This window comes from Nicotiana sylvestris, chromosome 6 (assembly GCF_000393655.2).
Source record: "Nicotiana sylvestris chromosome 6, ASM39365v2, whole genome shotgun sequence".
NCBI classification, from domain to species: domain Eukaryota; kingdom Viridiplantae; phylum Streptophyta; class Magnoliopsida; order Solanales; family Solanaceae; genus Nicotiana; species Nicotiana sylvestris.
The window spans coordinates 138,080,014-138,152,102 of NC_091062.1; the positions used below are offsets into that span (position 1 = coordinate 138,080,014).

Here is a 72,089-nt window from a genome sequence, read left to right on the forward strand (position 1 = left end):
ATACGAATGCATCATTAACACATTTAAAACTTTGAAAACTATGGATCAAGTGTGACACAAGAGCATCAAGAGTTGACACATTTCATCAAAGAGCTTTTCTCACTTACTTTGGTCATTGTCGAACCCAAACTCTCACATCCTCAACTCTCCCTAAGCGAACCTCACCCTTTAAATATTGACACACAAATCAAAGCAAATGAAATTTCACTCATCTCTCTCAAAAAGGAAGGTCACAAGTCCGACTCTAAGTACCATATGCTTGCCCCTTATGTAAGTATCCACTAATGTAAGCTCCCTTCAACTTGAGATCAAACAGGGCTTTTGTGGAGTCATTGTGAAGACTTTTAGGCAAGGGTAGGACATGGTTTTATTCACGTGGGTTCAATCTTCCCTTAAGCACTTCTTTTGATTCATTTCGGCGCAACTTTCTTGGCTCTTTTTGAGGATTTCACTTCTTCACAAGGGGTTAGAGAGACACATTGTCACTCTTTCTTATACAATTCAAAACAGTTTTCTTTTTTCTACTTTCTCCACACCTTTTTCACTTTTGTTTTCCTTGAATCCCTTTTTATTCTTGTTCACATGGGACTTTCTTTTTGTCCTTTTTCTTTTCTTGCTTTTTCATTGCCTTCTTTTCTTTCTTTTGTACCTTACTGCTTTGCTTCCTTTCTTGTCTCTCCCCCCATACTTAGCTTTTTGTCATTACTCAAGGGAAGATTTGGGTGCCGAGAGAGGATAATCGTTTAGAGCGGGTATAGGCTTGTAGCATTGGTTCTTGAAAGAAAAAGGTTTAAGGCTCAAAAGGGTTAACTAGGGATTATTTCATTGGAAGGCTATGAAATTGTTCAACTTAGAATTTGGATCAAGGAGAGCCTATAATCATTTCTCAAGTCAAATTTCGCCTCAACAGACATTCAGGGCAAGTTCTAGACCATTGGCTCGGGACTTGGACTCAAATTTCAATTCCTCACCACACACGCTAGGGATTTGCTAAAGACATCGAGTCGAGGGCCCACAACGACCTTAGTTATGATTTAAACACACAATGGTCCAAAAAGACCACATGATGATCGTTTGGTCAACGCAAGAGTCTCAAAGCCACGACTTTCACCATCTTGAACACAACATTATGTCTTTGACCATGGGATCAAAGGCAAATGTGCTAGGCCCAAGTGAAGCTTTGCTTGAGGTGCCTTTAACTACGCTATCAAAAACAAAAGAAAAATCAAAGAAACAGACTCAAACCCTTAAGAAGGTTGTCACGCCATCTATCATTGGGAAGAGTCACCCGGTTCGCGCAATACTCCACCCTTAGAAAGAACCGTGGCATTAAGAAAACCAAGGGCTTATTGGAAACGCCAAAATCAAAACAAGTGGCTACGAGCCTAACTACAAAGCTAAAAACGAAAATTTTGTGAAAATAGAAAATAGAATGAATATGTACAATAGGGGAGTAGAATATACAATGGGGGATGAATATATATAGAAATGTAAAGTTATATACAGCCCAAAGTAAAAAAACACAAAATCAATAAAAATAAACTAAGAATCTATATATATACAGTCATCCAGAAAAAAGTAGGGTACACCCCCACGAATAAAAGCTGGCATTGTCCTCAATGCCAACTATCAAATAAATATCAAAACAATAGAAAAGATATAGGATCTCCCTAGGCCTGGTTCGTCTGCATGGGATCATCAGTGGTCCCCAAGTCCTCTGTATGTATGGGAACCTCAGACTGGTTCCCGATCTCCTACTGCTCAGCTGTTGGGACTGGGGCCTGCTCCTGAACCGGCTGACTGATAGATGCATCACTGGAGGGGGTCTCCTATGGGTCTGGTAGCTCAATAACTGCACCAACTGAACTGGGGAGCTTCCTTTTCTTTCTTGGGGGCCTGGGTGCCTGCTCCTGCCCCTGCTGTGGCTGTGGCACTGGTGCTGCTGCTGGGGCTAGATACCCGAATAACAAGTCTAAAGGCATCTGGTCTGCCAATAGCCTGTCCACATCAGTCCGTAGCACTCTCACCGAATCCTTGGACGCCCTTGACTTCCTCATCTTCTTGTGCTCCTTGGCAAGCTCCCTCAAAGCCTTGCCATGTGAATCCACCGCCATAGTCAAGGCGTCCTGAGTCCTCATAATCTTTTCCTGATTTTCCAGGAGCTTCTTCAGTGTGTCCTCAATGGACTGAGGAAACTGAGTAGTGGAAGGTGCTGAATGGGCCTCAACTGTAGCAGACAATGTAGATAACTTGGATGTCGCAGCTGACATCTAGTTGTTCAAACTGGCTAGTGTTCGGCTCAACTGCTGGGCCGTGAAAGGATGAGTCCGGGAAGAAGGGACCCCCGTGTCAATTGAAGTACTCGAGCCAACAGAGGAGGAGGGTCGTGGAGGCAAATCATCATCAGTGGTGATAGTAGGCATGGTGGAAGGCTCTGTGGGGGGCTCAACCGAAGACACTACCGCCACTGGCTCCTCAGACTGGCCAGCTGGAGTAGAGGAAGGCGGCTTGTAACTTTTGTCTTTGGGGTTGTCTGGCCCTTTCAAACTGTACCAGGAGAATGGAGCCACAGGTTTTTACCTTGACGTCAAACGGTCTCTTCTCCACCTCCAAGTCCCAGAAATATATAGTAAGGGTGCTGGGAAAAGGGTAGTTCCGGTCATGCTCAACCCTTACTGCAGAAATGGTGCGGGACATCACATTGCCTATATTGATAGGATAACCTGCCATAATAGAAGCAATAAGAATCGCCTGGGCAAGTGGAATAGTCTGATCATGAGTAGTCGGGGTTGAGTCGACTGCATACAAAGGTCAACCACCCTCTAGCCTCGAAGTTGAAAGTTCTCCAAAGTATTTTGGTCCCTGCTTGTAACCATTCTGGAACCGTACCCGGGATTGCCAGGTACGAAGCTAACCACGGACGAACCTCCTCGCCCATTGCTAACTTTTCATTGTACAGGGACTCATCTTCGTCAATGAACCCCAAATACTCATTCAACGCCTTCCCGGTGAAAACCACATTTTTGTTTCTCACTTTAGTGTCTTTCAAGATATGAGCCACATTGCTGTAAAACTCCTTAACCATATGCTCATTTGCCTTCAAACAATTGTCTTTAAAGAACTCCTAACCTACTCGAGCCTGGAACTGTCTATGCACATTGGGGTTTAAGGGTAGAAGGTCTTTGTCAATAAAGCTCCGCTCAAGTATCAACTTCCGTGATGGCCACCATTCTCTAAATTTGTGGAACGCCACCTGGCTGACAAATCGATCTTCCCAAACTTCAGGTTTTCTAGTTCTCTCAACACCCCCAACCTGGGGCACCCCACTGTCTGATACCTCATTATCACTATTAGTCCCGCCTTCTGCACTCTCCCTAGATACTGAAGCTGTGGGGGAGGTGGAGTATTCACCACTGCCTCTTGCTGAGCCATCAAACAACTCAAAATGTATACGTTGTGAGTCTTGGGTAGTATGTGAAGTCGGGACTGCAGTAGTTGGCCCTGAATCAGAAGAGAGGTCCTGAGAGGGTACGTACTCACTCCCCGATTGGTCGTCTATAACAATTTGTTTCCTTGTTTTTAGTTTAAGTCGGGAAGTGAGTTTAACTTGTTTCCCTTTTCCTCCCCGGGAGGAGTCACCTCTGTCGGGTTGTTTAGCACCTCTTCCTCGTTGTTTTACCATTATCTGCAAACAAACACATCTAACATTGTTAGTTGAAGCACAGGCAGTGAATCATGTGACTGAATTAAAATTGCAGAAGCAAAATAAAAGTTGCAGACACTGCTACAGAACCAGGCACCACGGACCGCACCATCAGGAATGCAGCCGCGTTGGAGGCACCGCGGGCCGCACTGGGTTAGGTTCAGTGAGTAAGCTAGGGATTGCATGCTTTTGTTCTATTTTTGTTTAACTTTTTACCCCTACTTGTCCCTACTCATGTACCCAATCCTTAGTTATTTCAAACTAACATGGAAGCTACCCTAGACTAACAATTCGAAGACCATTATGAAGGCAAAGAAGTTACAGACTACTGGCAAGCAATTAAAATAAAAATAAAAGAGTAATAATCAAAAATGCATGAAATGTTACCAGGATTATGAAGAATGAATGCAATCTATCCACACAAGCAAGAATCTCAGTCTTGGACGGGGATGAACAGTAGAATTAGGGTTCTGGGTTTCCAATTTGCAAAAAGGGTAAAATGAGACCCTTGGTCTCTATTTATAGAGCCCCAGTAGGACCCGTACTTACCTACCAGCGCGGTCGCACAAAAGTGACCGCGGACCGCACTGAGTTTATTTGTGTGACCCCTTATGATGAAATCTACGCGGACCGCACAAACGTGTAATGCGGTCACGTCAGCCCACCGCGGACCGCACTAACTTGAACGCGGCTGCAGTGAAGAACTTCAGAGAGTCCCCTTTTGATTCATGCCAGCGCGGACCGCACAAAATGCACTGCGGCCGTGCTGGCAATCTTCAGAGACTATGGCATTTTCCAACTTTGTTTTGCACTGCTTTAACACAATCTCTGCAACATCTCATAAACAGTTAGCTCAAAAATCCTAAGCTACACATGGGTTGCCTCCCAAGAAGTAGAAGTGCCTGATTTAACATCACGGCACGACGTATGTTACCACCACATCACTTTAGATGAAGAAACGCCACTACGTGGCTACCATCGAACTTTCCGAGATTATGCTTGACCCGGTGACCATTGACTCTAAAGACTTCGCTATTTTTGTTTTTAAGATCAAGAGCACCAAATGGGGTCACGAACACAACTTCAAATGGCCCACTCCACTTTGACTTGAGCTTACCCGAAAACAGACGTAACCGGGAATTAAACAAGAGAACCATATCCCCAACTTTGAACTCCTTTCCCCGAGCATATTTGTCGTGAAGGTACTTCATTTTGTCCTTATACAAGGACGAGCTGGAGTATGCATGGAATCTAAACTCATCGAGCTCATTAAGTTGTTCAACCCTCCGATTTGCAGCAACATCCCATTCTAAGTTCAACTTCCTCAAGGCCCACATAGACTTGTACTCCAATTCCACCGGAAGATGGCAAGCTTTCCCAAACACCAACCGGTACAGGGACATACCAATCGGAGTCTTGTAAGCTGTCCGATAGGCCCAAAGAGCATCATCTAATTTTTTCGACCAATCGGTCCTATTTGCATTTACAGTTTTAGACAAGATACTCTTAATTTCTCGGTTGGAGACTTCCACTTGACCGCTAGCTTAAGGATGATATGGGGTGGTTACTTTGTGATTAACTCCATATTTGGCTAGCAATGAATCAAAAGCTTTATTGCAAAAGTGAGATCCCCCGTCACTAATGATAGCACGGGGAGTGCCAAACCTCGTAAAGATACTCTTTTTAAGAAACGCCACAACACTCCAGGCTTCATTGTTGGGCAAAGCCATGGCTTCAACCCACTTGGAGACATAATCTACCGCCACCAGAATGTAAGTGTTTCCATAAGAGCTCACGAAAGGACCCATGAAGTCGATGCCCCAAACATAAAAAATGTCTACCTTGAGAATTGTATTGAGGGGCATTTCATCCCTTTTTGAAATTCCACCGGCTCTTTGGCATCCATCACATCTTTTGACCATATTACCGGCATCTTTAAGCAAAGTAGGCCAATAAAATTCGCAACTAAGCACTTTAGAAGCCGTTCTCGCCCCGCCATGATGGTTACCATAGGGTGAGGAATGGCAAGCTTCCAAAATACCCAATTGCTCCTCTTCCGGGACACATCGTCGAATCACATCATCGATGCAAATCTTAAACAAATAGGGATCGTCCCAATAATAATCCAAGCTAACCCGTTTGAGCTTCTTCCTTTGGTTAGAAGAGAGCTCATACGGGATGATTCTGGTAACAAGATAGTTTGCAATATCGGCGAACCACAGTATTCCACTCATTGACACCGCAAGGAGTTGCTCGTCGGGAAATGTATCATTGATCTCAAAGCCATCACAAGGCCTCCCCTCCTCCTCCAAACGGGACAAGTGGTCCGCCACTTGATTCTCGCTACCCTTCCGGTCAACAATTTCTAAATCAAACTCTTGAAGGAGAAGAACACATCTCATCAATCTTTCCTTTGAATCTTTATTGGTCATCAAATACCTAAGGGCGACATGGTCGGTGTGCACAATAACTTTAGCCCCCATAAGGTAAGGACGGAATTTTTCCATAGCAAAAACAATAGCCAACAACTCATTTTTGGTGACTGTGTAGTTCCTTTGAGCCTCATTCATGGTCTTGCTTGAGTAGTACACCAGATGGAACATCTTGTTGATCCTTTGGCCTAAAACCGCCCTCACCACAACGTCACTCGTGTCGCACATGAGCTCAAATGGTAAGCTCCAATTTGGTGCGGTAATGATGGGGGTAATTGTCAACTTTTGTTTAAGGAGCTCAAAAGCCTCCATGCAATTCTCATCAAAAACAAACTTAGCATCTTTCTCTAGCAATTTGCACAACGGGTTAACTACCTTAGAAAAATCTTTGATGAACCTCCGGTAAAAACCCGCGTGCCTAAGAAAACTCCTCACCCCATTGATAGAAGTAGGGAGAGGAAGCCTTGAAATAACCTCGATCTTGGCCTTATCAACTTCAATTCCTCGCTTCGAGATCTTGTGACCCAATACTATACCCTCTTCTACCATAAAATGGCACTTTTCCCAGTTTAGAACAAGGTTGGTATCTTCACACCGGGCCAACACTCTATCCAAGTTTACCAAGTACTCCTCAAAAGAATCCCCAACCACGCTAAAATCATCCATGAAGACCTCCAAGATATCCTCCACCATGTCGGTGAAAATAGCCATCATGCAATGTTGGAAGGTCGCCAGAGCATTACATAATCCAAATGGCATTCTGGAGAAAGCGAATGTGCCATAAGGACATGTGAAAGTCGTCTTCTCTTGGTCCTCCAGGGCAATGAGAATTTGATTGTACCCCGAGTAACCATCCAAAAAATAATAGAAAGCCCAGCCCGCAAGACGATCAAGCATTTGGTCAAGGAATGGCAATGGGAAATGATCTTTTCTAGTCACCTTGTTCAGTTTCCGGTAATCCATGCAAACTCTCCAAACTGTCACTGTCCGAGTCGGAATAAGCTCATTGTTGTCATTGGTCACTACAGTCATTCCACCTTTTTTCGGTACGCATTACACCGGAGAAGTCCATGAACTGTCAGAAATGGGATAAATGACACATGCGTCAAGCCACTTGATAACCTCTTTCCTTACCACTTCTTGCATAGCCTCATTTAGTCTTCTTTGATGCTCAAGTGAATGCCTCACATCCTCCTCCAATATGATTTTATGCATGCAAAAGGCGGGGCTTATACCCCGAATATCAGCTAGAGTCCATCCGATTGCCCTTTTTCGCTTTTGAAGAACCGCCAAGGTGGCCTTAACCTGCATGTTAGTAAGGCAAGAAGAAAGAATGACAGGTAAAGTAGAATTTGAACCCAAGAATTCATACCTGAGGTGTGGAGGAAGTGGCTTCAACTCCAACACCGGTGGCTCCTCAATCGATGGCTTCGTTAGTGGAGTTTTGCGGTTTTCAAGATCTAAAGATAACCTTCTAGGCTCATAAGAATATGAAGCCATACCATGCAATGCATTCACGCACTCCACTCTACTAGCATCATCATTGACATCCATGTTAAGAAGCACGACCTCAAGAGGATCTTCAACATTGATCATGGAACTTGTGTCATCCACTATCACGGCTGTGACAATGTCCACAAAAGAACACACCTCCGTGCTATTTGGTTGTCTCATTGATTTGCAAACATGGAATACCACCTTCTCATCTCCCACTCAGAATGTCAACTCACCCGCTTCAACATCAACTAATGCCTTCCCCGTAGCTAGGAAAGGTCTTCCAAGAATAATCGGCACTTCAAAATCCACCTCACAATCTAATATGACAAAGTCAGCCGGTAATATGAATTTATCAACACGGACAAGAACATCATCGATTATGCCCAAGGGTCGCTTCATCGATCGATCCGCCATTTGAAGTCTCATTGAGGTAGGTCGAGGTTTCCCAATTCCCAAAGTCTTGAAGACCGAGTACGACATCAAATTAATACTAGCCCCCAAGTCACAAAGGGATTTAGCAAAATCCGCACTTCCGATAGTACATGGGATAGTAAAAGCTCCGGGATCCTCAAGCTTGGGTGCCATTGAATGCACTATGGCACTCACTTGATGAGTCATCTTAATTGTTTCACACTCCATCGACCTCTTCTTTGTAACCAAATCTTTCATGAACTTTGCATACCCTGGCATTTGCTCAAGTGCCTCAACCAAAGGGACATTGATTGTGAGGCTCTTCATCATGTCAATGAATTTTTTGAATTGATTGTCACTCTTTTGCTTTGCTGATCGTTGAGGATAAGGTGGAGGTGGCCTAGGCAAAGATGCCTTAGCTTTTTGTACAACCGGCTCAAGCATGTCAATCACGTGTTCCCTAGACGGGTTCACGGCATCTTGAGTCTCTACCTCGACCTCATCATTAATATCAATCCGCACATCATTGTTCGCATTTTGATTAACCACATCATCAACAATCAAAGGTACATCATCATCCCGTAACTCAACGTCTTCATCCATAACTTGCTTTTGCATTGAGGCATTTACATCACCGCCTCTCCCACTTCTTGTTGTAACCGCCATCACATGATTATTATTCCCACCCTTCGGATTCACCACCGTATCACTTGGTAGCGCACCCTTGGGATGAGTATTCAATGCTTGAGAGATTTGGCCTAATTGCACTTCCAAGTTCCGGATAGATGTGTTATGCGAAGCTAGTTGGACCTCAGAATCTTGGTTCTTTTTCATCATTTGCTCGAACATGCTTTCAATTCTCCCATATCACTTCCGGACGAACTCGGACCTTGAGAAGGAAAGGGGGTGGGTTGTTCGGTTGTTGGTACATGGGGGCCTTTGAAAGCTTTGCCCCCGATTACCTTGGTTCCCGCTATTGTTCCACCCTCCTTGATTGTTGTTGTTGCCCCAATTATTGTTACTACCATTCCAATTTCCTTGGTTGCTTTGATTACCCCAATTGTTGTTTTGGTTGTTGTTATTCCAATTACCTCCGCCTTGTTTTTGATTGCCCCAATTTCCTTGAGGACGCCATTGTTGAGTTGAAGAGTTACCTCTATTCCCTTGGTAGTTGTTGACATATTGGACCTCTTCTCTTTGATAATCATAGCACTCATTTGAATAACCACCACCATCATTGTTGTTGTCATATTGTTCACAATTACCTTGAGGTTGTTGTCCTCTTTGCCTCCTTTTCAACATAGAAGTTTACCTTCCATTGCATTGACTTGGCGCGAGTTTTGGACTTATTGCAATTGTGCCTTTGCCAATTGATTCATAGTTGTTGTAAGCTCGGCGATGACTTGGCTATGATCGTGCAATTCCTTATGCAAATGGATGACCACGGTGGGGTCACCTTGGGGCACATTTGCTCGGCTTTGCCATGCCGAAAAGGTGTCGGCCATTTCATCAAGTACATCACATGCCTCTTGGTAAGAAAGTTTCATAAAGTTCCCTCCGACAAATTGGTTCACAATGCATTGATTTGTGGTGTTGATGCCCCGATAAAATGTTTGTTGAATCATAGCCTCGGTCATGTCGTTATTAGGGCATTCTTTCACCATTGTTCTATATCTTTCCCATATCTCGTGCAAAGGTTCCGTTGGCTGTTGCTTGAAAGTTAGAATTTCATCCCGAAGAGCTACCATATGACTTGGAGAGAATAAGTTGGCAATAAATTTGTCCGCCAATTCATCCCATGTTGTAATAGAATGATTGGGGAGCCTTTCTAACCAATCCAATGCTTTACCCCGAAGAGAGAACGGAAAAAGCCTCAATCTCAACGCATCCTCGGACATGTTTGTCTGCTTGCTACCCCAATATGTATCTACGAACCCCTTCAAGTGCTTGTAGGCATTTTGATCGGAGGCACCCGTGAAATACCCTCTTTGCTCGAGCAAAGTCAGCATAACATTTGTGATTTGAAAGTTCCCCGTCCGGATTCGGGGAGGAACAATAGCAGTGGCATATCCTTGATTTGGTAAAACTCTGGGAGCCACTCTCGGTGGTGCCGGAGGAGGGTCTGGAATATTGTTGTTCTCATTTGCATTTACATTGACATGTCGGCCTCTCCGTGGAACTTGAGGTAAGACCTCATCTGGTTTTAGATCCTTTACCTCCTCCCCCGCTATCATATTGCCGAGAGGGTCATTTGCATTAAGAGCCATTGTACCTGATTGATCGACACAAACAAAATTAGTAAACAAGAAGGAAATAGAAGCAAAACACAAAACTAACTAAACAGATAGTCAACACCATAAGCTCCCCGGCAACGGCGCCAAAAAAAGTTTATCGCTACCGACTCGACACTACACTATGGTAGGAAGAGCAGATCGCAATAGCTTTTACCCGAATAGAGGTCCGGGATCGAATTTCCACAGGGAGCTAGTAGTGGAGTTGTATTTTCTGTCTAGCCTAGAGTTGCGGTTGTGCTTCTAATGTCACTTCAAGCATCTTTTGAGTTTTTGTATTTATAACTACTATTATAAAACTACGGATTAAAGCTAGATTATGCTAGGAGAATATTGCTAAGTTGTAATTAATGGGAAGGAAGAGCACTAGGGTCGTGGCATTACCTTGGTGGCTAATTGACGGGTAGATGTTACTTAGGTTCGATTGACTTATTTGGGGCTTATGTTATAACCGTTGCACAATTTTACCCACTCTCACACCTCTCGGTAGAGAGAGTGATTTTGCCCAATTGACTCTCTCGAGACCAATTGGGTTGGCAAATTAGACCAAGCAACTAGGGTTCAAGTAGGGTGATTACTCTTTCGAGATTTAACGCGTTAATTGGGACTATCATTTCTCATGAGTCCATCCCAATTCCTTGTTGGATCAATTTTGAGGTCATAGACTCTCTTTCTCAAGAAGAGTTAAATCCACAAAGCTTGAATCAGTGTTTGCAACCACCAATTCTAAATTAAATCATAAAATCAACCCAAATAACAAACACTCATAGTCAATCTAACCCTAGATGGCAACACCCATCAATTACCCACACTAGGGTTGAGCCACAACCCTAGCTAATGGGTTTAACTACACATAATTAAAGAAGAAACTGAAGAAATAGATGAAGACCTACACATATTAATTAATTACTAAGAAGAAACTACAATAATCTATTGTTAATGGGAAGCAAATATGCCAAAAATGGCTACAACACCAAGTGCAGCTGTTCTTCTGTTCTCAGATCTGACCGCTCTCTTAAAAAATAGTAAAATATTCTATTTATACTAGGCTGGAAAAACTAGACAAAAATACCCCTGTGGGGTCAGTGCGGGCCGCACAAAATGGACCGCGGCCGCACTGGCTCTTGGGCTTCAGTTGTTTGATGACTTGAACTAGGGGATGCAGACCGCGTCGGAGTGTACCGCGGCCGCGAAGGCAACTGGCGCGGTCTGCGCAGACGTGACCGCGGACCGCGTGAGGACAAATGCCCTTTGTTGAACCCTATGAACGCGAACCGCGCAGAGTAAGAGTGCGGCCGTGCAACTTCTCCGCGGGCCGCGTGAATCCTACCGCGGCCGCGTGACCTTAAGCTTGAAACTGTCCATTCTCTGAACCTCCTAGTGCGGCCGCGGTCATTGTTACGCAGTCCGCACTAGGCCCCTTTTTCTTCACTTCTCTTGGTCTTTGATACTTGAGTAGGTTTCACTCCTTTTTGAGCCGATCTTTGACATTTCGTCACTTTGTCAATCAACCCTGCAATCAAGCACAACTTGTGAGCATTTTGGGACTATTTTTGTATCAATTTATACTCAAAGCATAGGCAAGTAGGGACATAAACACTTTAAAATCCTAACTTATCACAGCTACCGGCCGTGCCAACTGAATGGGAAGGGTTGAACTTGAGGAGCTCCAACACCTCCCAGAAACTGAAAGAAAGCCTACTCGAGTTCCAGACAACTACATGGGCAGATGAACATAACCGTTACAAATCAAAGATAAAAATAGAAGATGATCAACGCGGGTTTCTGGTATCAACTAAGGGTCGGGATCAAGAAAAGAATAGGGATAAATCGAAGGATGATTTTGACGCATATCGACGATTTTCTAAGTGCTGGTTTTTGCCTTACGAAAAGGCCAAAGGATGCGGTAGAGGGTTCCGGTCGGCGGATAGGTTCACTCATAATAGAAGAACTAAACGCGACCGGAATAATAGGTCATTACACGATAAGAGGTATCAGGTTCCTGGGATTCCACTTATCCCAGGATGTTCGAGTACAATTTCAATGTCAGCATAGTGGAGCTTGTATAGGCCATGAGGAACATCAAGGAAGCGCGGTTCCGGAGGCCGATGAGATCTAGTCCCAGCTAGAGGGATCCTAATCTATGGTGCGAGTATCATGGGAGTAACAACCACCGAACTGGGGACTGCCGACATCTACACGAGGAGGTGGCAACGTTGTTGAAAAAATGGCCATCCCAGAGAGTTCTTAAGCGAACGGGCTAAAAATAATCACGGTCACAGTCGGGACAATGCAGAGCCCTCGAAGATAGGTGAAGACCCTCCCTGGCTAACCATCAACATGATTTTTGGGGGAAACAAGATCAATAGTGTAACCTTCTCGGCAGCAAAAAAGACAAAAGTATCGATGACTATAAAGCAACAAACTTTGGGAAGTCGCCGAGGACGACATCACCGTTACAGAAAAGGACCCCGATGGACTTATACTGTCGCACAATGATGCCCTGGTAATTTCTCTTAACGTTTTAGATTTTAAAAGTAAATGTGTTTTGGTGGACCTAGGAAGTTCAGCTAACATCATTCAATGGAGAGTGTTGGATCAAGCAAGCTAACCGGAAGCATCATTCTAGCAACAAAGCTCCTTGTCGGGTTCAACTTAGCAAGTGTGACAACCCGAAGGAAGATCTTTCTGCCCACGAACGCCAACGGGGTCATGAAGACTACCTTATTTGAAGTAGTAGACGGCGAAATGGGCTACAACATAATTCTTGGCAGACCATGGCTACACGAGATGGAGACCATACCATCAATATATCACCAACTTCTGAAATTCCGAACTCCAGAAGGAATCAAACAAATAAGAGGAAATCAACCGGCAGAAAGGCAGATGAATGCGATCTCGGTTTCCAACAGTAAAGGGAAGGAATACGCGGCATAGCAATTATAGGATAACGCCTGCTCCTGAACCAAACGAAGGCTGCAAAGGGGAGGAGCCGTCGGAATCCCACCAGGTACCAAGGTATTTCTAGGTACCGGAAGAAATAGACACGACGAAGTCCACGACAGAAAAACTCAAACAAGTGGCATTATCTGAAAAGCTTCTAGAGAGTAAGTTCCGCTTGTGGACAAAATTAAACCCTGAACTCAGGTCAGGATTTATTAAATTTTTTAAAACTAACGTTGATTTTATTGCATGGTTGCATGCGGATATGACAAATATCCCACTAAATATGGCCGTGCAGAAGCTAAGCCTGGACCCAAGCATCTCGCCGGTAAGGCAAAAGAAGCACCCAATTGCCGAGTTTAGAAATAGGTTTGTTAAAGAAGAGGAAACCTTTGACATCCTAAGGAAGCACAACATGAAGCTTAACCCCGAAAAGTATGCGTTCGGAGTCAGCTCCAGTAAATTTTTGGGTTTCCTAGTGTCACAAAGGGGGATCGAAGTCAATAAGATTAAAGCCATCGAGGACATTCCAGACCAGCTGACAAACGTGAAAGAAGTCCAAAGACTAACCGGAAGACTCGTCGCTCTAAGCAAGTTCATTTCTCAATCTTCTGAGAAATGCCATAACTTCTCTCACTTTTGAAGAAGAAAAAAAACTTCGAATGGACTCCGAAATATCAACAGGCTTTAAAATACCTGAAATGGTATCTATCAAGCCCTCCGCTACTATCAAAATCGGAGGAAGGCGAACAATTGCTAATATACTTAGCGGTCTCGGAGGTAGCGGTAAGCGCCGCTCTAGTCCGAGAGGATGAAGAAGCACAATCTCCTATCTATTATGTTAGCAGAATTTTATTAGGAGCGAAAACTCGTTATCCACACCTTAAAAAATTTCCCTTAGCTCTCGTAGTCACCACTTGAAAGCTTGGATCTTATTTTCAGTGCCACCTGATAGCCGTGGCGACAACTTTTCCCCTGCGGAATGTCCTTCACAAACTTGAGTTGTCCGATTGACTAGCCAAATGGTCAGTTGAGATTAGTGAATTTAATATCGAATATAATCCCCAGACCGCGATCAAATTACAAGTTATGGACTACTTCGTGGCCAATTTCAACCCCAGGCTACTGCCTTTGGCTATAAAGGAAGCGGTGATTGTGTCGGAAATGACGTTAGGAGTTTGGACCTTGTTCGCGGATGGAGCCTCCAATGTGAAGGGGTCCGGGCTTGGGTTAGTCTTAATCACGCCCTCGGGAGAAGTCCTAAGGCAGGCCATAAAAACTTTTTCCTTGACTAACAATGAAGCCGAGTATGAGGCTTTAATTGCAGGACTTGAATTGGCCCGGGGACTAAACTCTGAGGTCATTGAAATCAAATGTGATTCCCAATTAGTGGTAAATCAAGTATATGGGATCTTCGACACCAATGAGAAAAGCATGCAACAATATGTGGTTAAAGTTCAAACTCTACTTGCGCGGTTCAGGGAATGGTCAATCACCCACATCCCGAGAGAAAAAAATGCAGAGGCTGATGCATTGGCCAATCTAGGATCATCCACGAAAATGAAGGGGTCGGATTTTGGTACGGTCATACAGCTCATGCACTCGGTACTGGATGTGGACATTTATTATGAAGTAAATACAAATAACCTGGTCTAGGACTTGAGGAATGAAATCATCGACTACCTTGATCACTACAAGCCCGAAGACCCAAAGGCATCTCGGGCACTCTACACTAAAGCAGCTCGTTACAGTTTCTTGGGAGGACAATTATACAGAAGGTCGTTCCAAGTCCCGTTGGCCCGATGCTTAGAAGCCTCTGAGGCTAATTACGTCATGAGAGAGGTTCACGAAGGAATTTGTGAAAATCATTCAGGTACAAATTCGTTGGTGTTAAAATTAGTTAGGGCATGATACTACTGGCTCGGGATGGAACAAGATGCTAAGGCATTCGTTCAAAAATACGATAAGTGTCAACGCCATGCGTCGTTAGTACATTAACCAACAGAACCGCTGCATTTGATATTATCCCCATGGCCATTCATGAAATGAGGGGTGGATATAGTCGGACCGCTGCCACCGGCTCCTAGAAAGGTAAGTTTTTTTTTAATTTTAATTGATTACTTCACTAAGTGGGTTGAAGCAGGACCTTACTAGAAAATCGGCAAGCGCGATGTGGCCGATTTCCTATGGGAAAACAAAATCTGCCGGTTTAGGATACTGAAGGAGATTGCCTACGACAACGGGCCACAGTTCATAGGCTCAAAGGTCACAAATTCTTTGAAAACTTGAAGATTAAAAGAATTACATCTTCGCCATACCATCCGAGCACATATAGGCAGGCGGAATCAACCAATAAGGTGATTATTCAAAACCTCAAAAAGAGGTTGGAAGCAGCCAAAGGCAAGTGGCCCGAAGAGTTACCGAGAGTGCTGTGGGCATGCCGGACAATGGCCAAGTTAAGCATGGGAGAAGCACTTTTCTCTCTCATATATGGATCAGAAGCTCTAATCCTAGCGAAACTAGGAGAAGCAACCTTGCGATACTTCCGGACGGATAAAGAAATAAATAATGAAGCACTACTAGTCAAATTGGAGCTGCTTGATGAACGCAGGGACTTGGCACACATATGGATGGTGGCCCAGAACCAAAGAATGGAAAGGTATTATAATCAAAGGGCCAATCTCTATTATTTCAAAGTGGAAAACTTGGTTTTAAGAAAGGTGACTCAAAAACACCCGAGAGCTCAACGCAGGAAAGCTGAGTCCGACATGGGAAGGCCCCTATCGGGTTTCAACTGTCACCAAGAAAGGATCATACGAACTAGAAAACCAAGATGGGGTCAAATTGTCGAACAACTAGAATGTGACTCACCTCAAAAGGTATTATTGATGATAAGCACTGGTTGTACTGAAAGTATATATTGCACTCTTTTTCCCTTCGTCCATTTTTTATCCCAATTGGGTTTTTCTAGCAAGGTTTAATGAGACAGCAATGGAAAGCATACCGAAGAAAATGTCATCAGCAGAAATAAGACCTTTATGTGACAGGGCATGGAAACAACAAACCATTGCGGGATGGTTAGATAGTCTTTGGCTTGATGCCAAATGCCTAACGGGAACCAAAACTTGCCATCGGACCAAAGGTTATTCAACTGTTCACGAGTGCTCTTTCCTATAAGCCACTAGGGTGTGGTTAGATAATCTTTTGCTCGATATCAAAATTCCTAACGGGAAAAGAAGCTTTCTATCGAACAAAAGATTATCCAACCATTCGCTAGCGGAATCCTAAAAGGAGCAAGACTTCCAGTGTTCCAATTCGCATTCTTCGCATTCGAACACTAGGTGGAATAATATGAGAATATGGCAACCTGATTTCCATAGAAATCGGGAATAAAAATGTCTTATCAGGACCAGGGGACTGTACAGCCAACCCCGTAGAAACAAGTTGTACAAATTAGCATGTAATGGCAATTTCTTTTCTTTCAAAAAAAATGAATGCTTATGTATTTTTGAAGATAGAAGAAATAAAATTAAGTCCTTTTATTTTTATCTTGTTTCTTATCCAAACGATGAATTGATTTTATCATTAGAAAGTTAACCAAGCACTTCAAATGCTAGTGCCAAAATGAATAAGAGATGTCCTCTTCAAGAGCACCGTAGACATAAGAGGTCCCTCTATTATGAAACTCTCACAGTAAAGGGCATTTATGCGCGGAACCCAAATGCTATCGGGGAAAATGCACCTGACACCTTGCCTAATCTGGCACAAAAAGAATATATTTTGCGTAATGCTTAAACAGAAAAGCACTTTTATTTATAAAACGTGCCAAGCAGCACAAGTATAGAAATACAAAGAGCAACAAAGGAAAAGAAAGCAAAAAGCTAAATTATGGCATCCCTAGAACTCAGGGGAGGAGAAGCATCAGCGCCCCCGAGAGAAGTAGGCGGATCTACCGTCGGCTCAGGATCTTGGCCTTCATCATTATTCTCATCAAATTCTTCCTCGGTTCCGATTTCATTGTCAGGAATCAAAACCAGAAGAGTCATTTGCATCAGGCTAATTTGGGAGGCATCTTTGAGCAGTTAACTACAACTCTCGGGCCTTGGCAATCTGTCAATATCAATGACGCCCGCTTTGGCCTCTTCCAAGGTTTTTCTCCTCATATTATACATAGAAAGTGTTTTTTCGATGATGAGGGAATCCTCTCGGTGCTGAAGTTCTGGTTTAAGCCTATCAACCTCGGTCAGAAGGCCACCCCGCTCGGATCTCGTGGCACTAAGACTAAGATCAAGATCACGGATAGTGGTTATATGAACCTTATTATGTTCCATGATCCTCTTATACCTATCCTCCATCTAGGCACGCTTCTCCTCGGCAGCAGTAACCTCTTCGGCTTCGGAGTTCAAGGCTGCCTCCAAGTTATTCGCTCTTTTCAATGGAGGCTGATTCGTGCTCGGCAGTAGCGAGCACAACATCTTGGAACTCAGCCCACTTAACCTTAGCTTCTTGAAACTGTACATTTAGCTGAGAGGCTTTTTGGCTGATGACCATCAGTTCCTGCTCACTCTGTTGCAACCGATCCTCTAACTCACTCGCCTCAACAGCTTTTGCTTCCAGCAACTGGGGGCGAGCAAATATTTGGTCCATCTCGGCCAACAACTGATCCCGCTCGGACTTGAGTCCTTCTTTATGAAGGATCAATTTTTTAAGGCCCTCGGAAGCAAGGAAGTTGGACTGCAAAGCAAATACCAAAGTTAAAAATCCTGTCATGGCAAATCAAGAAAAAGCAAGCAATAAAATAGCAAGTTCGGTACCGCTGCCGCATTGTGCATGGCATTATTTAACAAACACTCTCCCGAAAGAGAGTGAATTTTCTTCTTATTTTTTTCTGAAGCTATTGGCTTCAGATATTTGACGAGTTCTACCATCAGGACATTAGATGGCACTCAATAGACACCGAGAGGGAGACATTCCTCCTCCTCTGGGGATCTGCAGAAGGGGGCGAGTAGTTGTGCCCCAAATTCCCATGGTATGGGGACTGGGAGGAGGGACATCCTCCTCTCGGGCATCTGCGGCCGATGGGAGTGATGTAGCAGTTGTTGGTGATGAAGGTATGGCCAACGTAGAAGGAGATGAAGCTGATGGTCTTGTGGGTTGAGAAGCAGCTGCGGTAGAGAAGTGTTGTTCATTGGTTGCTCACCAACCGAAGGCGGAAGAGGCCCGGTACTTAGCCTCATAGTACCAGGAGCAGCGACTGGGACCGAAAAGAGAGAATTGACATTCTCCACCAAGTCAAATTCTCCCCAAAGCGCTTGGGCATCGTCCTCTGTTGGGGTTATAAGCTCTTCAGATTGAGCATTATGTTGAGCTGATAAAGATCATTGTCTCCTTTGTAGGGAAGCCCCTTCATCACTGGCTTCTTTATCACCGTCAATAACCACAGTGGTTGCGGCTGGCTCAGGTGTGGCTTTCTTCACTTTTTAATTCTTACCCTCGGCCGAGGAAGAATGCCATTTTTGGTTGCTTGTTCTCCGGCTGGGGACTCCGAGAGGAAGCGCTTGCACCGGAAGCAGACCCGATGGCACCTGTTCGGGTGAGATCCTCCTTCAATAACCTTGTAGCCTCTACAGAATCAACCAAAACATCATCCTCAGGGATTGTAATAAAACCCCGCAGGAGACCTGAATCCAACAAAAAAAAAGAGCGGTGAGGTTAACCAATCAATCTAAATACAACGGTAAAATGAAGGCAAAATCAGTTTACCATGATTCTTGGTCCTCCACCCATACTTGGGGGCCAACTCTTTCCACCGGCGAGTCTCGGGCGTGGTGATGTCTAGAATATTCTGAACCCACCGGTCCAGGCCTTCAACCCTTGGTGGTGTCCACAGAGTTGCTGAAATAATGAATGAAGAAGGATCGGCGACATCATGAAACAATCATTTTCCATAAAAAAGGAGATAAACTTTGAACTTACGTGTTTGAGTCCAGGATTCGGGGAAAGATGGAGTTGTAGCCGGTATGATGTCCCTGGTGGCAATGACGACAAACTGCTCCATCCACCCATGGTCGTTGTCGTCATCCATGCTGGTGAGCAAAGCATGGTGGCCACGTTTGCTGAAATTTATTACTCCCTCACAGAAAATCTTGGGGGAGTTGAGGTTCATCATATGAGCCAAGGTGAGTCCTCCTTCGTCTTTTGGCACAGCCACCGTAGACATGCCACCATTCGTTGCACCGAAGGGCCTACCTGTGCCAAACAAACCTGATACCGGTGGAACTACCCAAAAATCACGGGGTCAAATCCCCCTATCAAAGAAAATAGAGCCAAAGTAAAGGGATACGTGTAAACATACGTAAAACCCTTCTTAGTAAAGGTCACTCACTCCACTAAATTGGGAGCAATGATGTTTAGGTGGTGGCAATCATAGTCCTCCTTCACAGCAAGAATACTGGAAGGGCGAATAGAAGAAGGAAATAGTGGGGCTTAATCCTAGGACCTTGTTCCCAAGGTATAGCTATAAATAGTGACTTCAACAACCACTGTAAGATATAAAAATTCCGGCAAACTTATGCTACGCATTATCCTAAGCTGAATAATATTTTATTTTCCGTCTAACGTTATTCTTATTGCTGCCTTCGGAAGCCTTGCTCCCGAAACCAAGCTGTCTGCTACTTTATCTCGATTTTAATGCTAAGTTTTGCATTTTATTTAATTTCTTTATCATTTCAGGATCATATCGATTTGCTTGTTTATAAACTACGCTATAAATCAATTGTACCATTTTACGGGTAAACATCTTTGTCAGAAATTTCTCCATTTTCAAGGCTCATCCATCCCACCACATCCGTTATAGTACCCCTGTTCATTTCATCTGTTAGCTTTCTCCTCCTTCCCCTTTTTCCACTTCCTATCTGATACTCCATAAACTCTCCACTAGAGGCTTGGGAAAACCTAAACCGAATCACAGAGCAAACGGACAAAAATTAAAATGAATCAAAGACCAGTATGAAGTAACTACATAAACGTGTGAGATCATAGCCAGATACAAACAAACATACCAAGAGAAGCAAGCATTCCAAAAGTTTAGTTTCAAACAAACACCAAGGACTTAACAATGGGGATTTGATTTTTGCCTTTGCAGTTCCACTTCAAGTTTTATCTAACAACATACAGGCTGCATCTTTGCTTTATACATGTGTAAAAGCAACAACTACACAAATGTTATTTTAGAGATGAACTCTTTACTAGTTGTCAATATTTTGGAAGGAAGTTGCACCTTCCTTGGGAACTATAATATGAAATTTTGACAAGACTGCCAGTATAAGGTTAGACACTGCTTTAGGGAAGGACATGAACTTGCAGATGCTTTACCATTCCAATTGATGTACTATTATGATGTTCTCAGCCTAAGAATGAACTGGTGAAAGTAAAACAAATCAACATGGACAGCCTGCCAACTGTTCAGGTTCATCATGTTTTATGTTTATCAATATGAAGAGAAAGAAAGCGATATGTTGGACATTCTAGTGAAAATTCTTGGACATTTTGTAGTTTGTAACATTAGTTTTTGTCAAGTGCATTGTACAAGAAAGTAGAAAATTGCATACCCCTTTGATCTTACACAGTATATTTGGAGCACATAACTAGAATTCTTTTGGAAAGCTGCAACTGCAAAAGGTGAACCTGCTAGATATTAACATATAACTGTTTGACCAAAAGATGTACCTTTTTTATTAAAACAACTAATGATAATGATTAGGTTAATCTTAGTCAAGCATAATAAACCCCAGATCTGAAGATGAATCGGAAAATAGTGACTGAACTAAAATAAGAGCGAACAATCTTTATTGATATTTTCGTTTCTTCTTTCATGAGACATAGAATTTTACATCCTTTTTGGAAGGAGAATAGAAGGAGAGAATAGACAGAGAGAAAATCGGAAGCGTCGACTTTAGGGGACCGGGTCGCTGCCCTTGAGGCCGAGAAGGCGCAATTGTTAGCCCAAGTCGAATCTGCCTTCGTCGCTGTTCCCCGTCATATACATGAGCTCTAGGTATATGCCGAAGCCCAGCGGGATATATATAAGAGTATGTGGGAAGCGGACAATGTTTCTGAGGCTGTATACGAGGGAGCACGGGCAAAGGCACGAGAGGCTCGTGTTAACTGTGGATATGATCCTACGACGCTGGGGGCCGACGATGATGCTTATGCTGAAGAGAGACTTCCTGGAGACGGTGATGAGGAGGACGGCGGTGACGGCGCCGAGTGAAAGAATTTTTTATCTTTGTTTGTGTTGTTCTTTTCTTCTCTCTTTTTTTGGTTTGTTGTCTTTGTGTTGTTCTTTTTTCCTTTGGACTTGTCCGGCTTTTATCCGTGTGTAATTTGTGACTATTTGCGCAACTACTTTAAATAAAAAGAACTTTTCATCGGCGTATGTCTTTCGCACTTTCCTTCCTTTTCCTTTGCATAAATTTGGCGTGAAATTTTGGGTTCCCATATGGTCGATTCCTGATTTTCAGGGAATTTGATCTCAGCCAGGCTGAGTAGGACTTCATCGTGTGAGTCCGAATGGAGTCGTTGATCTGCCTATTTGGGTGAGGTCGACAAGTGACTTATTGCTTCGAGCAGATTCACTCTTGATTCAAAATGGGATTATATAACATGTTCGTTATTTCGGACGAAGCCAGTCATGACTTGGGTCGTTTGGGTGAGACCAAACTACCGTTGGTTCGGGCGATGTCGTTTCTCTTTCAGCGATATCCATTGGCCTTAAGGGTGTTGTTTCGAACATTTTCCGAAAAGTTAACCCATCGTTTTCGATCGAGGTCGAACTCTTCTTTTTGGCGATGGCCCTTGGCCTTAAGGGTGTTATTTCGATCTTTTGTCGAAATATTAACCCGTCGTTGTTCGATCGTGGTCGAACTCTTCTTTTTGGCAATGGCCCTTGGCATTAAGGGTGTTATTTCAATCTTTCGTTGAAATGTTAACCCGTCGTTGTTCGATCGAGGTCGAACTCTTCTTTTTGGAGATGGTCCTTGGCCTTCAGGGTGTTATTTCGATCTTTCATCGAAATGTTAACCCGTCGTTGTTCGATTAAAGGTTGAACTCTTCTCTTTGGCAATGGCCTTTGGCCTTAAGGGTGTTATTTCGATCTTTCATCGAAATGTTAACCCGTCATTGTTCGATCGAGGTCGAACTCTTCTTTTTGGCTATGGCCCTTGGCCTTAAGGGTGTTATTTCGATCTTTCGTCGAAATGTTAACCCGTCGTTGCTCGATCAAGGCCGAACTCTTCTTTTTGGCGATGGCCCTTGGCCTTAAGGGTGTTATTTCGATCTTTCGTCGAAATGTTAACCCGTCGTTGTTCGATCGAGTTCGAACTCTTCTCTTTGGCGATAGCCTTTGGCCTTAAGGGTGTTATTTCGATCTTTCGTAGAAATGTTAACCCGTAGTTTTTTTATCGAGGTCGAACTCTTCTTTTTGGCGATGGCCCTTGGCCTTAAGGGTGTTATTTCGATCTTTCGTCGAAATGTTAACCCGTCGTTGTTCGATCGAGGTCGAACTCTTCTTTTTGGCGATGGCTCTTGGCCTTTAAGGTGTTATTTCGATCTTTCATCGAAATGTTAACCCGTCGTTGTTCGATCGAGGTCGAACTCTTCTTTTTGGCGATGGCCCTTGGCCTTAAGGGTGTTATTTCGATCTTCCGTCGAAATGTTAACCCGTCGTTAGTCCCAGCTTTTTTTTTTTTAGAGTTTCGGGTATCCTCTGGAGGAGTCCCAGTTTCGCTCGACCTCTACATTTTTTGGATGAGTCCCAGTTCGCTTGATTTTATGTGCATTAGAGGGTGTAATTCGGGGGTACGGAATGTTGCTATTTTGCTCACGTTTGTGTCATGCATACGTTGAAGTTTTCCAGTCTAGTCCTTTCGCTTTCCGGTATGGAGATGTCATTAACAGGTATGACGATGAATTGTACTTTTGAACTCGGTGACGTCTCCCTCATCGACTCGGTCCAAATCTCCCCGGGAAAACCCTGTTGGGACAACTCTCGGGTGAGGGAGAAAGAGTATGACTTAAGGGACGTCATTTTCTAGAAGTTGGAGTGTCAGATGGGTGATATTTCAGTTATTTTGTAGTGCTTTCCCATTCCCTAGTTGGAATTTTCCTTTGCTTGCTCGCCCGCATGGTGTTTGTGTTCCTGCTTGAACAAACAACAGAGGGTGAGCCAAAGCAATATTTTCCTTAACCCAATCCGACGGGTCGGTGAATGAGGGGGAATCTATAGCGTTGCTCGCTTTGCCTGGCGTTTAAATGGTTGATGGGGTGGTGGTTTCTAAATTAGGTGGCCGTATTCAGCTCTCTTTTCCCCTCTTTTGTGCTCTAGCTCCGTGTGGTTTGGGCTTGCCTTAGCTTGTCCATGGATCGCCCGGTGTGTGGGGGAGGATGTTGGTTGTAACTTCTGCTTGTATGTAATATCATGAACTAGATTAGCATGTGAGGTCTACTTACTGCTCTTTTTGGTGGGTGATTATGTTTCCGGTTTTTGATCTGGAAGAGGCTAGGAAATTTGGCTAAGAAATGCCCACAGACGGCGCCAAATTATTTAACCAAAAAATGTCAAAATCTTTTTGATTAAAACAACTAATGGTAATGAGGAAGTTAATCTTAGTCAAGCATAATAAACCTCATATCTGAAGATGAATCAAAAAATAGTGACTGAACTAAAATAAGAGCAAACAATCTTTATTGATATTTTCGTTTCTTCTTTCATGAGACAGAGAATTTTACATCCTTTCTGGAAGGAGGATAGAAGGAGAGAATAGAGAAAGAGAAAATCGGAAAAGCCCCTCCTCCCCCCCCCGCCCCCCTTTCGTTGGGAATTGATCACCTATATAGTTCTGAGACCCTGGCTACGTTCTTCGGTCGGTGTGCCTTCACGCTGTGGCCTTTTTGTCGTTACTTGAATATTATTTTTGACATACTGTTCACTATTGGTACTTAGACCGAAGTAGGTCGTGATGGTCCTCGCTATCCCGCCCCTTAGGCGAGGTTCCAACTAGGTCGGCTACTGTGATCAGATTTTGACCTATACAATTACATGCAAGGTAAGGCTTATAGCCAAACACCACAGGTAAGGTAATTCCTGCCTGATGTTGAGTGGCTATAATTAAAAAGAGAGAGACCAGCTTAAAAAGCGCAGACCAAAGACGTTCAGAAATCGGATGCTCTACTTGAAGATCTTTACTATACAAAAAGGGAAACAATTTACTGGAATTCTCTGGTCTCGTAACCAACAGAACTCTTCACATATTTCCTGAAGTAACTGACACTTACAAAAGATAAAAAGCTCAATAGTACTGGAGGATATTCCTCCCTGTCATAGGGATTGGAGCTTATAACCAAAGCTTTAATAACGCAGTTGCAAGCCCCTTGTCCACATTACATTGACATTACCAAAGTATATATTTTATATAATTTACAAACTGCTACACTGCACCAACTGATCATGAAGCCGCTGAAAGACACTAATCAGCTTCTTGCCTCAAGAAGTGCATCTTTGCCAGATCCACTGCCCCAAGCTTTCTCCTTCCATATCCTCTCCATTTCCTCAAATGACAAACCCTTGGTCTCTGGCACGAACACCACGACAAACACAAATGCCATCACTGCTATACCAGCTAGTATCAAGAAAGTAGCACCCGTGCCCACAGCCTCGGCCAAGGAAAGGAAACTCTGTGCCACTATAAGATTGGATATCCAGTTGACAGTAGCAGACATACCACCACACATTCCTCTATAGGACTCTGGGTATATTTCAGAGTTCACTGTCCATGGCACAGGACCCATACCAGGTGCAAAGAAAGCAATATAGAGGGCCAAACCTATTACAGCAATCCAGCCATATCCCCCGACATTGATAGAATTAGAAGTAGAAGACTCCAGGATGAATGCTACAGCAAGGAAAATTAAGGACACAATCACACCGGATAAGCTTGTCAAAGCCAATTTTTTGCGTCCAAAGTGATCAATGAGGTAAATTCCCACTATAGTACCCATGGCATTCGTTAAAGCGACAATGAGAGACAGGAGCAACGCCAATTGATTAGATTTAAAGCCAGCCATCTGCACAATTGTTGGACTGTAGTACATAACGGTGTTGATGCCTGCGAACTGCTGAAATGTCTGCATATTCAAAGAAGTGATTATTATAAACTAGCAACGAACGCTCATTTCCGATGATCAATGACCTCTCATGCTATTGTGAAAGAGGAAATTGCAAAAAATGTTTGACCTCTCATGCTATTGTAAAAGAGGAAACTGCAAAAAATGTTTGTGGTTGGCGCTTTTAAGGGAACAAAGAAAATAGTGTACAAAATGCTTCAACTTTGCCAGTTTAAATTCAATTTACTTCCGTCAAAGGCTCCTGCAAGAGCCATCATCATGTTTACATGCTCTTTTGAATTCAATTTAATAGATAAATCTTTACGTGCAGCACGCTTAATCTGGCTGAAGTTCAAGGGAGATCCCCAAGCGGGAAAAATTCACAGTCAAATGTACTCTTTTACCGAAATTAAGAAGATAGAGCTGAGGAAGCAACTTCAACTAAAAGAACGGTACACATCATTGTAACATCACAGAAGTCTAAAGGATACCTGCAGCCCAGCTCCTGCGAAGAATGCAAGTCTGATCTCTTTCTTCCTAAATACATCCAGGTAACTGACAGCTTGCTTTCTAAGGCGTTCTTCCTCTAATGCAGTAGCAAGCTGATCAATCTCCTCCTCCAACCGATAAGGATCATAAATCTTAGCTAGAACAGCGACAGCTTCAGCTTTATCCTTCTGTATAGGTTTTTTAAAGTCAACATTGTTATTAATTAGCAAGAACTACCCACAAAATTAAGAATTTGCACCTTCATGTAAAGCCATCGTGGAGACTCAGGTAAAAACAGCATGAGGGCGAATTGAATAGCAGCAGGCACTCCCGCCACTCCAAGCATCCATCTCCAAGTCCCTGGAATCTGTTCAAACATTCAAGCAGCAAGGGAAATCAATATGAATGCTTTAACAATTTCATTAGAATAAACACAATAGCAATCATGTACTATCAGAATGGTTATTCCAGTATCCTCCACAAAGTTGTGATAATGTAAGACAATGATTATCAATGTAAAAGAACAAACTGGGTAAAGATACGGGAAGAAATACTCGCATCACTCTTGAAATGAACAAATTCAGGAGAAAGGTGTACCATCACTTTGAATATACATTAAACAGTCAAAACTATCCTCGTTTTTTTAGAACACAAATAAGTCTGTATTCCTGGGTAGAATTAGTAGCCTACCGGGGACGACAAGGTGGACTTCTAAGACCCTAGATTTGGCGAAAGAACAATGTAGCCAAACAACCTAACTAACCAACCCGAGCTGTTGACCATACTAAAGCTTATACCGAGTCAGGAGAAGCTTATACCTAGGGCCATACTAACCTTCTTGGCTTCTCCGTATCGTTCCAATTTCATCAGATGTCCCTGAAGGAACCCTAACCTATACCTTGTATCTTATACCCTGCAGATTCTATTAGATGATAGTGGTATCTGGGTTACGTGCACATAGAATATCCCAACAAAACATCATACACCTATTAAATCAACTGGATTTAAGCTGGAGCAATGGCAACACAAATATCCAACTCACTTTTGCATGCCAAGCTGCTTCCTTCTTTTAACACACGGAATATTCCAATTCCACAAATGATAAACAAAGAATGCAAAGCAGATTGATGTTCTATTTCTAACTGAAACTTCACAAAGACTACTAAAACCCACAGGGTATTTTCCAAATTAACTTCTATCTATTAGTAGTCGGCAGCGCACAAATCATTCATAAACGCCACTTTAGAAAAAAGTAACAGCTAGATGACAATATCCACACAAATCACAACATAGGTGAGAAAAAAACAATTCCTCCACTGATGTTACTCATTGCAGATATTGTAATGCAAGCCCCATATTCTATCTCGATCTGCCACTCCGAACTGCACAACGAGAAACCTTTCATGCCAAAAATAATAAACACAAGTGAAGACAACTTTTTTTGTGCTCTATTTAGGAAAAGATTCAAAGAACCTCAACAAATAGCTTATGTAATGATTCCATTTGATCTCACCATAGCTTCTGACAGGAAAAAATTCTGTGAATGAAGATTAGGAAGCAAAAGTTTGAATTTCTCGGTAATGTTCTTCGAGTTAGAACATGATCTGCAAATCTCAAAAAGTAAGTTGTTCTTTCCCTCACCCTATCTGCTTTTATGCTGTAATACTTCACAGATGAATGTATAAACATCACAAAAGATACAAGACATTTACTCCCACACTAATAAAAGTCAGTTTACAAATTCAAGCAGACTACCAAATAACAGTAACAAACTAAATAATAGTAACATTTAACCCACAAGCTCAACTAGGGGTGGCAAATGGGCGGGTCGGGTCAGATATGGGTGAACCGAAAACGGGTAATGCAAAACAGATAAATTATCTGACCCGACCCATATTTAATACGGATAAAAAATGGGTTAACCGACGAATAATATGAATATCCGTATTATCCATGACTTCTTGAATATAATCATTTTTTGGAGAATTCTTACTCTCTCAAACTTGAGGAACCTCCAATTTGAGACTTTACAAATGTAAAAATTAAACGCATTGGTTATCCATTTCCTAAGTGGATAATATGGTTCTTATCCATATTTGACTGTTTTTCCAAAAAGTTCATTATTCAACCCATTTTTTAATGGATAATATAGGTGGATAACTATTTTCTTTTAACCATTTTGCCACCACTAAGCTCAACTAATTCCCTAAGCCCATATTTTTTTAACACTTTAAGCTTATGTCTTTGACAAGTATAGTTTCCTCCTGTCCACATGCAACATAGACTTTGCTCATTTTAAGTTTATGTAAGTCAAAGCAGTATAAACTTAGAAATGCATGAGAAAGAAAGAAATATCTAACCTCTGTGAAAGCAAGATTTACAAGGTAGGAAAGAAATTGTCCACCCGTAATCATTAATACATTTGTGCTCACAAGCCCCCCACGGATTTCTGATGGAGATGCTTCAGCAATGTACACAGGAGCAGTAACAGAAGCAACCCCAACACCAAGACCTACTAAAAGTCGTCCAAGTATAAGAATGTATGGATCCAGAGCTGCTGCCATTACCAAAGATCCTAGGATGAAAACAACATCAGCAGATAAAGTAGCTCTCTTGCGTCCATAAGAGTCATTAATCCAGCCCCCAGCGGCAGCTCCAATCATAGCCCCAACCAACGCCATACTGACAATAGTTTCCTGCAAAATCATGAACTGCATTTTCAGGGGGGAAAAACAAATCGACAAGCAATAGGACCACTTAAGTGTTATATGCTCGCGGCAGAGATGGGGAGGAGATGGCCAATTGAAAATTCTTTTTATTGTAAGATTAGCAAAGGCAACAATGGTAGTACATTTGAAAAGTTTGCTTCTAAAGCAAAGTAAAACATATTTAATAGCAGATAAATTACATACCACAATTGCATTATCACATTGAATATAATAAATTACATACCACAATTGCATTATCACATTGAATATAGTTTTGCACCGCAGTCATTGAAGCAAAAAAGTGTCACATTTGCTCAACCGTATTAGATTGCGTTGCACATTAACTTTCAGGAATTCTTCTGATGAGGTTAGAACATTTCCTTAATGTAACTGACAAGAGGACCCAAATTAACATACTTCTCTCAGGAACTAAGAAAACAATCTATTTATAGTACTTGAACTCCAACCTCACCCCCACTCCCCGTCCCATCCATTTTTTTAAATAACTCCAATAACAATAGGATAATGTTGTACCAGTCTCATGTACCTGTAGGAAACTGCTTTGATTGACTTCGGGAAATTCATCCTTGATGTACAAAAGTGCACCAGATATTACTCCTGCAGCCAAGTCAAAGATACGTGAGAATACATATTACACTGAGAAAACAAATGTAGTCAATTTTATTGCTTTAAAACAAAATATAATTCAGTTTCGTGTCAAAAATTCATGCTACTTATCTTATCACTCATGTCATAACATCACACCTCATCATATCCCATGAAATATGTTTTTATTTATTTGTTTTTTTCTTCTGGTTGAGACCACATCAAGGAAGCCATTGTTGCCAACTGGTCAGCATACACTCACTTTTTATAATCTTTCATTTAGTAACTTGTTTGAATTATGTCTATTACAATTTACTATACCAATGTGACAAGCAACTAATCCAGTCAATAAAATAATTGTCTAGTCCACCAACTTCGAGTTTATAAATAAACAAAAATAATTAGGAATTGAGCCTCACGTGAAAATTAATAGTAGACAATCTACAGATAAAAAACAACTCTCGAATTATGTTTATTATTGAAGAAAAAAACAGTAGTTATCAAAATAGAGCCCCAAATTAAAGCCAAAATATTTTCAGCTGTTTACAAGCTTTTATACAACTACTTGCAAATCTGCATGTAGAAACCAAATCAAGGTTCATCGGTAGATTAAGCAAAACCAGTCATCAACCGAATAATATGTTTCAAAATGGTCAAAACTACCCTCCTCTTAAAAAAGTACAGTAAAATTTTAATGGAAGAAGAACTTAAAATTTTATTATAGAGTAATAGTACTTAATTTTACTTATTACTAATATGCAGTTATTTATTTGGTTACCTGTGTCGTAGCCGAAAAGGAGACCTCCAATACCGGCAACAAAAGTCAAACCCAAGACATAAGGATTGCTGAAGTAAGACACTACTTTCCTATTACTAACATCCAAGTACCCTGAACTTCCTGGTAATGAAACGATCGTCATCTCTTCTACTCCAAATGATTATTTCAATCAAAAATCTCAGAGTTTACACAACAACAAGAGTTTTTTATTAAAAAAATTGAAGAAAATTTGACAGAGTAATTAAGGAAATAAATCCTAGGAAATGGGAAGCGCCAGATTTTTGGGGCAGCTTGAATCTAGGAAAGAATGGTTGCAAAAAAAATCTCAGCTGACCAAAAAGGAGCTTGATTAATTAAATTCACGAGCGTTGAAGCTCAGAATTCGGAAATGAAAATCCCAAAAATGGAAAAAGCAATTGTTTTCAGCTGCTTAAATCTAGGAAATGAGTGAAGAAAAGAATGAGATTTTCCCCAGAAAACTGAACGGATTTTCCGGAGAAAATAATACTACTAACGAAGATTTGAAAAGACTTAAAAAGAGACGCGGGGGTCAAGGACGGAGAAAAGAATGAAGGGGTGAGAAATGAGTGATGAAATTGAAAAGCTACTCGATTTGAAGGGGGTTTAAAAAGGACTGAAGGGCTAAAGGACCCTTATACTTGTCCCGCTTTATTAAGCCGATCCCCAAATTTAACGATTTACCATTTTAATAAACGCTTATGACACAATGTTATCCGTGTCGTGTAATATAATTTCCTACTGGACGCCACGTCAAGAAATTAAATCACATAGGCTCCAGTCATTTATTATGGCCACATGGGAAATAAACGGATCACAAAACGTTGAGATGGAGAAGGGGTTGATACAAAATTCAATTAAAATTTTAGGAAGTGTGACACTCCTCTGCATCGGCTGCTTCAAAGGTTTGGCCAGCCACGAGTTCCGGCACCTCATCATCTGCAGCAACACCAAATTCTCCAAATTATCGGGGCCAACTAGTGAATATTGAGAAAGAATATCCTGCAACTTCTTGGTCGGAGGGGAAATTATGCTTGGGTATTAAATCAAAATAAGGAGAAAGAGAAAGGTGGGCATGGGGAAGAACAGATCCACCCGTTTGCTTTTTTTTTTTTTTTTTACTTATTTTACTGATTTTTTCTTCTTATTTTAATTATTTTTGGTTCAAAATGCTCAAACTCACGCTCATTATCCGCATGAATTATATCTACTTTGTCCAGCTCAACCATTGTTTTGCCACATGTGCTTGATCAACAGTCAGAGGGGTTTAAATAATAAGTTTTGATCAAGTTAAAGTGTCTAGATGAAAACAAGTAAAGTTTGGGGACCGACATGACAAAGTGGGACAAGTATAGGTGCCATTTAGGCCATTCTGCCAAAAGAGTTTAGCTTAGAAGACTCTGGATAAGGCTGCTCTACGGTGACTCACCGATCTGTTACCAACTTTATTTTTTTCTGGGATTGGGCTAGGGGTGTTCAAAACTGAACCGAAATCGAAAACCGAATCGAAATCGAAGCTTAATGGCTTATTGGTATCAGGTTAACGGATTGAAATTTTTTCATTAATGACTTATCGGTTTGGGGACGGATTATTCAATTTTCTTAACGGATAATCCGTTAACCCGTTAAGAATATATATATATTAAATATCAAAAACCCTTCCACTTCAATCTCCACTCTTCCAATACTCTATCTCTAAGTTTTAACGCCTAATTGCTAAATAATCAGAATTATGAAAAATATGTAACATAATCCTTGTTAATTACTTTACAAAAGGAAGAAAGTTCATATATAACGCAATTAGTAAATTTGTATTTTACGAAGTAGTTACCGGATGAAGCATTGGTGCCTTCAGTAAGTGGACACCCCCTACTCTGCCAAAGAGTTCATTGCGTAAAGCTCAATATCAAATTTATGGTAAATGACAAAGTGAAAACCGACATGGAAAGTCATATAGGTACAATATTCATATCAGTAACTGCTTAATTTGTAAATTTATATGCATCTAAAAGAAGAAGAACTAAGTTAAGACACAGTGGTATATAACGAAAATTCAACATATGAAGTGCATGGAAAGACTTCTGCTTAAGTGCTATAACAGCAGAATATATTCTTAAAAGTCATATATAAAAGTGCTTCGTATGTAGATTGAATTAGGCCGATAAATCGCCCAATAACCGCCCGATAAGAGCTAAACTGATACCAATCCGCTCGATATCTTATCGGGTGGCTAGCGGATTAATACATTTAAAAGCCGATAACCGATAAGTCAAACCGTTAAGAGTAAATAACCGTCCAATCCGCCCGATAAGCAGTCCTAGATTGGGGTGGGCATGGTGGGTGGGACCCTATTTACTTCCTCCTTTCCAATTTATTCGATATAATATGAATCTTGTGAGTCAAATTAATTTTATATAATTTTTTTTTTCTTTTGATTCATAAAATTCGAATTGTATTACACAAGTTGAAACGGAGGAAGTATATTGAAAATAACTATGTTGAAATATGTCTCGTTAGAAAATGTTCAAATTTACCTTGTACTATCATAAATTGAATATTTTTATATTTTCTTAAATTTTTTTATGTAATTTACACTTTGTTTGCAGAAAAAAAATTATTTTCTATCATGGAAAGAATGAATTTGATGTATTTCTATTTTTCGAGAAAAAAGTTAAAAATTATTGTTAAACTTTTGACTATTGTTATTGGAATTTTATTGGGGGTCAAACTAACATAACATGTGGATAATTGAATCGTCTTTTTAACCAATTTTTAAGGCCCCTTGTGCATAAATTTTCAAAGTGACGAGGCTATCAACTTTTTTTTTTTCTTTTTCTGTAACTATCAACTTTTATTAATTAACAAGTAGAATATTTATAAATTCAGCTAGACTTTATACTCAGTCTGCTGTTCATATGACAAACACATCCACAACAATAGAAACTATCCTATACACATTAATTAGGAAATTTGAAATTTTATAAAATCATCTTAAGATTTTCACCAACACAAACATGACTGGTATAGGCTATCTCTCTAGTTACAACATCACTAGTTTTCGCTTTCTGCATGAAAATTATGTTGTTACATTCAATCCATATTGCATATATGAACTCTGTATATACCAGCTTCAATATTTTTGCTTGCTTTGTCTTTTCTCTTATTTTCTGTTTTATCCAGCTCTGCATTTGCCCCTATGTCATTATTGATGGCCAATCAGTTTGTATCTATGCCATTAGTTTAAAAATAATATTATATGCCTAGGTCCTTGTCCTTTTGACGTGACAATTATAGGACGATTAGAACTTTACCAAGGAAAGCTTGGATTGATTATCTAAGGAGTGAGTGATAAGTGCATTTTACCAGATGTTAACCACATAAATTCTCTCATAAAAATATATAAATTATCAAGTTTCCTTCATATTCTTAACTTTATTTTGCAGGAATAATTATAGCAGAATTATTGTGCGTACCATGAAAAAAAAATATTCAAGAAATCTTGGTGTCGTTGTTACTCTTTTATTCTTGTTAATTACCGTATATCGGTGCTACGTTATTATTCCGCTTTTATTACCGTGAATATTATTTTTGTAGGGATTATCTTCTATTATTATGTGTATGATACTAATATATTTGGTAAAGTTGAAAAAATATATATATTTAGATTTGAACTTGAAAAAATATATCACGGGTTCACTTTTTCAGTAATTTTTCTTTTTTAGTTTGAAGAAATTGAACTAAAAAATTAGAAGTGATTGTGAAGTTTGCAGTAAAATGATTTCGAGAATGTTTAAATTTTCCGTTGATCTTCAAATCATTAGCTGCGGAGTTCCATCGAATGATCCGGACTCTTCGGACAGCTGTGGAAACGTGAACCGCATGTAACAACAACAATATATTCAATAAAATTTCACTAGCGGGGTATGAGGAGAGTAGAGTATACGAAGACCTTATCCCTACCCCGAAAAGGTTAGAGAGGCTGTTTTCGGGAAACTCTCGACTTAACAGGAGAGACAATAATATCAGAAAAGAAACAAAAGAAAAGGCATGTAACAATAAAAAATGCCAGAAAGAAAATAACACCAATAAATAAGTGAAAGGACAATAATACAAAACTATGCAAAACAACAATATGAACACAACGTAATCACCTAAAAAACCTAAACAAAACTCTATCAGACTATTCGATACAAAAAAGGAAGAACTCTCGGCTATCCCTGGCCTAGCACCCTAATGCTCGACTTTATCATGATTTTGTACTTTTTCTCTTTTCAGCCCTCCAACGTGTCTTTAAGATAAACATTCGGACATAACTGTTGGGTTCGTACAGTTTTTCTCACTTGCTACTGTTAGGAAAATTAATTATACTCGATATATTATTGGTCCAGGCCATGTCCTTATGATTAACTTATGGTGATTATTAGCGCGTTATTTCACGTCGTTCCTAAGCCAGTGTTTATCTGTGCTATATTGATTAATTTTATGTGGCTAAAATAATAGCGTGTGTGCTCACAAATCGTGGTTGGATTTACTGATCTAGCGGATAATTGCGTGATAACCACGCTCCTTTTTTTTTCTCCAACGATTAGCACGCTCCTTTAAAATTAATTTTATGGACCTTCTTTTGCTTCTTTGTGGATTTTATTGAGTTATTTTTGGTATGTTTGTCCATAATTTTTTTTTCCCGAAATTCATTTTCAAAATATTATTTGGTTATATGACCTTTTGAAAAAAAAAATTATTATGAAGATGAGTTGCAAGTTTTGAAAAAGTATTCTTTATGGATTTTATTGAGTTATTTTGGATCTGTTTGCCCATAAATTTTTTTTCCCGAAATTCATTTTCAAAACATTATTTGGTTATATGACTTTTTGAAAAAAAATTATGAAGATGGGTTTCAAGTTTTGAAAAGGTAAATTTTATCACTTTTTCAAGTAAAAGCTCATGTCCCCTTACAGCAGTGAAATATTTTTTAAATAAAATGTATGTCTAAACACAATTTTAAATTTCAATATCCTTTTCAACTTAATTTCGGATACTACTTTTTTCAAAAATCAAAATTTTAATGTCCAAACGGATACTTTGTGATTTAATGAAATGGGTCATAACTCATGCGGGAGACGAAACTTAGATGGTTCGGGCATGTGAATAGGAGAGGCACTGATGCTCCATCGAGGATGTGTGAGAGGCTGGCATGGGAGGGCCAACGGAGAGGTAGAGGCAGACTGAAGAAGTATTGGGGAGAGGTGAGTAGGCAAGATATGACGTTGCTCCAGCTCACCGAGGACATGACCATAGATAGGAAGGTGTGGAAGTTGAGAATAAACGTAAAGGGTTAGGTGGTCGAGTGTTGTTCTTGTTTGTAACAGTAGCTTTGACACACCACTTGGTGCCCCTAGTCTTCTGTTACTACTTGCTATTATTTGTGTTTCGATTTTCTGATTGCATTATCTTTTGCTAGTTTTGTATTTTTTTTTTGTTGTCAGATTGGTTTGCTTGTTTTGCCCCTCCCTCTCCCTTTCATGAGTCGAGGGTCTTTCGAAAATAACTTCTCTGTTTTTTAAAGGCAAGAAAAAAATCTGCGTATATTTTACCTTTCCTAGATTCACCTATGGGACTACACCAGGTATGTTGTTGTGCCGTTGTTGTTGGTCATAACTCATACTAACCAAGAAGAATGGATTATCGATTTGTATCCGACAAAACAGAAGAAATATCGAGTATTTACTAGTAGTTTGAATTGAAACTTAAAAGGCGTTTGGATATAAGAATTGTGAAATTCCGGAAAAAAAATAATTTCTTTTTTCAAGTGAAAATAGTATTTGAAAATTAGAGATGTGTCCAGATATGGATATAATTTGGAGCTGTTTTTGAATTTTTGTAAGTGATTTATAGTGAAAATTTTGAAAAACAGTTTTTTGAAAGTTTTTCAAATTTTCGAAATTTAACTTCAAGTGAAATTTGTAATTTTCATGGCCAAACACTAATTCCGAAAAAAAAATCCGAAAATAAAAGTAATTTTTTTTAATGGCCAACCGGGCCCTTAATTGTTGCAACTATGAAAAATTCAGGAACTTTACCAGCGTTTTGTGAATATTCTTGAGCTTTTCTTTTAAAAAGATTACATGGATAAAGGGAATTATTAAAAAAATTAAATAGATGAATTCATTATTCATATAGGTCGTGGGTCCCACGAGACTAAAAAGATAGTGAGTGTATTTCACGTTGTAACATTGATCAGACCCAATTCTGGTCTTATATGGTATTGGCGTACATTGATTGAATTGACTAACCCATTTATACCATCCATGAATAGAAGTTCAATAATTGGAAAAAATAAATAAAAGTCTAATTAGAAAATGTCTCATGTTCATATATATAATTTTTTTTATTCAATTGCTTATTACCTAAGTTAATTTAGATTTAGTTCATCTCAAGAGTACGTAAACTACTATGTATACATTCTGAAATTACGGTGCGGTTAACCTAATCAAGTCATGCATATAATCAAATTTAAGTTAGAAATAAAATAAAGTTTAACAACTGAAACTAGTCAAGAATTTGGTTATAATAACTATTTGATATACCCTTTATCTATCATAACGTTTTGAGTAGATATTAAATAAGGATTAGTTACCTCCTGTAACAAAGGTTGATACCTTATTTATTTTAAATAAATATCCTTTTAAAAAATTATATTCTATAATTTTTTCTTATAGCCAAATATCTATTTATAGTCACTTCCTACCATTAAGCCATAAAATAAGCTTTGTATTATTTTTCTCTCTCCCCTCAAATTTCTAATATTCCCTCAAAAGTAAAAGAAAAGTAATTCGAAAAAGCTGCCAACTGAGAAGTGGCTAGTCCCCTCGATTTCCTCCATTCTAATAATCAAAAGTGAGGAAAGATGAAGGAGATAATAGCAAGAACGAAACCAAGTGTTGAAACTCCATCCCAGTACAAGAAAGAAAGGTAATTCGATGCTTCCGAAACCAAGGGTCGACACATACTTCCGAAAGCCAATAATTGTAAGGATTAGTTACTGGATACTGATGCTGCTTCAACGAGACGATATTAGGGTTGTTCTTAAACAAAAACGACGGAGTTGGGGGCTGAACAACTTGAATTTTCTGTTAATATTTTTCAATGTATTTCATTGCATTCATTGTCGTTTTTTTCATTGTATTTCAATGTATCTCGCTGTTTTCTATGTATTACATTGTATTCATTATTTTTTTCATTGTATTTTAATATATCCCGATGTATTCTATTTATTTCATTGTATTCACTGTCTCGCTATATTCCATGAATGTATTCATATTTTTTTTAATTAATATAATTTATGTATTCAGATGTATTATATAATTTCTCTGAAGATTGCTATGTTTTTGGGGTGTTTTTCGATTGAGAATCTTTTTATAACTGGAAATACAAAATTTGTGTGTTATAATTGAGTTTGTTGAGTTATATTAGGAGTCTATTATGTTAATTGATTCACTTTTCGTTTAAAAACAGTGTATTCCCATGTTTACGCCACGAATACAGTCGAATATACTCGAATACAATAATCTGTTCAGCTGTAATCCCATGTTTCACGCCATGAATACAGTCGAATATACTCGAATACAACAACTGATTAGCTGGACTTTCCTGATTCACACCTATTTTTGCTACTGTATTCATGAATACAGTAGCTTAAATACATCTAATACATCTTATAACAACAGAAAACATATCTACAATCCATAATATAGCAAATGGTATCTATAGATAACTAATTACCACTAAAAGATAGTACTTTATGAAAATTTCTCATTAAATAACTTGTGAACTTTCGACAAAATCTCATTTAGACAGAGGCAGATCCAGGATTTGAGGCTTATAAGTTAATATGCAATATAACTGGGTTCACAGTTAGATATTTACAAATATTTAATAAATTTTTTTAATATAAATACAGAGTTTACGCAAGAGTTACTGGGTTCCCGGGAATCCGTATTCCATACTCTAGGTCCACCCCTGTTTAGACTCGTGGACTGACTTGGACTTAAATAACTCAAATTACCCCCCCCTCCCCCAAAAAAATGCTGATCCCTTAGTTTGACTAAAATAATTGAATAAACAATAGTGATTAGAAGACCATTAGGAACACTCAATGTTGCAAAAGCGAAAAGCTCTAAAAAGTTCTTTAGATCAATTAGGGCTTTAAGCGCAAAGAGCAACTTAAGTGTGGGCTTTAGAACATGATAGCATCAAGGACAATGATAGAGATGATAGAGTTTTGGAAGCTCCAAGGCCATTTACAAGATCTCAAGCTAAAGAGTTGCAAATTAAGGTTGCTGGACTTCAATGGCAAATAAAGAAGCTTTTAATTGTAGAGGAAGAGCTCAAGCCCAAAGGAGATGAATTGTCCAAGTTTTACAATTATTTGTTAGTCCAAATTGAAGTCCAAGAGGAGGAAGATTGAGTCACCAAATCAGCTCTTGAAGTCCATCAAAAGGGCTCAAAATGACCTTAAAAGAGGTCCAAAAGGGGGTGTTTCAAAAGGAGCCCAATTGGAGTCCAAACCAATGGCCCTAACTAGTAGTTTTAAGGCCCAAATCTGCCCCAAAAGGATTTGGCTGCCCCCCCCCCCACTTAGTTTTGATGGCTTTTGTTACCCTTAGGAGCCCCCTACCTAAGTTTGATGGCTATTGTGACCCCTAGCAGCCCCTTACCTAATTTAGATGACTTTTTAGCAACCCCCTAAATTATTTTTAAGGGCTTTTAACTCCTATAAATAAGGAGTTCTTCTCATTCATAAGAGACTACATTATTGATTAAGTATATCATACTTTGAGAGTTCTTTTGAACTTTTGTTACTTGTGCTTTGAGATTTATCTTTCAACCGTTAATAGTTCATAGTTCAAGTTAGTAAGATTACTTCTCTTTTATGATATCTTTGATTCCTTTGTGGTATTCTTAGAAGGCGATTAATACTAGTTATTAATTGTTATCTCAAGTTACTCGTAAAGCGATCAAGATCCGAATCTATTGTTTTGATTTGCTTTTTAAGTAAAGGCGTTTGATTTCTTCCATAAATCAAGACGCTGTTACTTTGATCTTGTCAAGGCGATAGAACTTGCTTTCTTGGAAGTTCTTGGAATTCTTTCCTTGAATTTTCCCATATCCTTTATTTTCATCTCTTTAATTCTGGTTGTTCAATTCCTTGTTGTTATTGCTTCCGCATTTACTTCTCAAATTCTTACTCTAATTTGGATTCCCGACCTAGTTGTTATCAAGTGGTATCAGAGCGGTTCTATCAAGATTTCTTTCGTGGTAAGTTTTGGGATTTCTTGAATACTAAGAGCAAAGAAAAAAAATAGAAAAAAATAGAACAGTTTAATATATATATATATATATATATATATATATATATATATATATATATATATATATATATATAGAATTGCTTGCTCTCCAAAAAAATTTCTTTTGTATCTAATTTGTTTCCAAAAGTTAATATGTTACAAGAAAAGGGGATCCTAGATTTTCTTACTCTTCTAATCTACATATTTATCCTTTTTTTTTTGTTCGTGTCTTGTTTCAACCGAGCCTAATAGTTCTAGGATTTGTTTTTTTTTTAGTTCCCAAAGAAATATTTGAATTTTACTACTAAGAACTTCATACAAGTTGGGTTTAACTATAAATCTACAAAGTATTTTGTTCAAAGGTTATTCCGAGAGAAAAAAAAAAGCTAATTTTTGTGATACAATTTATACTTTTTTAAAAGATGTCGCGTACAGGTAGTGATGATGAACGAAGCGTTCTCCAAGAAGCTGAAATCAAAGCAAGAAATGATTTTACCTTGCAAGCTCTGCATCAACAATTTGAAAGGTTGAATTTGCAACTCCAAGAGATGAGGGATACCATTGCTGATCAAAATGATACAATAGCTGAACTTATGAGGGAAAATATTGTTAGCCCCCAAGCTAGGAGAAATGTACCCCATGCTCCCATTGTAAATCAAGAAAACCCTATAGATGATTTTAATGATATTGATTTTGATAGGGTGGGAAAAGATAGGAGGGGACAAAGAGGTAGAGTAGAAGATGACCATATAAGTAGTATAAAAATGAAGACGTCATCATTCAAGGGAATAAGGGACCCAGACTTTTACCTTGATTGGGAGATAAAAGTTGAAGCCATATTTGATTGTCACAACTACTCTGAGGGTAAGAAAGTTAAACTTGTTGTTGTTGAGTTTCCTGACTATGTTGCTATTTGGTGGAAAAAGCTTACTAGGGACAAATTGCAAGAAGGACAAGTACCAGTTGCTACTTGGGCTGAGATGAAGAGGGTGATGAGGAAGAGATTCATGCTATCACACTTTCAAAGAGAGCTACAACAATGTCTTCAAACATTGAAGCAAAGGTCCATGTCTGTGGATGAGTACTTTAAGGCTATGGATATGACTATGATCCAAGCTAATTGTGCAGAGGAAGAAAAGGCTACAATGGCCAGGTTTTTAAATGGCTTAAATAAGAAAATAGCTGTTGTAGTAGAATTACAACAATATGTAACAATAGATGAGTTAGTTGATTTGTGGGATAAAGGAAAAAACTTGCTCTATGATCATTGATAGTGGTAGTTGTGCTAATGTGGTGAGTTCATACTTTGTGAAAAAATTGGGACTTGCATGCATGAAACACCCTACTCCCTATAGACTCCAATGGTTAAATGATAGTGGTGAACTAAAAGTAAACAAACAGTGCATGATTTCATTTAATGTTGGTAGATATGAGGATGATATTCTTTGTGACATAATACCTATGCAAGCTTGTCATATCTTACTAGCTCGTCCTTGGAAGTACGACATGAATATTTTTCATGATGGAAGAAAGAATAGATATTCTCTTGAACTAAATGGCAGGAAATTTACTCTTGCACCTTTATCTCCTTCTCAAGTGTTTGAAGATCAAAGAGATTGAGGGAAACAATGAGAAAACCAAGGGGAGCGATAAAAAGTGAGCTTGAGGAAAAAGAAAAGAAAGGAGGCCAAGAATTAAAAAAAAAGTGAAGGCCAAGAGAGAGAGAGAGAGGGCAACAATTAGAGAGAAGAGATAAAAAGGGGTTCGCATGACAAAATAGACAGTCTTGGTGAGAGGAAAGAGGCTAAGGAAAGAAAAAAAAAGAGTTTCTATATAAAAGCCAAAGAGTGTTTAAATGCAAGAAAAGAGGGACTGCTCATAATACTACTTACTTACAAAGAGGCTTTGATTAATTCTGAGTTGCTAACTTCTTCTTTGCCAAGTAGTATTTCTTCTCTTTTGCAGGATTTTGAAGATGTCTTTCCAGAAGATATTCCTGATGGATTGCCACCTTTACGTGGCATTGAGCATCAAATTGATTTTGTACCTGGATCACAAATCCCAAATAGGCCAACCTATAGGAGTAATCCAGAAGAGACAAAAGAACTTCAAAGGCAAGTTGAGGAGTTGCTTGAGAAAGGCTTTGTGAGAGAGAGCATGAGCCATTGCTCTGTTCCCGTCCTATTGGTACTAAGAAAGGATGGAACTTGGAGGATGTGCGTGGATTGTAGAGCAATCAATAAGATTATGGTAAAGTATCGCCACCCTATTCCTCGTCTTGACGACATTTTGGATCAATTACATGAATCCAAAATTTTTTCTAAAATTGATCTAAAAAATGGTTACCATCAGATTCGAATGAATCCGGGAGATGAATGAAAAACTACTTTTAAGACCAAATATGGGCTTTATGAGTGGTTAGTTATGCCTTTCGGCTTGACTAATGCACCTAGCACTTTCATGAGATTAATGAATCATGTTTTTAAGGATTTTCATGAAAAATTTGTTGTGGTGTACTTCGATGATATCTTGGTCTTTTCTAACACTTTAGGAGAGCATGTAGAACACCTAAAACAAGTTTTTGAAGTTCGTAAAAAGCAATTTTATTTGCTAATCTTAAAAAGTGTACTTTTTATGTGGATCGTGTGATTTTCTTGGGTTTTGTAGTTAGTTCTAAAGGAGTTGAGGTTGATGAAGAGAAAATAAAAGCAATAAAAGAATGGCCTAAACCTAAGAGTATAACTGAAGTTAGGAGTTTTCATGAACTTGCTAGTTTTTATAGGAGGTTTGTGAGAGACTTTAGCACCATTGCTTCTCCTTTAACTGAAGTTATTAAAAAGGATAAGATTTTTAAATGGGAAAAAGAACAAGATGATGCTTTTAACTTGTTGAAAGAAAAGTTATGTTCTGCTCCATTGTTACAATTGCCTAATTTTTCTAAATCTTTTGAAATTGAATGTGATGCTTCAGGCAAAGAATAGGTGCTGTTTTGATGCAAGATTCTAAACCTATTGCCTACTTTAGTGAAAAGTTGAGTGGAGCCACATTGAGCTATTCCACTTATGACAAAGAGTTATATGCTTTGGTAAGGGCTTTAGCCACGTGACAACATTACTTGTGGCCAAGAGAGTTTGTCATTAAAGCTGACCATGAATCCTTGAAATACTTGAAGAGTCAAGGTAAGCTTAGTAGAAGGCATGCTAAGTGGGTTGAATTCATTGAAACGTTTCCTTATGTAATTTCTTACAAACAAGGGAAATAAAATATTGTTGCTGATGCACCTTCAAAGAGGTATGTCTTAGTTTCTACCCTGACTTCTAAATTAATGGATTTAATCAAATCAAGGGACTTTATGTTAATGATGTTGATTTTGGCAAAATTTTTGCAGATTGTAAGTTGAGTCCTTTTGAGAGGTTTAACCTCCAAGATGGGTTTCTCTTTAAGGAAAATAAGTTGTGTATTCCTAATTGCTCTTTACGTGAAGTATTTGTAAGGGAAGCACATTGTGGGGGGCTTATGGGACACTTTGGATTCCCAAAGACACTAGACGTACTGGAAAAAAATTTTCTTTTGGCCTGGAATGAGAAAATTATTGAAAGAATGTGCGCACAGTGTTTGGAATGTAAACAAGCTAAATCTAAAGTGTTAGTACATGGTCTTTACACACCATTACATGTTCCTACTTCACCTTGCATTGATATTTCTATGGATTTTGTGTTAGGTTTGCCTAGAACAAGGTATGGTAAGGATAGTATATTTGTTGTGGTAAATAGGTTCTCCAAAATGGCTCATTTCATTCCTTGTTTAAAAACTAATGATGCTTCACATGTTGCTTATCTTTTTGTAAAAGAGGTTGTCAAATTTCATGGTATACCTAGAATTATTGTTAGTGATAGGGATGCTAAGTTTTTGAGCCATTTTTGGCGTGTGTTTTGGGGGAAGTTAGGCACTAAATTGTTGTTTTCTACTTCTTGTCACCCACAAATTGATGGACAAACTGAAGTAGTTAATAGAACCTTAGGAAACATGTTGAGGGCTGTTTTGAAAGGTAAATTAACTTCATGGAAAGATTACTTATCTATGATTGAATTTGCTTACAACAGAACAATCCATTCTTCCACAGGTATGTCTCTTTTTGAGGTTGTTTACGGTTTTAATCCCTTCACTCCCCTTGATTTATTACCATTACAAACTAATAATATGGCTAATCTTGATGGTAGGACAAAGGCTCAGATGATGAAAAAAAATTATGAACAAACAAGGCTTGCAATTGAGAAGAAAAATGAGCAAACTGCCTTGAGAAAGAATAAGGGACGAAAGCAAGTTATTTTTAAACCTGGAGATTTAGTTTGGGTTCACTTTAGAAAGGAGAGATTTCCTTCCAAAAGGAAGTCAAAGTTGCATCCTAGAGGAGATGGTCCATTTCAAGTCCTTGAAAGGATTGGAGACAATGCTTAAAAGTTGGACCTTTCTGGTGAGTTCTAAGTAAGTGCCACATTCAATATTGCTGACTTATCTTTGTTTGATGTAGGATCGAATTCGGGGACGAATTCTTTTCAGGAAAGGGGGGATGATAGCATCAAGGATAAGGATATAATTAAAGACAATGATAGAGATGATAGAGTTTTGGAAGCTCCAAGGTCATTTACAAGATCTCAAGCTAAAGAGTTGCAAACTAAGGTTGTTGGACTTCAATGGCAAATAAAGAAGCTTTTAATTGTAGAGGAAGAGCTCAAGCCCAAAGGAGATGAACTGTCCAAGTTTTACAATTATTTGGTGGTCCAAATTGAAGTCCAAGGGGAGAAAGATTGGGTCACCAAATCAGCCCTTGAAGTCCACCAAAAGGGCTTAAAATGATCTTTAAAGAGGTCCAAAAGGGGGTGTTTCAAAAGGAGCCCAATTGGAGTCCAAACCAATGGCCCAAACTAGTAGTTTTAAGGCCCAAATCTGCCCCAAAAGGATTTGGCCGCTCCCCCCCCCACTTAATTTTGATGGCTTTTGTTACCTCTTAGGAGCCCCCTACCTAAGTTTGATGGCTATTGTAACCCCTAACATCCTCCTACCTAATTTAGATGACTTTTTAGCAACCCCCTAAATTATTTTTAAGGGCTTTTAACTCCTATAAATAAGGAGTTCTTCTTATTCATAAGAGACTACATTATTGATTAAGTATATCATACTTTGAGACATACTTTGAGAGTTCTTTTGAACCTTTGTTACTTGTACTTTGAGATTTATCTTTCAACCTTTACTAGTTCATAGTTCAAGGTAGTAAGATTACTTATCTATTTATGATATCTTTGATTCCTTTGTGGTATTCTTAGAAGGCGATTAATACTAGTTATTAATTGTTGTCTCAAGTTACTCGTAAAGCGGTCAAGATCCGAATCTATTGTTTTGATTTGCTTTTTAAGTAAAGGCGTTTGATTTCTTCCATAAATCAAGACGTTGTTACTTTGATCTTGTCAAAGCGATAGAACTTGCTTTCTTGGAAGTTCTTGGAATTCTTTCCTTGAATTTTTCTCATATCCTTTATTTTCATCTCTTTAATTCTAGTTGTTCAATTCCTTGTTGTTATTGCTTCCGCATTTACTTCTCAAAGTCTTATTCTAATTTGGATTCCCGACCTAGTTGTTATCAGAACAAAAAGCACAACTAAGGAAAAAAAATAAAAATACATACGTGATTGAAGAAAAAGGAAATAAACACATTTCTAATGTCTTCGTCAACAACTTATACACTTATTTGCCGATAATATTTGTCGTTTAGCATCGGTCAATTCAAAATAGAACTCATGGGTAATGAAGCACACACCTTAATGTCTTGCCTACACTGAAACACAACTTAAATGAGGTGAAGCGCTTTCTCTAAGCTTTTTTGAGCATCAGTACTTAAGCGTAGATTATTTGAGTCTTTGACAACACTCGAAACATTACAATTTTAAATTGTAAACTCTAAATAATTGAGGTGTCTCTAGAGAGTGATTTGAATAGAATTTGCTTGAGATTGATTAGTAAGTAATTGTACCAGAGTTGAAAATGTCTTTTGTTATGACAAGCAAGTTATATACAAGTGAACAAGAGAAATAAGTAAAAGAGAAATGAAATCAAATTTGGAGAAATATTTGGATAAGTCCACCTTAAGAGGCAAAGTGTGATTTGTTCTTGGTTTTCTTTTCTTCTATATCTTGCTAAGAAACACCAGTAAAAAAGTATGTACCGGGCACTCGTCCTTTCCCAAAGAAAATAAAAAAGAACAAAGAAAAAGTAAAATCCGGAGTGTGTATATATATATGACGCTAATAATATAGTCAGAATTTTCTTCGACAGTGAGTTTCTTGAAACTTTTATAAACATTTTTAACTTTGAAAGACAGTGGTTTAAATTTTAAAATAATATTTAGTGGTAAATAATCCCTTTTAGAAGGAATAGAAATGATATGATAATTCTATAACGTCCAACATCCCATCAGATAAAACCATTTTGCCGTGTCTCAACATTTCAACAAAGAAATTTCAAATAAATAGTAATAAATTATGACAACATCCTCTTTAATATAGAAAATATTTGTGGACACCCTGTAAAAAGTTTGGTTGCCGTTTGTTGTTTTGCATGCATTACAGAAACTGCTTGTTTTCCAGCGAAAGTGGACAAAAAAGTGAAAACTGATGCAATCATATATATGCCACATTTATATAATAACACCTAAATTTATATTAGTGTTCCATCCAATATGGTATAATTTGGGTCCAACAACCTTACTATCTAAAAGAATACTTTGTAATAATATTTATTGAATGAATGAACTGGTGTTTATACATTTATAGGATCCTAGAGGTGATTGTACCAAAAAGGATGTAATTTAGCAACCAATGTGTGAGGCCTTACCCACGGTTTAATCATATGATCGTTAAACTATGATTATAAAAGTTTAAAATAAACAGTTGAAACAAATGTTTAATGTTATTTTCATCAAAACCAAAACAAATTGCAAATCTTATTTTCTACAAGGATGATAATTTGAACCTTCCAACGATTTATTCCCACGCGCCTAAAGTTTTAGTGGACAAAGTTATCAATACTTATACAGTTATACTGATAAGAACATGTATTCCGTAAAATAGCCAGGGTATAGTAAACTAATCCGAACACCATTGTTATTTTGAAAAGAAAAACAGTGTTATGCCTCCAGTAAAAGATTTGAAAGAGTTTTTGATTAAAAATTTGGTAGGACTTGTGGAAAGAGCGTAATGCCACAAAAATAGAAGAGAATGAAACTAAGAAAAATACGTGATAGTAAAAATAGGATTCTTAGTCTAGTTGCAGTTGATGATCAGCTTTTAAAGAGATAGGGTGTTGTTGTTTTTCAACTGAACAGAAGATACCTAAAATTATTGCTAAGATGTATCAGCAGAAAGGAGAAGTGGAAAGGCAGCCACCATTTCTGTATAATAACGGAGTAGATTAATAACTGAAGAGCCAACAACTAAGAAAAGCTGATTAAGCACCTGCTGTTTTTTCTCGTACATATATAATTAACAAAATAGCTCAAGGAAGTTGTATTCTTGTTTGCTCTTCAACTTTCCCATTGTCCATCCTTCTATACCAGATTTTCTTTTTTCAACTCAAGGTTCTTGAAATGCAGCAGAGGAGCCTTTCTCAAAAGTTGCAATGACTTTTTTTTGTGGGGTGGGGGGGGGGTAGGGGGGTGTTAATGTGCTAAGGGGAGAGATGAGGGGCGGTTCATGACTTCACAGTTGTGTACAAGAATACAGTTCCAGTGACACAATACACTACTAAAATGCTCCGTGCATTAGACAATATACTACTAATCTTTGTCACTCACCAAGCATAAGATAATGGTTATCCTTGCTTAGTGGCCATTGCTAAAGTTTCATTGCCTGCTTCGGCTTTCTATCAATTTCCTCCATGCCATCCTTCCGCAATGTACCAAGGTCACGATTGCTACACAATGGAGAAGTGGAATGCCAATCATGCAGCCTCCAAATGCAAGATTTGTCAGCGTCTGAAAACAAACCAAAGGTCAGCAACAGTGATCCTGAAATCGCCATTTAATCAAAATTCACTCAAATTCGCTTGAGTTTTTCTTCAAAATAGTAAGTCTATGAAGTTCGCTGTAATTACTAAACTTGAACAACAGTCCATTAATGAAATGAGCAACTGGCATTGAATTGTATGGTCAAGTCACTGATCTCAAACCAATAAGGAGAAATGAACCTCTTTTGGCAGATCTTACTGCCTGAGGAATCAGGATATGAAAAGTACGCCAATCAGGGTAGTTCCTTTTAGCTTATCTCTCCTTATCTTGTAGAATCTATTTCGAATTCTGTCTTGCTAAAAGATATGCATGCATGAAAAGTGTAAAAGCTACAACTCTCAGTAACCAAGAAATGTGAGTAACTTGTTATGATGGGACTTGGACATTTTTCTAAGAAAGAATTCAGAAGCTACACTAATTGCTGAAATTATCTGCTTCTATTTTGATCTTATGCTAGAGCCCTCCAAAAATAAGCAGATCCGACTTAGGAAAGTTTTGGTTACCAGATCCTTAATAAATTGAGCTCAGTAGTTGGTTGTCTGAACTAAAGGTTTGGTGTGTCTTTTTCTTGTAATAAAGCATGATGCACTCTTTAAGTATGCATATGAAAATCATGTTGTTCGCGAAGGGTAGCAGAAGTTCACTTTGTTTCATTAGGAAAGCACTAAGCTCCTTTTAAATAGCCCCGAACTTTCTTGGTTTCCTATGCCAGGAAGTTAAAGCTGTTAATCCCTTTAGCTTTACTTGGTTAGCTGTTTCTCTCCATTTCTAGATGGAGGCTACTATCATCTCTCAATTCTGCACCCAATCCATATAATCAGGGCAGACAGCTACTGCTATAGCTGATTCTTAAGCCTGAGTTCCAGCTGCACCTTATATCTGCTGGAGCGAAGGTGGTATTCAAGAATGTTCATAGACATTCGATGTCAGATTTTACTTCAGAGTCAAACTCCAAACAAAGGATATACATGAATTGGACAAATTGTGAGTTGAAAATATTGCACATATCATGCTCAACCTGAAAAAGGTTCTGGTATTTGAACTTCTCTAGTTTTCCTTTTGGGGAGGGTGGGTGCTATGAATTGGCATGGAAGGTTTTCCCACTCTCCAGTGGTTCGTCTAGGTCAAATGCTGTTTTCTAGTTTGTATTGGTCAGCACTTATTAGATGCTACCTTATGCAAAGAAAAGTAATTCAAAAAGGTTTAAGAAACTCTTTGACTGCACATTATGGTAATTTTCAAGCACAGAGAAAAGATTTTGTACCTAAACATTCCTCTCCAATGTTTGAGTAGATAACTTAGTATGTTTAAATACTGAGTCCTTCTCCCAGAAAAGTAAAAACTAGATTGTCAAAACCAAGAGAACTCTTATTTTGGATACATCAAGTATTATTCACAGTTAACATACAGTACAACTAAGGAAAAAGTATTTCACATACACAAGTGAGACAAGGTGTGAATTCAATCTAGATATACTTACCAACATGCCAGCAATTAAGTGAACAACAGGAGCAAAACACTGGTCCACTTTGTTTCCTTCTTCATATCCACTGAACGCAATAACCATGGAGAAAGTATGGATGGTAGCAAATGCAAGGGCTATAGTTGCTGCAATTTAGAATACAAATAGTGTTTTAAGACTGCATAACCATATAGGTATTAAGCAACACTAAATCAACATGCCCTATTCCCTTCTGCACACTATTTTTTAAGTTAAACAGTATGGCAGCCCCAAGAAAAGGGAGCCGAAAATTATAGGAAAGCTCGTCGTCAGATGCACTTTCTCTCTACTTATTACATCGCTATATGCACTTCTATCTCAACTTAGCCCATCAACAAGCTCTAGGCTTCTCTCTCCGAATACAACCTATTGAGTCAATAGCTTTGCTCCAGGCTGACTCTTCAGCCTATTGAGCTTACTCTCTCTCTACTACAAGTTCCCCTCTTGAATCTTCTTTTAAAAGAAATTAAATAAATATGAAATATAAAAATAAAAAGTGTTCAAGTATTCTAGAACCGAGTTACACGTGTGGATGGGTGTTAAAGAATAAAACCTTATTAGTTGTGTATGGATATCCAAAGAGGTTTCTATAGTCCTAAGTTACTCTATTCACTGTCAATAAAGTTTTGGGTTGGTGCTAAAACGCTTTTACATATAGCAAGATCACTAAAGATCAACAATACAAGGTACTCGGAAGCTGTTTCCAAAAGAATAAAAGAGGAACTCAGAAATAACAGATTTCTCTTACCAGAAACAAGAAAAAAGGGTATCTTTGAGCATTTCTCTACATAATATGTCGCTGGTCCAAACGAAGGTGTCAAAAGGCCAAGGCAAAAAAACACAGCATGAGCCACACCATGTCCCAAACCTCCAGCTGCATGTAAACACATATCAGAAATTAACAGAAGATCAACGGAAAGAATATCAGTAACTACAACAGATATCTAATAGCAGAACGATAATTCACGTTATCAATTACCAGAAATGAAAAGATCAAAACAGTACTAGAAAATTGAAACAAATCGGAGCTGGAAAGTGGTACAAACAGATAAAATCCCAGATTAAAGTGTTCCCACTAGCAAATAGCAACACTGCAGCAACACTATTTTGACTCAACGTGTCGCGGATTCAGAATCACAATGACCCTTAAAGATGTTTATTATAATTAACAGAATATCTATTGACAGTTTAAACTGTAAAAGAGGTTATTTATATCGAGCTAACTACCGTTAGTTTGTAAAGCAAATCCCTCTATCTTTTTATTTTCACACTCAACACTTGGGACCATCTAGTAGAAGTAGCTCATATAACAATCAATGACCAAACTGATTTTGGCTAGCCTGTAAGGTACTTTATTGAGAAAAGAAAACTATGACCAGTAAATTCTAGGGGAGATGGCAAAAGTATCAAAACCAAATACTAGAAACCAAAAAGACGTGAATATCTTCAGCATTCTACCAAGAGCAATTTGCATCTTGTCCGTTATAAAGAGACGAGGTTTAGAGACCCTGTCAGCAAATGCGTCCAATATATCCTCCAGCTTCCTGACATAACACAACATGGAATACAAAGTTAAGGGTAAATTCAACATATACAGTAGGATAAAGTAGTGGAAGCCATAAAAGCTCTTCCCAACAAATCATAACCAGTCTTTTGAGGTCACAGTTATAACCAAGCAAAAGCAGCAGGAAATTTTCAAATACAACAACACCTCAGTCCCAAAGGAAATTTTCAAATGAAAAAGAAAAACATGTCCCGCAATGATGTTTCGAGCTGAAAGTAGAGAAACATAGGGATGTGACGAAGGGAAAATGCGGATTGGACCACTCTCAGTATGGAATGAAGAAGAAAGCATTGTTTCATGGGGAACAAAGGTAGTACTTTTAGAGTCATTATGACTAGGAGTTCAAAAATTAGCTAAAGCTGGAAGTGTGGGTTAGACACACGTCACAAGTTTGAATCCGGCCACTGACTGAAGCCTAGTATTTAATGGGAGCGGGGTAGAGGGGCCTAGTTTCAGACCTGTGAGCATAATTGGGGTTAGGCCAGCTAACTCACATGAGATTTCTCAGTTACATAAAGAAAATATAGCTAAAGTGGATGTACCTTAGCAAATCATAAAATTGAAAAGACATCTCATGGATTAATATAATCAACCACATGTTTGTTAGGTTTATGGCACCAGAAGATTCTCTGCTTGGAGATAAAATCACAACCTAATTCTCCCAAAAGACCAACTATTACAACCTACGAGGAGATTGGGATAGACAAGCATGAATTTGACCAAAACATTCATGTCCGGCATGACACGACAAGGCTGTAGGATGATTCAAGTAAACAACAACACAACCCAATGGATTCCCACAAGTGGGGTGATGATTCAAGTAAGAAATAAGATATAATAACTTGGTTCAAGTTCTTTAACTTTTGCCAAATTGATTAACAACGACAAATAGAGGAGCTCTGCTGAAGTAAGAAAAGGCAAAACGAAGAGAGGGGATGAGGAGAAGGATAGATAATTTGTTGTGGTCTAGTCCAGTAAAATATAGGCAAAAGGATTTTGTACCAACTTTTTATTCACAAAAATAATTTTCCTGATCACATTTGCTAAATGAATTTAGATTCCTCATATTCGAGTTTCCATAACCACGCACCCATTCAAACATGGAAATCATGGCCACGCATCCTAGATAATTGCGGGCATGGGTATCAAACAAATAGCTATACACCAAGTCTGTTTAGCATAACAAGGAAAACATGGAGCATTCCCTGCTCATGAGAAGTATGCGGACGTCTTAATGAAACTATCTTTATTCCTTTCTGTATTTCATTTACTTTATTGGCTTCAACAAATTCTTTTCTCAAGCAATTCATGTGAAACTATGTAATTGAAATACAAGGATTAGCTCTATAGGTCAAAGGCTGCTTCAGATGATTATCAGAATGTGACATATCACATCTTACCTTGATCCACATAGCGAAACACTAGGTCCTTCACATTTTCATATCAAATCAATGATGCGTATAAAACTCCAAATGTTTTTGGGAAAGCTACAAGTAAATCAAATGGCATTAAGGTCAAGTTTTCTTCCTTCTATTTTGCATTTCTACTACTCTTCAAACAGATTTTCTGAAAAGAAACTAATTTAAGTGTGATCTAAATCACCTATGGCTTTCACTCAGTTACAACTAGTTTGACCAATACAGACAGAAAAGTATACACAAGACATTTGTTATATGCCGACTTACTTGTAAACTTTCCAGAAGAGAATACGAAGCCCTTCTTGAAAACAAACAGAAGTGAGTATGAGGATTGTATACGGCCACCATGCTGCTGTTTTCAGTGGAAGGAAAGCCCTCCAGAGTGCTGACAGTACTATCAGGCTCATAAGCCATACCAATGTACTACCAAAAAAGCGAAAGAAAGAACTAATTATTCACATTGAACAATCAGAAGTGGATAATACTAGCGTATGGAAATCTGCTAACCAGCAACACAGCCACATCACAAAATGACAAAACACAATTCTCTCACGGCTTAAGCTTTTAGATGAGATGGTCATACATGGTACCAAAGCCACCCTTAATCAAAAAGGTTTTCCACGTGCTTGGCCATGAAAAAGAATCAGGTCAGCACTAGAGGGGCATGTTGAAGACATAATTAAGCAAATATAAATGTGCTACCTAATGGCTTCAATTTTAGATGAAATTGTCACACACTAAAATAAAAATATCATATATGGTGAAAATGTAACAGCGGCAGTTCATATAGTCATCCTTAGTACATATGAAAAGGAAAATGAAAAAGGGAATGAGCAACAAAGGGATTTGGTATTATAATGAAAAGAAGAAAAAATGACAACTATGTCAGCATTTACCATAAACCAATCACACCCAGTAATCAGGAAAACAATTTTAAGGAATAAACGACAACAATGGGTCTGCATTTACTTTGACCAAATCACACCCATGAAAGAAAAAGACCACCAAAATTTCCACAAAGACATGACAAGTATATGTCTGCATTTACCACACCCAGAAGAAGAAGAAATGGCACCCAATTTCTCAATTATATCATCACTGTAATCATATCATAAGATGAATAAACAAGCAACTCTGAATCAAAAGTGAACAGTAGAGACAAAAGATTACCTAGAAAGAACAGTGAGAATCAAGAAGGGCTTTTTGGAGATAACAGCGATGAAGAGGGAGAGAGAAGGGCCAAGTGCTAATAAAGCGTATCCAATTCCTGCTGCCACTATCATCGCTGGCTTTCCTCTTCCTTAACGCTTTACGCACAGCTGCGTACTGTGGTGTTGAAATCAATACGAAGAAAATTACTTCCAAAGGGAATGGACACTTCCGAAAAGGAACTTTGGGGAATGAATGTTTCAAGTTTTTCTAAAAGAAGAATGATAGACTTGGTAGTATTAACTGGTAATTTGGTATTACTAATAGTAATTATGTGGAAATATATTACTGAAACTATTTATGCAATAATTAATAATAAAAAAAATATTAAGCGGTGAATAATGAAGAGATTGTTATTCATAAATTACTTACTTTAAAATGATATTTCTGTCTTTAAATAGTTAATTTCGTATTGAATTGTTCTGTATAAATAATATATATTTCACATAACTTAATACATATTTTATTTAATATTACTGACCAAATGTTGCATTGGTGACTAATTTGCTTCAGCGGAGCTTGCGGTCACTGATTCCTCGCCTATTCGGAAGAGTTTTAGATTGAATTCAACACTACATATTCTATTTTATTCTGTCCCTTGCTAGCGTACCAACTTTGCAATAGATATAATGTCAAGTCGTGATGGTAAAATACTCCACATAAGTTTTTCCATAAGCCCTGCATCAATAAAGGCTTCTTTTCTCTTTCTTTTCACCGTATGAGTTTCTTCTATTAGGCTAACCAAACACTTTATTATCTTGAATATGATGAGATTGATTGCTCTAATATCACTTTGTTTCGTCACTTACTAGTTATCTATGGGTAATTAATAAAGAAAAAAATGTTATGCGATGATTGTTAATGATGCATTTATTGTACATAAATTACTCCACATTGCTAATACCTATATTTTTGTTCTACATTCTATCCTTCATAAACTAATATATAAATTCATGCATTACTTAATAATTTATTATTCTACATTTAACAAAAGAATTACCTATGTACAATTGTTCTTGTTTCATGTGGCTAACCAGGCACAATATTATCTTATGGATTTTATACTAAATTAATTGCTTCAATGTAACATATATAATTATGCGATGTAATTGTAAATTTGTTACTTATCTGTACGTAATTTTCACAAATCAAATTTCATAATTATTTTAAAGACTCGGGAATTATAATAAAAGAAATTATAAATAATTTTTTTTAGGAAAAGAATTGATAATCGAAAGAAGCAAAACAAACGAAAAGTCAAAAAACGAATTTGAAAAGTTATACATGATTCATGTATCTAATATTTCAACCTTCCAGCCTAGAACTCTCTTCATTTTGTAGCCAATAAATCCAAGAGCCCAGTTTGGAACTGAACAATCTACTTTGTCATCATTTGCGTTCAATTACATTATAACATCAATATATATAAACTAGAAACAAAAAAGAAAAAAAATATTTTAATCAATAAGGAATAATTTGAAAAATATAAAATTATGGTGAGGATAGTTTTTGTAGGCAATTAAATTTGATTAAATTAAAATCCGTAAGAAATTTGAATTTAATCTTAAATTAAATATATTTTGGTCCAAGAAAAATATTATGGGCTAATGTAATTGGTTTAATTATTTAAATCCAATAAATATGGATTTAATGAATATGTCCAAATGGGTTGGGCTATGCCATTTAATTGGCCTATAAATGATGAGCCTACTTTATTTAGCCCAGGAAGTCATATTCTTAAAGGTCCAGTTTGTCGCCTCATGTCAAATGACGTGGCATGCTAAGTCAAACGGAAGAGCCAATAAAAACATGGCACGTGTTGAAATGACATAGCATGCCAAGTCAAATTAAAAGGCCAGTGAAATCGTGCCATATGTTCAAGTAACATGTTCTGGCCAATCAAATGCGCCCTTGTCATGCTTCAATCTGATTGGTCAAAAAGAGTTTGTTCTCATCGCAACTCTTTTATCTCACAACTATAAATAGGAGTCTTCATAACTTAGAAAAGACATATAACAAGAATCAAGAGAGAGCTCGTGGATCAAACGTGGCAGATCTCTCTAAAAGCTACAAACATTCAAGTGTTCTAAGGATTAAAAGATCAAGACGAAGATTCAAGAACAAGTTGTAAGCCCTTGGATTAAAAATATATCAAGATCAAAATCAAACCTCAAACACTTGGATTAAAAATAAAATAAAATTTAAGATTAAGCTCAAAGGCTCTTTTATTTACTATTGAAAAGAAGAATCGGAGAATTTATAGAGATTGTAATACTCATATTGCTTGAAATAAAATACTACAATTGTCGCAATATTTTTTTATCTCGAATATTTTCTTAACGTAATTTATTGTCTACAAATTCTGGCACGCCCAGTGGGCAATCTCTACCTCATTCAATTTTTCAATCACTAAAATTCAAGAACATCGAAATGGCTTCAAAGAAAGTTAACTTCAGATCAACTTCTACCAAGGCTGCTAATATCAGGTTTTATGCTGATGTGGAAAGTATCCTCGATGTTACCTTTGGAAGCTTTGGACCAACTACAAGGAGCAAAGCAAGCCCTTTAGGATAACAAGCACTCCAAGTATCATCCACATCAATCCTTGTTTTCGGATCTTCATCCTCAAAAAGGAGCAAGATCTTCTACAAATGCACCCGAAGGAGGAAGCGATGTTGCTGAAAAGATTAAGAAAACTTTTGCTCTGCTTGACCTCTCCGGATCAAAGAAATCTATTGTGAAGGAAGACGTTGATGCTTCAAGTAATGGATCCTCCGCGCTTACACCGCATAGCGTGAGACAATCGAGGATCAATCCATGTGACAATACATGCTACTCTTAATGGTCCACAACAATTATGCAAGCAATGGTGACGAACGTTTTATCTGTGGAGGAGCAACTAGCAAACTTGGCAGAAGCAATTACTGGCTTGAACGAGTGCATGCAAAATCAAGATGCTAGAATTGACAAGTTAACAGATAGGGTGAGAATCTTGATGAAAGAAGAATCTATCCATGCACCTGGAAAGCTCCTAGAAGTTTCAAAGAGTGATTCTCCCCCAAGACAAGTAGCATCCACTAAGGCTATCCATGTCTCATCTGAAGGGATGATTCCAATCAATCAACTAAAAGAGTTCCTTGAAGAGACTATAAAAAATAAGTATGAAGTTTCTTCCAAGTCCTCCCTTACATATGCAAAGCCATACACTACAAGGATTGACATGTTGAAGATGCCTGCTGGCTATCAATCTCCAAAGTTCCAACAGTTTGATGGTAAAGTAAATCCAAAGCAACATGTGGTGCACTTCGTTGAGACATGCAACAATGCTGGGCTTTATGGAGATTACATCATCAAGCAGTTTGTCCGCTCATTAAAAGAAAATGCTTTTGATTGGTATACGGTCCTCGAGGTAGGATCTATTGATAGCTGAGATCAACTAGAGCAAGAGTTTCTTAATCCCTTTTATAGCACAAGGCACACAATGAGCATGGTGGAACTTACAAGTACTTGTCAACGGAAGGGTGAACTAGTTATTGACTTTATCAATCGTTGGAGGAATGCAAGCCTCAAATGCAAAGACATGCTTAGTGAAACTTCTGGCATAGAGATGTACATCCAAGGCATGCATTGGGGACTGCACGACATCTTGCAAAGTATCAAGCCTAGCACATTTGAAGAACTTTAGACTCGTGCCCATGACATGGAGTTGAGCATGACCTCCGCTGAAAATAAAATGCTGCCCATCTATGAGCCACACAAAGGAAATGACAAGCAAGAAGTTAGAAAATGGACAAGTTGTAGGTGCCACAAAAGAAGCCCACGAAAAGAATCAATAGAACAACCAACAAGGAAAATGATGGTAAAAAGGCTAAGGAAATAGAATCCTGTCAAGCATTTGAAGAAAGCTAGAGTGGAGGTGCACCACCCTCAAAAGCCAAGAGATCCAGTGACTTTTGAGGAATTCTTACCAAGTTGGTTCCGCACAAAGATTTCCTATGATGGTATTAAGGCCTTTTGCTGCAATGCTGATGAAAGGGAAGAAAAGAGTGATGAACTACCACTAGCACCATCTTCGGAAAAGCTCATCGAGTCCATTTATCAAGAAGTTAATGCTTGCGAGGAAAAGGCTACATTCACCAATGATGAGCTTCTACTAGGTGACACTCCTCATAACTGCCCATTGTACCTAGTTGGCTATATGTGTGATAAAAGGGTAAACCGAATTTTGGTTGATGGAGGATCCCCAGTGAATATCTTACCAATTCGCACTGTGAAAGAACTTGGCATTCCTATGAACGAACTCTCGGAAAGTCGTTTGATGATTCAAGGATTATACCAATGGGATAAAAGAGCCATAGGCGCGATCAGGTTGAGAATCACCATTGAAGATATGCAACCAAGTGTATGGCTACATGTGATCGATACAAAAACTTCGTATAACGTCTTGCTTGGAAGGCCTTGGATACATGAGAATAAAGTGGTTCCATCTACCTACCATCATTGTTTGAAGTACTATGAGGGTGAAGTTGAGAAGAAGATAGTTACTGATGATAATCCATTTACCGAGGTTGATCCACACTTTGCCGATAAAAAGTTCTACTTGAGGAACTACACTGTGACGAAGCTAAAAGCTGATGATGTCATGAAGAGCAAGAATGACGAGTCCACGACTAAAAAAGCTGAGGTAACTACTGGTAATGCCAAAGCTCTTGCTAAGGAGGTACACCCTAACTCAAATAAATCTTATAGATGGAATATGGTGTCTTACGGCAAGAAAGTGACTTCTACGCTCCACTATGTCCCTAAAAAGGAGAAAGAGAAAGGTGAATCATCCAATCTCCAAATGAACATGTAAAGGGGTTAACTCTTCTGATCTTTGAGGCAATAAAGTTGTCCTCGAAGCTACTTAGAAAGTCTGTGTCTCAAAATTCGCCACAAGATATAGCACTTCCTACGAAGCGTGCGGATGAAGGTTTGATCCTAATGCTTACAAGTTATTTGAAAAGGTTGGATACAATCCCAATGAGCCATCAATGTTAGGGAAGCTCCCATCAATAGCTACTACGAGGCAACCACATGAAGGTTTGGGATATAAACAACCCTCACCAGTGTGCATCACCAAAGAAGGGCAAGCAATAATTATATTACTGTAGAAGATGAATCTACCGCTTCTAACAGACCTTCTATCTTTGATCGACTTGGAAAATCAATTGTGAGGACTTACGTATTTGAGAGATTGGGTCCATTAAAGAAGGGGAACAAGTTGTGGAGAAATTATCAAAATACAAGAATACCCATTTTGCCTAGGATCCAGAAGATCTCTAAGGAGTTCCAAAGTCGGGTTCCTACTAGAATGAAGCGACAAACAAAAGTCATGGTTTCATGTGATGAGGCAATAAAGGTAAAGCCATACACTGTGGTCTACACTAAAGAACGCGATGAAGATGAAGAAAGTGTGGGTTCTTCGTATCATGTTACTGCACAAGGCGAGCATGGTGTTTCATTTTTAATGGTAGATGACAAGAAATCGGAGGATAGTTCACCGTATTATCACATATTCTTCAAAGATGGGGACCCTCAAGAAGATGAAAATGTAAAGGATGCTCCGCCTGAACTTGAAGAAGGAGTTACTCAAGGAGGAACCAAGGCCCACTTATCTAAGTTCTTTACTAGCAGTTGATGAAGAAAGCACTTATATTGAGTTACTCAAGGAGTATAGGGATGTCTTTGCTTGGAGTTATAAAGAGATGCCTGGCTTGGATCCCAAAGTAGCAGTCCATCACCTTGCAGTCAGGAATGGTGCTCGTACGGTTAAGCAAGCTCAAAGGCATTTTAGCCCGAACTTGGTTCCCCTGATTGAGACTTAATTTAACAAACTCATCTAAGCTGGATTTATTGGTGAAGTTAAATTTCCAACATGGTTCTCAAGTATTGTCCCTGTAAGGAAGAAGAATGGCCAGATTCGTGTGTGTGTCGACTTTAGGGATCTCAACAATGCGTGTCCCAAAGATGAATTCCTATTGCAGAGCTTATGATCGATGCTACAACTAGTTATGAGGCAATGTCTTTCATGGGCAGTTCGTCGAGCTATAACCAAATTCACATGGTACAAAAGAAGAAAAGCTTACCGTATTCCACACTCCAAAGGGTATTTATTATTACAAGGTAATATCTTTTTGCTTGAAGAACTGTTAGTTTGTATGAGTCCACCAAACAGTAAAGTACCTGGTCCTTTATGAGGTTGTACTGAGAATGCTAATAAAACAATAAGTAAATAAGACACGGGATTTTTACGTGAAAACATCTCAACTCAAGGGGACAAAAAATCACGACCTACACTTGTAGGCTTTCAACTTCACTAACTTGTAAACACCTATTACAAGCCACTTTGTAATAACTCCATTACAAAGAATTCAACTCAACTAACTTGTGATACTCTTACCACAAACCACTTTGTCACTCTCTAGTTACAAAGACTTTAACTTATGACTAAACCTAATCAAAACATAAACTTGGAGAGTTTACGGATTTTACAAGAGGGTTCTTAATCAACGCTTCTGGCTAAGTAGTTTAAGAGATACAATAAGAACAATCACAAAGTTACAACTCAACTAAGGACAACAAAATACTAACTTTAGAAACTGGTCCGTAGTAGCGTTTAACTTTGTTCTTCAAGCTCGTGAGAATTACTTTCACAGTTTTGTAAAAGGCTTGAGTGAATATCACAAGTGTTCAAGTGATGTTTTGATATAAACTCCTTGTTAATACACCTTGATGACATTACTTGAATGATGTAAGCACTTTAGTTGGTCAAAAGATAAGTGGCCACTTGAAGCAGTGCAGTGCAGGCAAAAATAGTGCAGGCAGTCACGTCACTTCCAGCTGTGTCCAATTGACTTCGTACTGCTATGAGGGAACCACAAGGGTATCAGGTCCTTGTTTGGTTCTCTATCTCCTGAAGCTATAGCAATTCACATTTAGCTGGAATCCGTTAACTTGCAGTGTAGCCCAAGTGTGTCAGGTTCTCTATCTGGTTCTTGATAGTAAGTTTGTTAGATTATTAAAACATAAGGCAAAGACATTGAAAACCTATCAATTTCCCCCTTTTGATAATGACAAACTTAAGCATTGATAACGTGTATTTAGAGCAAGGAGAACCAGATAAAGTAACAAGAGATCACAAGTTCCCTCTGACTTTATGCCTTCCTTTTTGAATCATTTTATCTCCACTTACACTTATTTATTTATTCCCCCTTTTAGCATCATTAAAAAGACACCAGCAGTCAAACAACATAAAGAAGTCTAGCCGAGCTAACTCATGCCACATATGTGCACACAACATGATGGAGAAGAGATTCATAAAATTCAAGCAATGAGATAACAAAAGAGGATAGATTTTATATTGATAAAAATATATGCCTTTGCTTAAAAAGCAGAGGCAAAATTGGACTGTTAAAAACGGGAGTAGTACTGTTTCATCCCAACCACATCAAAAAAAAGAAAACAAAACATATGCCAGAAAAAACTTAAAAGAACATTCCAGAAACTGGTCACTGAAGGGGTACTCAGAGGGCACTAGAAGTAGAGGGCTTGGAGGCTGCAGCAAGTGTTTGGAGAACTAGGTCTATTCGGGCATTGGCCGACTTTTGCTCATTGAGTAGTTCTGCTTTCAGGTTATCTACTTGCACCCTGAGATCAACATTCTCTTTTGTCAAACGAGCTACTTCATCATTTGACGTCGGAACCCCTTGGGCTTGCTGACTTTCCAGGATAGCATTCCTAGACTTCAACCGGCGAATCTCCTCAGTTGCACTATTTTGAGCATTAATGAGCTGTGAGAAGGTTGATGTACTTCCTACCCCCCCTCCCCATTCTTTTCTATGCACTCGCATTCTTTCAATGTTGTCTATGAGAAAGTCTGCTTCTTAGTTCCTACCTTGCCTTGCCCCAGCGGCACCTTGAAGAACTTAAACACTCGCGTAAGTAGAAACCCGTAAGGAAGGGCATGATTACCATCCTTGAAGGTTGATACTTTTTGCATGTGTTCAATCATAATAGCAAGCAGGCTTACAGGAGTAAATCTATCCAGTTGCTCTATCAAAAACAGGTCAGACTTAGAAGTCATGGACCTCCTCTCATCACGAGGCAATAGAACTTTGTTTACCAATTCGAAAAGCAATTGATAAACAAGGAGTAATGCCTTCTTGTGGATCTGGTCCCCCTTTTGTTTTGCATTGTCCTTTACCATGGCATTTTGGAAATTATACTGACACACATCCTTCACACTGGACACATCAACTGTAGGGACTTTAAGAATTTCCCCAAGCAACTTTACATCGAACACGATATCTACTCCATTCACCAAAACACAAATGTGGTCGGTCTCAATGGGAAAGAGGCTAGCAAAGAAGCTTTGAACCTCATCCTCATATACCTTAGGTGCATCTATTTGGAATAGATGCCCCCATCGTTAAAACTCAACCATGCCTTCTTTACTGAAGCAGGCTTCTTCTTCTTTTTGGACCGTCTCACCAATGAACCAGGTTCCTCTGTTGTTTCCTCTTCCACTTCTACCATAGGAACCGCTTTATCACATACATGCACATTATCTTTTACCAACCTCGTCATTTGCTTCTTACTACCTTTTCTGCTCTTTTGAAGGGCAAAGTCGTAGTCCACCTTAGCTTGCAACCTGGTAGTAGGTCACTTGGTGGAAGACTCAGGAGTGGACACCACCATTCGCTTAATTATGAACGCATCAAGAGTGAGGTTGTCTAAATCCTCCTTATCGCTGGACCTCATCTTAGGAGCTTGAATGTTTAGAGGCGCAACAGCAAATGTAGGAGCAGAACTGTCCTGGGAATGAGAACCCTGACCTGGGTCCTCCGGAGAGGGATCAGGTGCCTCATGTGAGGGCCCAGTAGTTTCTGCTAGTGCAACGTCCTCAATAGTCACTATGGCTCCTTCTTCCCCCATACCCTGCACCTCATTTCTCTGAGAAATTATCTCATAAAGGACACCGTCAGTAGATACCACAAAGATAGTTACAACATTTTCTTCCTCAATCGACACTACTGCCACCACAGAATCTATAGTAACAATAGTGGAACCCTCTACAACCTCATGGCTTTGACCTTGTTCTCCACTTGTTCTTTGATTAGTGGGAACCTCAGAAGATAGAGAGAACGAATCAACAATTTTAGGGGTTTCTGAAATGAAGAGAGATGGGGAATCTAGGTGAGGGGTGATTTCAGTGGGGAGAGTAGGAGTGGTTATAAAAGACTCAGAGGGAACGGAGGACTCCATAGATTTTTCAGTACCAGGGATGACTTAGGCAGGGATATCGGAGTTTGTATCGGCCATTGAAAAGATGGAGTGAAAGTACTCTAGGAAGTTCTAATGGAAGACTTATGGTTTGTGGAGAAAAAAGAGGGTTTTATTAAGGATGGATAATTATGAAGAGAGAGATAGGGACCAGTTTTGAAACGACGGTTGTGCGTGGAGAAGTGCAACGTTTCAGAGGGAGATGGAATGATTTGAAGTGAAGAGACGTGACAACATGATCTGAAAAGGTAGATGACATAGCAGTTGTGTTTTGTACCTTTTTAAGACATGTATTAAAGAATGCACAGAACTACTCACCTTTGGTACAAGAACCAGGTTCTTGACATGTTATTTGAAAGTATCAATCCTCTTTTCTCATCCATGTACTGCATTTACAACTTCTATACTCATTATGCGTGTTTACCTGCGGTATTGAAGTGAGTTAGACTTGGCCAGAAAATATTTTAGCTAGTTTTATCTGAAGGTGAGTTTCATAGCCAAATGATAAGGAATCAGGTTCTCAATTGGGCTTTAGCATCCTAACTTCACTCTGTTTCTTTCAAAATGTTCCCTACTTAATGCTTTGGTGAAGATATCTACAATTTGGTTTTCTGTGCTATAGAACTTCATACAGATCAACCCTTTCTCCACATTGTCCCTCAGAAAGTGATGCCTTACATCAATATGCTTGGTCCTCTTGTGTTGAACTGGATTCTTGGCCATGTTGAGTGCACTGGTGTTGTCATATAGAAGGGGAACACTCTCAGTGAGTACTCCAAAATCTTCCAATTGCTGCTTAATCCATAGAAGTTGAGCATAGCAGGATGCTGCAGATACATATTCTGCTTCAACTGTTGAAAGAGCCACTGAATTTTGCTTCCTTGTTTCTCAGGAGATGAGACATGATCCTAGAAAGTGAGCCATTTTAGAAGTGCTTTTCCTGTCCACAAGATAACATGCATAGTCTGCATCAGCATATCCAATGAGATTAAAACTATCACCTGAGAGATAATAAAGAACCAAGTCCTGTGTTCCTTTAAGGTATCTCAGAATTCTTTTGGCAGCCTTCAAATTAGATTCCTTGGGATTTAATTGAAACCTTGCACATAGCCCCACACTGAAGACAATATCAGGTCTACTGGTAGTGAGATAGAGAAGAGACCCAATGATGCCTCTATATATGGTTTGATTCATAGGAGATCCAGTTTTATCCATGTCCAGTCGAGTGGCCGTCGCAATAGGATTATCTATCACCTTTGATGCTTCCATGTCAAACCTCTTCAAGAGCTCCCTGATGTATTTTTGCTGACAAATAAATGTACCCTTTGAGGACTGCTTTACTTGAAGACCCAAGAAGAAGTTTAGTTCCCCCATCATGCTTATTTAAAACTTACTTCCCATGAGTTTTGCAAATTCTTCACACAGAGACTCAGTTGTTGCCCCAAAAATGATATCATCAACATAGACCTGAACAATGAGCAGATTCCTTCCCCGTTTCTTTAGGAACAAGGTGTTGTTAATTTTCCCTCTTTTAAAACCATTTTCCAAGAGGAACTTTGATAGCCTTTCATACCAAGCTCGAGGAGCCTGCTTCAACCCCTACAATGCTTTGTCCAGTTTAAACACATAATTAGGGTGTTCATGACATTCAAATCCTGGAGGTTGCTTCATATAAACTTCTTCCTTAAGAAGTTCATTCAGAAAAGCACTTTTGACATCCATTTGGAACAAGGTGAATTCCATATGAGATGCAAAAGCGATTAGAATTCTAATATCTTCTATGTTAGCGACCGGAACAACGTTTCATCATAATCAATCCCTTCGTCCTGATTGTAGCCTTGAACCACTAGCCTAGACTTGTTCCTTGTGGTATTTCCATGTTCGTCAAGCTTGTTCCTGAATACCCACCTGGTTCCTATAATGGTTCGATCTAAGGGTCTAGGTACCAGGTGCCAGATATTGTTCATTTCTAACTGATGTAACTCATCTTGCATGGCTATAATCCAATCTGCATCTTTCAAGGCTTCCTTGAAGTTCTTGGGTTCTATTTGGGAGAGAAAGGCTGAGAAGGCAAGTGAATTTCTGGCTTTTGACCTGGTTTGTACTCCGGAATCTAGAGGGGTAATTATGTTATCAAGAGGACGAGAGCTTTTGTGTCTCCAGTTAGACGTTTGAGGTTCATTTGTAGAGAATGTGGGTACATTTGACTGGTTTTCCTGTGTTCTTCTCTCAAGTGCTAGTGGAGTATCCTGAACTGCATCAACCACTCTTTCTTCAGCTTTAGTGGTTGTAATTGAAGTACCTGGTTCCATTGAAGATGAGGCAGTATTGTCTTCACTCAACTCTTTTACTTGGCTCATCATATCTACCTAGCCATTTGTCATGTCAATGACTTCACCAGGGACTAGTAAGGGTTCTCCATCTTGATCTTCTTCAGCACTCTTCTCAGAGGATGGATAAGACTCATCAAAAATAATATGAACACTTTCCTCAACACATTGAGTCCGCTTATTGTATATCTTGTACGCTTTGCTTTGAGAAGAGTAGCCCAAAAATATTCCTTCATCACTCTTGGCATCAAATTTACCAAGCTGATCATTTCCATTATTGAGAACATAACATTTGCACCCAAATTTTCTTAGGTGAGTCAGCTTGGGTTTCCTTCTATTCAGCAACTCATATGGGGTTTTGTTCAGGAGTGATGTGATCATGCACCTGTTCACCAAGTAGCAGGCAGTGTTAACCGCTTCAGCCCAGAAGTTCTTCGCAATTCCACTGTCGATTAGCATTGTTGTTGCCATCTTTTCAAGAGTTCTGTTCTTCCTTTCCACTACTCCATTTTGCTGGGGAGTTCTGGGAGCTGAGAAGTTGTGAGTGATGCCATTTTCATTGCAGAACTCATCAAATTTGGCATTGTCAAATTCTGTTCCATGATCTGATCTAATGCATGCGAATCTAGATTCCATCTTCACCTGGATTTTCTTCACAAAGGCCACAAACACCTCAAAGGTTTCATCTTTAGTTCTAAGAAACAGAGTCCATATGAATCTGGAGTAGTCATCTACTATCACAAAGATGTATCTTTTTCATCCCCTACTTTGCACTCTCATAGGACCACATAGGTCCATATGCAGAAGCTCGAGTGGCTTTGAGGTGCTCACATTCCTTTTAGACTTAAAAGAGGAGTTCACATATTTTCCTCTAACACAGGCATCACACACTTTTTGTACCTTGAACTTTGACATGGGCAGACCATGGACCAGGTCCTTCTGAATTAGTTTGTTCAGAAGAGAGAAGCTTATGTGCCCCAATCTTATGTGCCAGAGTTCAGCATCATCATCAACAGCTTTCAGACAACTCAGATCACCACTTTGTAAGGACTCAAAATCAGCAACATAGATGTTCTTGTATCTCTTGGCCACAAGTACCACTTCACCAGTTATCAGATAAGTAAATGTACATATCTTGGACAAGAATTCCACCTTGTTTACTTTATCATAGATCTGAGAGACACTCAGGAGACTGTACTTAAGACCATTGACATAGTACATATTTTCAATAGAATGAGTGAGTGACTTCCCGACTTTTCCAACTCCAAAAATGTACGCCTTTTTCCCATTGCCAAAGGATACACTCCCTCCTTGCAGGGCTTTTAGTGAAAGAAAGTCCATGGTGTTCTAGTCATGTGCTTTGAACACCCACTATTCATGAACCATTGTGTTACATCTCGCGTTTTCGTACGTTAAAATTTCGTTTTTAGTTAACCGATGTAGACTCGGGAATGAGATCATCTTGACGTTAACGTACTTACGCTATTTATAACAAGTGATAAATAAGTGTTATGAAGGATAAAGGGGTACACGGATTAAAGAAAACAAGTTTCGTTGAAAGTGGTCAATTTGGAATAAAATATGGGTCGAGCGATAATACCTGATAATTATAAACTAGTACCATGCAAGGTACCATATGACCGTGGTAGTATAATATATAAAGTATATATAAAGTATTTTTAAAAAAATAAATAGAATTTTAAGTAATTTGTGGTAAATTTTAAATTATACGGGTAATTGATTAATTATCGGGTAATGGGACATTACCCCATTAACTAATAAGTGGATAAAATTAAATAATTATAAGACACATGGCAGCCCTCCCTACATATGCCACGATGTACTCAATGTGTTAAGCAGCATACCGGGCAGTGCCATATGAGATTAGGTGTTTGTTATACTTGTGGTTATCCGGGCCACGTTATGAGAGGTTGTCCGATGAGATGTGATGCAAGCATAGCTCAGCCAGCGGGATCTGTAGTTGGATCGTCATCATCAGTATGCCCCCTGGGCAAGGTCCCTAAGCACCAATGAGTCGTGGTAGAGGTAGAGGCGGAGCATCTAGCTCGAGCAGCCCTCAAAACCGCATTTATGTGTTGGCAGGATGACAGGACCAAGAGTCATCGCCTGATGTTGTTACAGGTATATTATTAGTCTCCTCCTATGATGTATATGTACTGATTGATCGAGGTTCCACCTTATCATACGTTACTCCGTTGGTTGCTAGTAAGTTTGAAATAAAACCTGAATTGGTTAAACCTTTTGAGGTGTCTACACCTGTTGGGGATTCAGTGATAGCTAAGCAGGTATATAGGGGTTGTATAATAATAGTTCATGGTCGACCTACTATAGAAGACTTAATCAAGTTAGATATGGTAGAATTTGATGTTATAATGGGTATGGATTGGTTGGCTTCTTGTCATGCCAACGTTGATTATAGATCAAAGATAGTTCGATTTCAATTTCCAGGGGAACCTATTTTGGAGTGGAAAGGTAACACGACATCGTCGAGAGGTAGATTTATTTCCTATCTCAAGGCAAGGAAGATGATCAGAAAGGGCTGTATTTATCACTTGGTTCGGGTTCAGGATGTGGAAGTAGAGTCACCAACCATTCAGTCCATCCCTGTGGTAAATGAGTTTCCAGATATCTTCCCTGATGAACTTCTGGGTCTCCCGCCAGAGCGAGAAATTGAGTTTTCTATTGACCTACTACCAGATACTCACCCAATATCTATTCCTCCCTATAGAAAGGCCTCTGCGGAGCTGAAATAGTCAAAAGAACAACTAAAGGACTTGCTTGAAAAAGGTTTTATCAGACCTATTACATCACCGTGGGGAGCACCTATGTTGTTTGTAAGGAAGAAAGATGGTTCCTTACGAATGTATATTGATTATAGGCAACTGAATAAGGTGACGATCAAGAATAAGTACCTGCTCCCGAGGAATGACAATTTATTTGATTAGTTGCAAGGTGCCAAGTGTTTTTCAAAGATAGACTTGAGGTTCGGGTACCATCAAGTAAGGGTTAAGGATGAAGATATTCCAAAGACAACATTCAGGACTAGATATGGACACTTTGAGTTCTGGGTTATGTCGTTCGGTCTGACCAATGCCCTAGCAGTATTCATGGATTTGATGAACCGTGTGTTCAGGCCTTTCTTAAATCTGTTTGTTTTGTATTTATTGATGATATATTGGTATATTCTCGTTCAGAGGATGAGCATGCTGGTCATCTGCGTACTGTGCTTAGAGTTCTACAAGAAAGGAAGTTGTATGCAAAATTTTCTAAGGTGAATTCTGGTTGAACTCTGTAACTTTCCTTAGGCATATCATTTCGGGTGAAGGCATCTGGGTGGATACACAAAAGATTGAGGCAGTAAAGACTTGGCCTAGGACCACAACACCGACGGAGGATCGTAGCTTTCTTGGTTTGGCAGGTTATAATAGGAGATTTGTGGAAGGATTTTCTTCCCTTTCAGCACCTTTAACAAAGCTGACTCAGAAGGGAGCAAAGTTTCAATGGACTGATACTTGTGAACGGAGTTTCCAGGCATTAAAGGACATGTTAACTTCAACACCGGTTCTAACGCTCCCAGAAGGGACCGATGGTTATGTTATCTATTGCGACGCTTCAGGCGTTGGATTGGGTTGTGTGCTAATGTAGCATAGTAAGGTTGTGTCTTATGCTTCTAGACAATTAAGAAAGTACGAGAAGAACTACCCGACCCATGATTTAGAGTTAGCTGCGGTGATTCATGCACTAAAGATGTGGAGGCACTACTTGTATGGCATTCATACTGATATCTATACAGATCATAAGAGCCTCCAGTACATCTTCAAGCAAAAGGAATTGAATCTTCGTCAAAGGAGATGGTTGGAGCTACTTAAAGACTATGATGTTGATATTTTATACCATCCGGGGAAGGCGAACATAGTTGCCGATGCTCTCAGCCGTAGATCTATGGGTAGCTTGTCGTATTTGCAGCCAGAAAAGAGGGGAATAGCCCATGAGGTTCTTGGAGTTCAGTTACTGGACTCAGGTGACATTGGAATTACTCTTCAGGATACGACAACATCCTCTTTAGTAACTGAAGTAAATGAACGCCAGTACAAGGATCCTGTGTTAGCTCATTATAGGGATACCACCCTTCAGAAGGAGAAGACGCCATTTGAAATTACAGAAGATGGGGTCCTCAGATATCGAGGAAGATTATGTGTACCTAATGTTGCAGGGTTGCTGATAGCATCCTAGGAAGATCAAATCTATTCAAGGACAAGGATGAAGCTTTGGAATCTCAAAGAGGGCCTTTAACAAGATCTCAAGCTAAAAAGATGCAAAACAAGGTCATTGGACTTCAGGAGCGATCAAAGAAGTTGTTAGTTGAGAGGAAGAGCTTAAGGATAAAGTATATGAGTTATCTAGGTGTTATAATTATTTTGTGGCCCAAGTTCATATCCAAGAAGAGGTGAATTAGATCCCAAGAAACATCCTCTGAAGAAAGTCCAAATCAGGCCACTGTTGGACAATTTTGGCATCTAAAATGTGTCCAAACTTGTAGCCCATGAAGTTCTACATAAAATCACGTTTTTAATAGAATAAAAAGGACTTACTTGATGTCAAAGAAGGGTAAAATAGGCGTGCTATATGTTGAGTGCAAGTTGGTGCCAAGTTGCTTGCAAATTTCCTTCAAGATTTCCAAGATTCTATCCAAGAATGGTTTGAGAGTTATTCTCATATATTTTAGGACTATATTTATTGTTTTCCTAGTTAGTTAAGGTTATGTTTCCTTTTCTTAAGATTTTTGGAATTACTTTCCGAGAATGACTTGGTTTTTGCTTCCTAGTATTTTTTTTTCCTAAGGTAGTTGGACTTGTTGTCCAAAGTAGTTTAGGACTTTATTTCCTTGTTTTTTTAGCCTTAATTTCGTGACCCCCTCCTACCTATATAAGGGGTATCTTCTTTATTTTTAGACTCAGATTATTCAGATTATTATCAATAAAAATTATGAGATTTTTCTTACACTCTTGTGTGTGGCTACTCTTGGATTTATTCTTCAACCTTTAAGACTCAACTTAAGGTGGTAAGATTAAACTCTTTCGAAATCTTAGATCACTTCTAGGTATTCAAAAAAGATGATAAGTTTAGGCTTATTGTTGTTCTTGTTATTCTAAAGGGTCGGGTTTCACAATCTATCTCTTGTTTTTAATTCTCTACCAAAGGCGATTAGTTCTTTGTTAGCTAATTATTGTTGTTAGGATTCAATTTCAAGAATAGACTTCTTGAATTCAATCTATCTTTAATTTTCCGTCCTTTTTCGTTTCTTTATTTTCTTTTAACTTCCGCATGTTTCTTGACTTTCTTGTTTTTTCTTTAGTAATTCTTGAATCCCCTATCGTGTTGTTATTAGCTGCGTCGGCAGGTTATGGGAGAAACTCACTATTCCCGTTATTCTATCCATCCAGGAGCGACAAAGATGTATCATGACATTAGGAAAATATATTGGTGGGACAGAATTTAAAGAAAATAGCAGAATTTGTTGCTCAGCGCTCTAACTATCAGCAGGTTAAGATTGAGCATCAAAAAGCCGGTGGATTATTGCAGGCTATGGAGATTCCGACTTGGAAATGGGAAATAATCAATATGGACTTCATCGTAGGCTTACCTTGTACCCAGCGTAAGTTCGATTCGATATGGGTGATTGTTGATAGGCTCACAAAGTCAGCCCATTTTTTGCCCGTTAGAACTACATATTCCTCAGAAGATTATGTGAGGCTTTATATCAAGGAGATAGTACGACTTCATGGTGTCCCTGTATCTATTATCTCGGATAGAGGAGCTCAATTTATAGCTAACTTCTAGAGGTCCTTCCAAAAGGGATTGGGGACTCAAGTAAGTCTTAGTACAACATTTCATCCCCAGACAAACGGACAGGCTGAGCGTACTATTCAAACACTGGAGGATATGTTACGAGCTTGTGTAATAGACTTCAAAGGTAGCTGGGATGATCATCTGCCGCTTGTTGAGTTCGCATATAATAATAGCTATCATTCCAGCATTCAGATGGATCCATACGAAGCTCTTTACGGACGAAAGTGTAGGTCGCCTATAGGGTGGTTCGACATTGGAGAATCTGGATTACACGGGCAAGACCTGGTTCAGCAAGCCATAGAAAAAGTAAAGCTTATCTGGGATCGATTATTGACAGCTCAGAGTCGTCAGAAGTCATATTCTGACGTGAGACGTCAAGATTTAGAGTTCGGGGTTGATGACTGGATATTCTTAAAAGTATCGCCTATGAAGGTTGTGATGAGATTTCATAAGAAAGGCAAACTTAGCCCACAGTATATTGGGTCTTATAGGATCATTCAAAGAGTGGGCTGAGTAGCTTATGAGTTAGAATTGCCCTCGGAATTGGAGTCTGTCCATCCAGTTTTTTACGTATCTATGTTACGAAAGTGCATTGGCGATCCTACCCGAGTGGTGCCCACGAATGATGTACAGATTATAGAGGACTTGTCATACGAGGAAATTCCGATTGTCATTCTAGATCGACAAATCCGCAAGCTGCGGAATAAGGAGGTAGCCTCCATGAAAGTACTTTGGAGAAATAACAATATGGAAGAAATGACTTGGGAGGCCGAGGAAAACATGATGTCTAGATATCCCTACCTTTCCTCCTCCAGAGAAGGGTCCGACTGAGACGTCATAATCATAAGGTACGTGTATAAATTCTTGTGTTGGTTATTGTCGTCGGTTGTGTGAGGCCATGGTTGTTATTCATAATTGTGGTCTTGTGTAGCGTTGGGTTATTAAGCTTATATTAGGAGAATTGGTAGTGGTGTTGTTACAAAGGCAACCCTGCCAAAGTTATGTAGATTACGGGAAATTGAACATTCGAGGACGAATGTTTCTTGGGGGGGGGGGAAGGATATTACATCTCGCGTTTTCATACATTAAAATTTCGTTTTTAGTTAACCGACGTAGACTCGGGAATGGTATCATCTTGACGTTAACGTACTTACGCTATTTATAACAAGCGATAAATAAGTGTTATGAAGGATAAAGTGGTACACGGATTAAAGAAAACGAGTTTCGTTGAAAGTGGTCAATTTGGAATAAAATATGGGTCGAGCGATAATACCCGATAATTATGAACTAGTACCATGTAAGGTACCATATGACCACAGTAGTATAATATATAAAGTATTTAAAAAAAATAATAGAATTTTAAGTAATTTGTGGTAATTTTTAAATTATACGGGTAATTGATTAATTATCAGGTAATGGGACATTA

At 39.0% G+C, this 72,089-nt stretch overlaps 3 protein-coding genes and 1 pseudogene across 3 annotated transcripts; 1 reads left to right on the forward strand and 3 right to left on the reverse strand.

The window, feature by feature from the left end:
* Nucleotides 1–24,487: 24,487 nt before the first annotated feature.
* Nucleotides 24,488–30,618, reverse strand: LOC104225900 (inositol transporter 1). Its single transcript, XM_009777779.2, has 6 exons — nt 30,021–30,618; nt 29,184–29,254; nt 28,289–28,624; nt 26,188–26,295; nt 25,931–26,116; nt 24,488–25,460 (listed from the first exon to the last, which is right to left on the reverse strand). The coding sequence occupies exons 1-6, from the start codon at nt 30,160–30,162 to the stop codon at nt 24,807–24,809; spliced, it is 1,497 nt and encodes a 498-aa protein (XP_009776081.1). The 5' UTR covers nt 30,163–30,618; the 3' UTR covers nt 24,488–24,806.
* Nucleotides 30,619–39,936: 9,318 nt separating this feature from the next.
* LOC138871364 (uncharacterized) lies at nt 39,937–46,056 on the forward strand (annotated as a pseudogene).
* Nucleotides 46,057–46,828: 772 nt separating this feature from the next.
* On the reverse strand, nt 46,829–53,350 carry LOC104225902 (gamma-secretase subunit APH1-like). Its single transcript, XM_009777780.2, has 6 exons — nt 53,100–53,350; nt 52,197–52,352; nt 50,406–50,491; nt 49,696–49,821; nt 48,927–49,054; nt 46,829–47,413 (listed from the first exon to the last, which is right to left on the reverse strand). Exons 1-6 carry the CDS (start codon nt 53,210–53,212, stop codon nt 47,282–47,284), a joined length of 741 nt encoding a protein of 246 aa, XP_009776082.1. The 5' UTR covers nt 53,213–53,350; the 3' UTR covers nt 46,829–47,281.
* Nucleotides 53,351–65,548: 12,198 nt separating this feature from the next.
* On the reverse strand, nt 65,549–66,133 carry LOC138871365 (uncharacterized mitochondrial protein AtMg00300-like). The gene has a single exon (XM_070149236.1). It carries the CDS (start codon nt 66,131–66,133, stop codon nt 65,549–65,551), a length of 585 nt encoding a protein of 194 aa, XP_070005337.1.
* Nucleotides 66,134–72,089: the final 5,956 nt, after the last annotated feature.

Excerpts from the sequence above, each read along its gene's own strand:
- LOC138871365 (XM_070149236.1), bottom strand. The coding sequence starts at position 66,133 with ATGGACTTTCTTTCACTAAAAGCCCTGCAAGGAGGGAGTGTATCCTTT.
- LOC104225902 (XM_009777780.2), bottom strand. The coding sequence starts at position 53,212 with ATGATAGTGGCAGCAGGAATTGGATACGCTTTATTAGCACTTGGCCCT. Across the intron at positions 50,492-52,196 it reads CTCTTCTGGAAAGTTTACAA|GAAGCTGGAGGATATATTGG; the intron begins GTAAGTCGGCAT and ends GTGTTATGTCAG. Across the intron at positions 47,414-48,926 it reads ACTTAATTGCTGGCATGTTG|ACGCTGACAAATCTTGCATT; the intron begins GTAAGTATATCT and ends GTTTGTTTTCAG.
- LOC104225900 (XM_009777779.2), bottom strand. The coding sequence starts at position 30,162 with ATGACGATCGTTTCATTACCAGGAAGTTCAGGGTACTTGGATGTTAGT. Across the intron at positions 29,255-30,020 it reads CCTTTTCGGCTACGACACAG|GAGTAATATCTGGTGCACTT; the intron begins GTAACCAAATAA and ends ACTTGGCTGCAG. Across the intron at positions 26,117-26,187 it reads CACGATGGCTTTACATGAAG|AAGGATAAAGCTGAAGCTGT; the intron begins GTGCAAATTCTT and ends AAACCTATACAG.